This window comes from Scyliorhinus canicula, chromosome 25 (assembly GCF_902713615.1).
Source record: "Scyliorhinus canicula chromosome 25, sScyCan1.1, whole genome shotgun sequence".
NCBI classification, from domain to species: Eukaryota; Metazoa; Chordata; class Chondrichthyes; order Carcharhiniformes; family Scyliorhinidae; genus Scyliorhinus; species Scyliorhinus canicula.
The window spans coordinates 2,393,343-2,464,302 of record NC_052170.1 but is presented as its reverse complement, the minus strand read 5'-3'; the positions used below and the strand labels follow the sequence as shown (position 1 = coordinate 2,464,302).

At 47.5% G+C, this 70,960-nt stretch overlaps 1 protein-coding gene across 2 annotated transcripts; it reads right to left on the bottom strand.

Annotated features, from left to right (window-relative positions):
- Positions 1–18,268: 18,268 nt before the first annotated feature.
- LOC119957191 (sphingosine 1-phosphate receptor 1-like) lies at positions 18,269–29,601 on the bottom strand. Of its 2 annotated transcripts, none has more exons than XM_038784998.1 (2): positions 29,577–29,601; positions 18,269–19,962 (listed from the first exon to the last, which is right to left on the bottom strand). In XM_038784998.1, the coding sequence occupies exon 2, from the start codon at positions 19,486–19,488 to the stop codon at positions 18,367–18,369; it is 1,122 nt and encodes a 373-aa protein (XP_038640926.1). In that variant the 5' UTR covers positions 19,489–19,962; positions 29,577–29,601; the 3' UTR covers positions 18,269–18,366. The 2 variants fall into 2 exon arrangements, with proteins under 2 accessions (XP_038640926.1, XP_038640925.1); XM_038784997.1 differs by lacking the exon at positions 29,577–29,601 and adding an exon at positions 20,235–20,327.
- Between the last annotated feature and the right edge of the window lie 41,359 nt (positions 29,602–70,960).

Sequence of the window (70,960 nt, the reverse complement as noted above, 5' to 3'; positions counted from 1 at the left end):
GCATCCCCATTCCGTTGGGAAAGTTGTGGGAGTGAGTGTGCTGCCGGTGAAACAGATGATCCCGCCGATGGAGAATCCAGCCCGTTATATGAATTTATTCTCAATGTACGTTGCCCTTATTTTAACCACCAGGGGTCTCCTTGCTATACTTTAACAGTTTATGTCTGCTGTTTTAATCCAATTTCTTCTATTTTGCTCCTCACCCTCCTGTACAAGATGTATAATTCCATAGCTACTTCCCAGTGCCACTGAGCTCAGTTTTTTTGGCATGGAGGCCTAGAGAGTAAGGTTGATTGTGCAGCACGATGCAGCGGGGACGAATCCTGAATTCTTAGTAGGTGCCATTGGATAACACTCAGAAGCCAGAATCACAAAATTGTTATGGTGCAGAAGGAGACCATTCAGCCCATCATGTGCACCACCTCTCCAGGAAATAATAATAATAATCTTTATTGTCACAAGTAGGCTCACATTAACACTGGAATATGGTTACTGTGAAAATCCCCTGGTCGCCACATTCCGGCATCTGTTCGGGGACACAGAGGGAGAATTCAGAATGTCCAATTCACCTAACAGCACGTCTTTCGGGACTTGTGTGAGGAAACCGGAGCACCCGATGGAAACCCACGCAGACACGGAGAGAACGTGCAGACTCCGCACAGACAGTGACCCAAGCAGAAATGAACCTGAGACCCAGGCGCTGTGAAGCCACAGTGCTAACCACTGTGCTACCGTGCTGCCATAAGCATTACGACTTAAGTGCCATTCCCCCATAACCCTGCACATTGCTTCTATTCAAATAATTATCTAATGCTTTCTTGGATACCTTGATTGGACCTGCCTCCACCAGTGCATTTCCAGGCAGTGCATTCCAGACTCCAACCACTGTTGTATGAAAAGGTTTTTTCGCACATTGCATTTTCTTCTTTTGCAACCCACTTTAAATCTGTGCCCTCTTGCTCTTGATTCTTTTATGAGCGGGAACAGTTTCTCACTATTGAATCTGTCCACCCCCCTTCATGATTTTGAATATCTCTATTCAATCTCCTCTTAGCCTGCTTCACTCCGAGGAAAACAGTCCCGATCTCTTCAATCTATCCTCATAACTGAAGTTTCTTATCCCAGAATCCACTCTTGTAAACCTCTCCTGAACTCTCTCCAATGCATTCACACCCTTCCTATAGTGTGGTCCAGAACTGTACACAATATTCCAGCTGAGGTCTAACTAGTGTCTTGTATAAGGTCAGCATAACCTTCTTGCTCTTGTACTCTCCGCCCCTATTAATAAAGGATACTATGTACTTTATTACTGCTCTCTCCCCCTCCCTGCCACCTTCAATGATCTGTGCACAGATACAGCTAGGTCCCTCAGCTCCTGCACTGCCTTACGAATTTTACCCCTTATTTCATATTGTCTCTCCATGTTCATTCTCCCAAAATGCATCATCTCACACTTCTCTGCATTGAACGCGTTGCCAAGATTTTTATTTATCAATCTCGCCCCAATTTTCCTTCCCAAGGCGTTTTTCCAGTGGACGGATAAATTGATTTCTGAATTTGCTCGGGCAGGCAAGACGCCGAGGATTAGTAGGGCCCTTCTGCAGAGGGGAAGGCGGATGGCGAGGTTGCCGTTCCCAAACCTGCTGCATTATTATTGGGCGCAATGGTGGGCAGGGGTGGGCCAGAATGGGTACAGGCGGAGGAGGCCTCATGCAGGGGATGGATCTCTGCTCCCGTTTTCTCCCGGGAGGTACACTAGTAGTCCCGTTATGGTGGCATTGATCAAAATTGGGAGCTAGCTGAGGAGACATTTTAAACTGGGACATACATTAATATTGGCCTCTATACGTGGGAACCATAGATTTATACCTGGGGGGATGGATGCAATGTATTGCAGGTGGCTTGGTGAAGTTATAGAGCGGGTAAGGGACCTGTTTGTAGAGGGTAAGTTTGCGGGATAGGAGGAATTGCGGGAAAGGTTTGAGTTGCCGAGGGGGAGTGAGTTTAAATATTTGCAAGTGTGGGAGTTTGCACGGAAGGAGGTACCTTCGTTTCCTCAGTTACCAGAGTACATTGGGGCAGCAGGGTAGCATGGTGGTTAGCATAAATGGTCGCGGCCCGCTCCGGCTCTCTGATCGACACCTCCTGTGTCTCCAGTCGCCACTCCGTCTTATCCAGCACCACTTGAAGGGAAACTAGCGCCTACACTACCTTCACCATCACCATCATTTTACCTTGATGACGTCTCTGAGCGCTTGGAGCTCCTGTGTTAAGAGGTTCCTCCATTCACTTATTGGGGGGGTTATTGAGGGGGTGGGGTAGCCCAGCCTGTGTCCTGGTGGCCTTTCCCATTTGGGTGTGGCCAAATCCTCATTCACACCCATGTTCGCCATCGCCTCAGCCTTTCTAGGCTTTTGCTGATTCTGCCATCCTTTTAGCTCCTCAGATTGTTGCCTGGCATACCTCGTTCGTTGTAGTGGTGTTGGAGGAGGGTGGGGTCTTTTCCCCCGGGTTGAGGGGCCTATTTTTGCTTCCCCTTTGGATCCCCCTCCAGTTTTTTGCTGTTCTGAGAACGATAGCTAGTGGTTTGATCACGAGGGTGAACAGCAGTGGGGACAGTGGGCATCCCTGCCTGGTGCCCCTGTGCAGCTGGAAGTACTGGGAGTTGGTGTTGTTTGTCCAAATGCTCGCCATGGGAACGTTGTATAGGAGCTTCACCCAGGAGGTGATCCCTGATCCGAGCCCGAACCGCTCCAGTACCTCTATGAAGTACTGCCACTCGACTCTGTCGAAGGCCTTTTCTGCGTCCAGAGAAACTATCACCTCTGGTGTTCTCTCCCCGGATGGGGTCATTATCACGTTCTGCAGGCACTTGATGTTCGATGTTAGCTGTCTACCTTTGACAAAGCCCGTCTGGTCCTCTGCGATCAGATCTGGAAAGCAGTCCTCCAGCCTTTTGGCTAGGGTTTTGGCCAGTATTTTGGCGTCTACGTTTAGTAGTGAGATGGGTCTGTATGACCATATTCCGTTGGGCCTTTGTCTTTCTTATGTATCAGCGAGATTGAGGCCTGTGCTAGTGTAGGTGGTAGTGTGCCCCTAGCCAGCGAGTCTGTGAACATCTCCCGCAGGTGCGGGGCCAGTGCGGTGGCAAATATTTTGTAGAAGTCCTCCAGGAACCGGTCCGGTCCCAGCACCTTCCCCGCCTGCATGGAGCTAATACTCTCCATGATCTGTCCCAGTTCCAGTAGTCTTCATTGCCTTAAACATCGTCCTTTTGTTGATCAGTATTGCCAACCCCCCCCGGCTCTCGTCCCATAGCAGGAATGGTAGGTCGGTCCCACCCAGCCCTTTCTTACCCACAGTCAGTCCTGTTCTCTCCGGTGTGTCTTTTGGAGGACGACTATGTCCACTTTCATGTTTCTTAGGTGGGTGAAGACTCTGGTTCTTTTCACTGGGCCATTGAGTCCCCTTATGTTCCAGGTGACTATCCTGGTGGGGGGCTTTTGTCCTCCCATTCCTGTGGGATTAACCATACTTACCTAATGGATGCGCCCCTGCACTCCAGGGTTTCCCTTTGTTGGGGGGGCGTCCAAGATAGCCACTGTCACTCCTCCCCCAATGCGGCCGGGCCCCTGCGCTCCGGGGTTTCCCTTTGTCCAGGGGCACCCAACATGGCCGCCCACTGTGCGTCTGCCACGTGGGTAGGCCCCTGCACCCCGGGGTCTCCCTTCGCCCAGAAACCGTACTGGGTGGTTGCTTGCAGTGCTTCTTTGCTCCGGGCCCTTGGTTTCTGCCCTTTGTAGCCTTATTGCTGCTCTCGTTCTAGTCCTCTTTTTCCCTCCCTCCCTGTGCCCCCCCCCAGATTCCTCCCTTCGCCCCCCTTATCTCCCCTCTCCCGTGTTCCCCTCTTTTGTCCCCCTTCCACCAGCTCGTATCCCCGTTTGCTCCCCCATCCTGGTTGTGTCCCCCCACTCCCCCCCCCCCCCCCCCCCCCCCGGGGCCAGGCTCCGCGGCCCTGCTCTGCTGCATAACCCCGGAGCTAGCTTTCCTGCTAGTGCGGTGACCCCCCTCCCTGGAGTTACTGTCTCACTTCTCCTTCACCCACTCTCTAGTTACTGCCCATTCTTTCCCTGTCTTATCCTGCACTCCTCTTGTTTGCCACTTCGCTCTCCCTTCTCCGTTGTGTTCATTTTTTGTACAAGGTGACAATTTCCCAAGTGAGGCGGTCCCCTCGGGTAGTGGTTTGCCTTTTGTCGTTCAGGGTGTGTTTTGTGGGGGGGTGGCAAGGTGTTTCCTCTCCCCCCCCCCGTTAGCTCGTCGGCGTTCTGTTGCTCTTTGCCAGGGGCCCCTTATTGCTTCCCCTGCTGTCGCTGTTCGAACCCGCATTCCTCAACAAACTTGTTTGCCACGGCGGGGGCTGTGAAGAAATGTTCTTTGCCTTGGTGTGTGACCCAGAGTTTCGCTGGGCACAGCATACCAAAGCATACACCGTTCTTGTACGCTTTTGCCTTATTGAACTCAGCCCGTCTCCAGGCCAGGTCTGCTCCAATGTCCTGATATATCCTAATATTGTGTCCTTGCCATTGGCAGTTCTTGGCCTGTCTGGCCCAGTGCAGGATTCTTTCCTGGTCTCGGTACCGGTGCAGTTTCCCTATTACAGCCCTCGGTTGCTCCCCGGCTTTGGGTTTCGGGCGCAGCGACTGGTGTGCCCTGTCCATTGCTGGTGGGTTGGGGAAAGTTTCCCTCCCCACTAAGTTGCCCAGTATCTTGGCCACGTATACCGTGGGGTCCTTGCCTTCGATCCCCTCTGGTAGGCCCACAATCAGCAAGTTTTGCCACCTTGAGTGGTTCTCTTGATCGTCCACTTTGCCCATCAGACTGTCCTGCGTCGTGACCAACCTCGCCACCACCTTCTCCAGTGCCACGATCCTATTGCTGTGGCCGGTTGCGGCCTTTTCCAACTCTTTGATGGCCGCCTCTTGGTATTCCAGTCTCTGCTCTGCTCAGGGCAAGCTGTATTTGAGCCTGCCTTCACCGCGGCCTCAATGTCCGCTTTTACCTCTGCCTTTATCTCCTGCTGGTGCTCCCTCAGTGCCTCGGTGAAGGATGCCTTCCAGTTCCCCCCGGATGCAGGAGGGATTTGTTCCTGTCTGTCCTGCTCTTTTCGTTTCGGCGAAACCTGCCTTGTGTGCCGATTGGCTCATCTGAGTGTGGTCGCCCCGGCCCGTTCTACTCCAGGGTTCTGCCTCGAGCTTGGTTTCCTTCGGGCATTTTTGCTTATAATCCCTCACTTTCTTCCTTCCTCTGAACTTTAAAGGTTGGGGAATGGATTGCTGCGTCTTTTGGGCGAATTATGTTGAGAAGTGGCTGTTTGTCGGGTCCACGGGAGGAGAGCCACCTAATGTGTGACTGCTCAGCATATCGTTGTCACTGGAAGTTTTGCTGGGCCACTATTGACTTTAATAGTCCTTACTGGCTAATCACAGCACATTGCCAGAAGACATGAAAACGTTTGCATTTGCATAGATATTATTTCAGCAGCTGTCTGTGGGGCAAATGAAGGGATGCATCACTTCGAAATTGTGGTGGCCATGCCATGTCCTTTTTTGTGGCCCAGTCATAACATGAAATCCATGGTACAAAGGTGCAAAGCAGTAATAATGACTGTAACGTCTTTATTAGAGACAGCTTGAACCCTGGTTAACATTGAGTAGTTATTGTCATGACACAATTGCAAGTTCATGCTCAATGCTTCCCTCAGCTAGTCCGCTAAGCAGAAAGCAGAACTGGATAGAAACTACCAGCCTGTAATGTTGAAGCCTGAGTTAGTTGGCTATGAACCCTTAGACATGACACTTTCCAAAAGTAAGTATAGGGTAATAATATTTCACTGAATTACACAGCTGTTTACTTAGCAGTAACCCTGAGTGGTCTGGCTCATCCAGCAACCATAGCTGTTAGTTTATTACAAGGTTAAAATTATCTTTAAAATAACTCACTAAGTCCTCCGCCCTAACCACTTCTGATACAAGTTTTCAGAAACTGATCAAAATCACTTTCCTGTTCTAGCCTAAGCCCACAGTAAAACAAGCCCCACCCTTGCAATGTATGAATTCTAGTTTCAGTTCCCTCAGGTGAAGAGAGCATAGACTCAGAGTTTTACAGCACAGAAAGAGGCCCTTTGGCCCATCGTATCTGTGGAGGCAATCGAGCACATATCTATTCTAATCCCATTTTACAGCACTTGGTCTGTAGCCTTGTTGCTGTAGCATTTCAAGTTCTCATCTAAATGCTTCTCAAATGTTGTGAAGGTTCCCGTCTCTACCACCCTTTCAGGCAGCGAGTTCCAGATTCCCACCACCCTCTGGGTGAAAAGGTTTTTCCTCAAATCCCCTCTACATCTGCTGCCGTTATCTTAAATCTATGCCCCCTGGTTATTGACTCCTCAACAAGGGGGATAGGTTTTTTCCTGTATACCCTATGTCCATCATAATTTTGTACACCTCAATTCTGTCCCCCTCAACCTTCTCTGCTCTAAGGAGAACAGCCCCGGCGTTTCCAGCCTCTCATCATAGCTGATACTCCAGCCCAGGAAACATCCCAGTGAATTTCCTCTTTCACCCTCTCCAGTGCAATCACATCCTTCCGATAGTGTGGTGACCAGGGCCGGGATTCTCCTTTCCGGGGACTAAGTCCCCACGCTGGCGGAGAACCGGCGCCAACCACTCCGGCGTCAACAGCCCCCGAAAAGTGCGAGGTTCTCCCACTCTAGGTGTACGCTGGAGGGGTTGGCGCCTCTCCAACCGGCGGCAAAGGGACTGTGCGTGTTTGCGCTTGCGCCGAAGGGCCGGCGTGATCTCGCGCATGCGCAGGACCGGCCGGTATATTCTGGCGCATATGCAGGGGGCTGTCTTCTCCACGCCGGCCAGGCGGAGCCTTACAGGGCCATGCAGGAAGGAAGGAGTGCCCCCACGGCACAGGCCCGCCCGCAGATCGGTAGGCCTGATTCGCGGGCCAGGCCACCGTTTGGCCCCCCCCCTGGGGTCGGTTCCCCCCGCGCCTCCCCCGAGAACCGTCCTAGCCTACTTACCTGCCAGGTCCCGCCGTATGGTACCATGCCTAACCCACGCTTGCGGGACTGGCCAAAAACGGACGGCCGCTCGGCCCATCGGGGCCCAGAGAATTGCCGGGAGGGGCGCTGCCAATGGCCCCCGACCTGGGTGGCGTGAACCCCGCCACCGCCCGAAATCCGCGCTGGAGAATACGCAACCCGGCGTCGGGGTGGCAGAGAAGGATTCACGCGCCCCTCCCGGTGATTCTCCGACCTGGAAGGGGGTTGAAGAATCCCGCTGCAGAAACTGCACACAGTAGCTGGGGCTCATCAAGTATTTTATACAGCTCCATCATAACCTCTCTACTCTTGGACGGTCCAGTGCCGGCCTTGTAGTGAGTGGTCGCACATTTGGCATCTCCAGCTCAAGGCGGATATTTCGGATATTTCCCCGCGTCGTAGGGTGAAAGTTTGATGAAAAAGGTGCAGGAGTGATTAAAGCTAGCGAGACTCCACTGTATGGTTGGTGGATGGAGAAGTGGGACTGGGTAGCACGGTAGCACAGTGGTTTTGCACTGTTGCTTCCCAGTGCAGGGAACTGGGTTTGATTCCCGGCTTGGGTCACTGTCTATGCGGAGTCTGCACGTTCTCCCCGTGCCTGCGTGGGTTTCCTCCGGGTGCTCCGGTTTCCTCCCATTAGTCCCTGAATACGTGCTGTTAGGTGAATGGGACATTCTGAATTCTTCCTCTGTGTACCCGAACAGGTGCTGGAATGTGGCGACTAGGGATTTCACAGTAACTTCATTGCAGTGATAATGAAAACCTACTTGTGACACTAGTAAGGATCATAAAAAAAAAAATGGGTTGAAAAGAAGTTAGCAGTTGGAGCAGGAGAATCTTTGTGCGCCACATGTCAAGATGGGGGAGGGTAAAGCGCATGTCTTTGCCCACACAGTGGTCGACGGATCAACTGGTAGACTTCTTGAATGGGAAATTCTGCCAACAGAGGGGGGAAGCCCAGGAGAACCTGACCAGAGCATCGATCCGCAGAAAGAGAAATTGACCCCGTGGAACAGAGGTTGGAATCCCAGTGTCAGGCGATTCAGAAAGTGGTGGAGACTGTGGGGGAGCACGGAGAGCAGCTTATCTCATTGGTGGCCGAGATGGGTGTGATGCGGGAGACCCAAAGTCGATTGAAGGAGAAGGTGGCGGACTGGAGAATTGCTCCAGGAGACAGAATTTGCGAATCGAAGGGATGCCTGAAGGCATCGAGGGAACGGACGTCGGCACGTCCGGATGCTGGAGAAGTTGATGGGGAGGAGGTCTTTGACCAGCCCTTGGAGGTTGATCGAGTGCACAGGGCGCTAGTGAGGAAGCTGCAGGTGAACAAGCCGCCCAGGGTGATGGTGGTCCGGCTCCACCCGTTCCTGGATAAGGAAAGGATTTTGAGAGGGGCAGGCAGACGAGGAGAAGCACCTTGGGAGGGAACAAGTTGTGAGTATACCAGGACCTGGACGCGGACCTGGCGAAGAGGCGAGAGCTGGGTTTAACCGGGTTAAGGCTGCCCTCTTTAAGAAGGGGGTGAAGTTTGGGGATATTGCACCCGGCCTGCCTCTGGGTGACCTTTCCAACCGAGAACATTATTTTGGAACACCAGAGGAGGCGATGGAATTTTTAAAAAAAAATAATTTTTATTCAAGTTTTTTAATAACAATAACAATAACACATTTTAACAAATTTCTCCCCGCAAATTAAAACACCAAAACAAGAAAAGAACTCTGAGTCCTGGGTTGGAGGACATGGATACAGGGATTTTTTTTGGATGGTTGGTGTTTCAGGAATTGGAGAATAGGAAGAGACGGGATTGGAGGCACCATTGGGATAGCTTCTAATTTCTCCTCTCACCACCCATCCGTAAGCAGAAAGGTGTTTTGATTTCTTTCCCTCTCTATATGCGGTGGTTTATTTCCCAACCCGTCGTTTTTTGTGTGATCCAATTTTTATTAATAGCCCCATAGCAAACTCCAGGGGCCCCTAGAGTCAAAGAGAATCAGAGGGGAAAATCTCTGGTTGGAGTTTTACCTAAAAAAATAAGATGGTTGTAGTTGTTGAAGGTCAATCATCTCAGTTCCAGGAGTTCCTCTGTAGGAGTTCCTCTGAGTAGTGTTCCAGCTGTTTCATCAATAATCTTCTCTCCATCATAAGGTCAGAAGGAGGGATATTCGCTGATAATTGCACAATGTTCAATTCCACTTGTGACTCTTCAGATACTGAAGCAGTTCATTCCCAAATGCAGCAATCATGGACAATACACTGGCTTGGGCAGAATGATCATCCCCAACAAGAGAGAATCTAACCATTGCCCTTTGACATTCAATGACCTTACCATTGCTGAATTCCCAACTATCAACAGCCTGGGGGTTACCATTGATCAGAAACTGAACTGGACTAGCCATATAAATACCATGAATACAAAAGCAGGTCATAGGCTAGGAGGTCCTATGGTGCATAACTCACCTGACTTCCCAAGTCTGTCCATCATCTACAAGAACACAAGTCAGGAGTGTAATGGAATACTCTCCACTTGCAGCTCCAACAACACAAGAGCTCAACACCATTCAGGGCAAAGCTGCACGCTTGATTGGCAACCCCTTCCAGTATCCGAGGCACAGTGGCAGCAGTGGGTGCACTGCAGGAACTTACCAAGTCTCTTCAGACAGCATCTTTGAAACTCTTGACCACTACTATCTGGAAGGACAAGAACAGCAGACACATGGAAACACCACTACCAAAGTGTTCCCCTCAAAGCAATATACCATCCTGATTTGTAAATGTATCACCGTTCCTTCACTGTGGCTGGGTCAAAAATCTTGGAACTCCCTCCCTAATAGCACTGTGGGTGTACCTACACCACTGCAACAGTTCAAGAAGATAGATCACCACCACCTTCTCGAGGGCAATTACGGATGGGGAATAAAGGCTGGCTTAGCCACTGATACCCAGATCCAAAGAATGGATAAAAAAGTAAGAATTCAGAGATGGTATAGAACTCCTGTCAGAAACAGTCTAGATGGGGTGCAGATATTCCACCTGGGCAGAGCTTCCGGCCTGTGAAGCTGCTAGTTCGCTAGTCAAAGGCAGATTAAGCTAGTGCAGCCTCAGCAAGGCATATTACTTTTTCCCTCAAGCCAAAGGCCCATGTTACATGACTCCTCACTATCAGGTCTTTGACATCCATTGTCTGGATTCCAGAGACTTAAACGTCTTAGCCATTTGGAATTAAAAAGCAGGGTCTGGGCTCCTTTCTCTTATCGGACAACCCATCTCCTTCTGGCCTGACGGCATTTTTAAATGCAGATTGCCTTTATATAGCTCTTTTTTGAAGTTGGGCTGCACAGTCCACTGTTGCTCCTCAGAGACAACAAACTGTGAGTTTTCCTAACACTGCCACGTGACTTCCTTTGTTCAGGGTTTACAGACATGATGGTTTCAGCCATTTTAAAGGTTTTTGTTCAGGTTTTTAAATTTTAGAAATAACTGCAGATATCCATATTATATACAATGGTTATCTGTGTGTTTAAGGGAAAGCTAGATAGGTACAAGAAGTTCAATGAATTGAAGGATATGTTAATAAGGTTAGATTCAGTAAAGCAGAACTATGTTCTTTGGAGCATAGGCCTGTTGCACCTGGCCTGTTTCTGTGCTGTAAAAGTCTATGCATTTTTGGACTTTTAGAACCAAGAGAGAGAGGAGATTTGCACCATAAATCAAAACTGGGTTGGAATTGGGATCCCGAAGATAAAAGTAGTGTAGGAAATAGAAACAGAAAATGCTGGTAATAGACAGTATATGTGCCACCACAGATTAAAGTTTTTGTACAGATCCATCCTCAGAACTCAGGAAAGGAGTGTGCGCATGTCCATTGCCAAGAAATTTTAGATATGAATAATTAGTGGAGCAGCACTGTGCGCAAAAGTCTGACTTAGTCTGTAGTTATTCCTCATTAGAACTGTAATGTTTTGACTTGCTGGTGATGTTAATAAGTATGCATTCCGAATGGGGTGGGGTACAAACGGAATCAGAGATCAGGGTGCATAGTGAGACTGATGTGGGAGAGTGGAGGAACTAGAACCCTCTCAACATTCCACATGTGCCTTACTTAGTCTGTACTTTCAACACCGTCCATGTTCCATTCACTGCTTCCTAGACACTCTATACGGCTCCTCCCCTCATACACCTCTCTTCACCTCTATCCCCCACAAATCTGGCATCTCCTAGCCCCAAATCCCTCTCCCAGCATGACTGCCAGAACCCTGCCAGAGACAGGCTGCTTGATGGACGTCCTGCCCAAACCTGGGCCTGCCTGACCCTCCACCCAAGACTCCAGGCTTACCTGACTCTCTGCCGCAAGACCTGGGTCTGCCTGATCCTCTGTCCTGAGACTCTTTGAAGTCACAGAACCTGCCACACCCATAGCCAAGTTGTTCCAGTACAGCTCCACCCTGGCTTCTAACCGACAATGAAGACATTGCCCAGATATTTTGGACACTAAGGGCAATTTATCATGGCCAATCCACCCAACCTGCACATCTTTGGACTGTGGGAGGAAACTGGAGCACCTGGAGGAAACCCACGCAGACACGGGGAGGATGTACAGACTCCACACAGACAGTGACCCAAGTCGAAATCGAACTTGGGACCCTGGAGCTGTGAAGCAATTGTGCTATCCACAATGCCTACTGTGCTGCCCTTAAGAAGAAATTAATCTACACTCATTATTCTAACCTAATCCATGTACCTATCCAATAGCCGCTTGAAGGGTCCCTAACGTTTCCGACTCACTACTTCCACATGCAGTGCATTCCATGCCCCCCACTACTCTCTGGGTAAAGAACCTACCTCTGACATCCCCTCTATATCTTCCACCATTTATCTTAAATTATGTCCACTTGTAATGGTGTGTTCCACCGGGGAAAAAGTCTCTGACTGTCTACTCTATCTATTCCCTGATCATCTTATAACCTATTCAAGTCGCCCCTCATCCTTCTCCGTTCTAATGAGAAAAGGCCCTAGCCCCTCAACCTTTTCCTCGTAAGACCTACTCTCCATTCCAGGCAGCATCCTGGTAAATTCCTTGCACCTTTTCTAAAGCTTCCACATCCTTCCTAAAATTGCTTGCAACTCTCTGTTATAATTACAGTGGCCATTCACCAAGGGTAAAACTCATTGAGCTAATTTATAATAAAAGCATGGACCACTATAATGATCAGGGGTGTCAATTCTGATTGTTATTCCCCTTATCCCAGTATGTGGAGCCTAAGGCTGCTAAATGAGATTTGCTAGCTCAGCACAACCAATGATCAGTAAGGACTTTCTTGGTCTGTATGGCTCACCACAGGGTGCATTAACCACTAAACCAATGGGAGGGGGAGGAAGGCTGGGAGGGGATTACTGTGCTGCAGTATGTTCATTTGAGGGTGGGTCACGATATAGTTTAATTACTGCTGTACTATATACTGCTGCGGCATTTTAAATGATATTTGTCTCAAGGCTATAGGAATCTTAAGTGGATTTTGTTGGCTAGATAAATGTCTTTGATGTTGAACAAAGCCATCCCACTGGTGATGTGAATCCTCCAAATTTACAGCTGAAATGGGCACACCAATATTTAAAAAAATCTTTCCCAGTTACCTTTGTATCTCTCAGCTACGCAAAGCTGATGTGAATAATGAAAGGTGTCCGCCCTGTGTCTAGTTCAAGAGTTTATCTGCTGTTGTAAATCAGGCAATGTTTGTAAGCAAATGCATTTTTCTATATTTGCACATATTGTGCACAAATATTATAAAGTTTACTTGTTAATAAATCTCTGGAAACTTAAACTCCTGACAGACGTGTTATTTGCTGTTGATGCTCCTGCTTGAGCATTTAGAAATATGAAGTTGTGTTTGAGATGAAGACGCTGACAAGAGTTGTTTTTCCATAATGCCCTGCATTAGTGGGAAAGATAATTAGATATCCCATCTGGAATATGTTTAAGTTTGTGTTTATTGCTTTGAATATTAAAAAAGACAAACATATTAAATATCAGCAATTCTGCTGAGGAAATGTTTACTAATACAATGATTTAAACGTTGCTGCTAAAGTAGTGGGGCTCAGATGAATTAAATGTCTCAGAATTAATTTGTGGAAAATTAATGACTATCCTGGATTGTGCTAAAATATTATTTGTTTTTTTTTTCTGATTTACAATATCACTAATATTCATACCTAAGTGCTCTGTTCTACTGTATAGGAACACAATGTTCAAAGAGAAAATGTTTGCAAGTTGTTCCAAAAAATGAACTTGAGACTTTGCATTTGCAATGTGAATGCCTACAGCTAGCGCAGTAGCTGTTTCCATCTATAAGTGTCAGCCTTGGGGAAGAGCTGGCTATGGATTCTAGTTTCGCACCAAACATTTTGATACTGATACTTTAGTGCAGGACTGAAAGGGTGCTGTCATTCATGGTTGGATGTAAATGATCCTGTGCTACTTTATAAGAAAAATAGGGGAGTTGTTTCAGTGTTCTGGTTAATACTTAACTTTCAACCTGCATTGCCTAAAACAGATGATGTGGTCATTTAACTCATTGTTGTTTGTGGGTCCTGGCTGCTTTCTCATAATGACTCCATTGGCTACACTTGAAAAAGTACTCAATTGACTGTGATGTGCTTTGGTTGTCCGAAGATTATGAAATGTGCTAAGTACTGAAGCAGAAAAGAGGAATAGAGTATGGTATTCATTCAACATTGAATAAATCAATTTGAGGGTTTGAGCCTTATTGTGAATACATTGCAGAACAGGGAAAGAAACAGATCGAAAAAGAAGGCAGTTCTCTGAAGTAGATTCTCTGGAGGATAGGTTATAGTTGAAAGGATTCAACTTGACTTTTATGACACAGCATGTTGGCATGTTATGTATGAATCTCTTAATTTTTGTGACTGAAAGTAAGGTTTTCTTTGGGTCATATCCCTTCCTGCTGCTGCAAACAGTGAGAATGTGAAAATTATCACATTGCATAGGTACCACTCTCCTTTACTCCTATTACTTTCCCTTTCCTGTTGTGGATAGAAGGTGTTAACTTGTTGGGAGTTGGTTCCAGGGTTGCCATGCAGCCTGCCAGCATTTCTCGAAAATGATTATTCTTTAGTATGAACCTGCTGGCTGTTACCCTGCAGAGATAATCACAGCCAACTTTGATTCTGTCCTTACTTGCCATCCCCATATTAGGATGTTCTAGCAGGGATCACTCAGTATTGACTTGGAACAGGATTCCTGGGTAATTCCTTCCCCTCCTAATTTGTCTGGGATACAAAAGCCAATTCTTTCACCCAGCTGCTTCTTGTCTAACTGAACAAAGTTTTTATAACTTTAGAGTACCCAATTTTTTTTTCCCCAATTAAGGGGCAATTTAGCATGGTTAGTCCACCTACCCTGCACATCTTTGGGTTGTGGGGGTGAAACCCACGCAGACACGGGGAGAATGTACAAACTCCACACGGACAGTGACCCAGAGCCGGGATCCGAACCCGGGTCCTCAGCGCCGCAGTCCCAGTGCTAACCACTGCGCCACATGCTGCCCTCCTAACTGAACAAAGTTAAGGATTGGACTTAAGGAGTCTTCTGTCCTGTATATTTGGTTCAACACAACATGGTGCATTGAGTCATCAAGAGAACTGTGGAATTTCTATGGAAGAGCTTGCTAAGATGTATATATTAATGGAGATATCAGTATATAAAACTCTGTCTCACTGCTGTCTCTCCTGTCTGCAAATTCCTTTTCTATGTTTGTCGAAAGTGGCTTGATCTATATTTACAGATGATGACCCTGACATTCAATGCCATACTACTATTTTAGTGCTATGTAACCCCTATTATGTTAATATATTGAATATAATAAAAACACTTGAGTAATAAAACTTTATTCAAAATTTCAGAGCAAAGCATTTAAGTTAAACATTCTCATGAATGATTCTCACAGCTGAAACGCCGTTTATAGCTAAACAATCAATTTATCGTACTGAACTTAGAAACAGCTTTGGAAAAATTCAAACTGTTCATTCCTCTCTGGGCAGTGCATCTGAATTGCTTCAGTCAATGTGCAAGATACAATAACAACAGAGTGACTACCTCCACACAAAGTGGGATGCGGTGATGTGAAGGGATCAATATGACTCCGTTGCTTGACTTATCCCATCAGAAGTGAGCTAGTCGGGCAGGGGGCATACATCCTTAGAGGGCCCAACATTATATAATGCTTTATTCTGTCTTGCTGAATTGCAGACTCTACAGTGCCACTATAACTTCCTTTCTTTTGCAGCGACCTCAAAGTGGGGAAATATGAGATCACACACCGTGTTAGCAAGACAACACTTGTGCTCTGTGTGACCCCACCCAAGGGGAGCGATATGATCAATTGCTGTGTTGATAATAGGTGAAGAGTAAGGTGGGGAGTACACGGTTACAGAAAGATGGAAGTGGAGCAGAGTTGAGGAGGGAAAAAAGGTGGTGGGGTAGATTCACAGAGGGAAGGAGGGAGGTGGGGGAGTTGAGGAGTGTATAGCGGGAAGGAGGGAGGTGTGGCGGTTGAGGAGGGTACAGAGGGAGGGAGGGAGATGGGGAGTTGAGGCGGGTACAGAGGAGGTGGGGAGTTGGGGGAGGGTACAGAGGGAAGGAGGGAGATGGGGGTTGAGGAGGTACAGAGGGAAGGAGGGGGAGTTGGGGAGGGTACAGAGGGAAGGAGGGGAGTTGGGGAGGGGTACAGAGGGAAGGAGGGGAGGTGGGGGAGTTGGGGAGGGTACAGAGGGAAGGAGGGAATTGGGAGAGTTTCGGAGGGAGGTGGGGGAGTTTGGGGAGGTTTCAGAGGGAAGGAGGGAAGTGGGGAGTTGAGGAGGGTACAGAGGGAAGGAGGGAGGTGGGGGAGTTGGGGAGGGTACAGAGGGAAGGAGGGAAGTGGGGGAGTTGAGGAGGGTACAGAGGGAGGGGGGGGAGTGGGGGAGTTGGGGAGGTTTCAGAGGGAGGGAGGTGGGGGAGTTGGGGAGGGTTTCAGAGGGAGGGAGGGAGGAGTTGGGGAGAGTTGGGGAGGGTTTCGGAGGGAGGGAGGGAGGGGGTGGGGAGTTGGGGAGGGTTTCGGAGGAGGGAGGGAGGGTGGGGAGTTGGGGAGGGTTTCGGAGGGAGGGAGGGAGGTGGGGGAGTTGGGGAGGTTTCAGAGGGAGGGAGGGAGGTGGGGGAGTTGGGGAGAGTTTCAGGGAGGGAGGGAGGGAGGGAGGTGGGGGAGTTGGGGCGTTTCAGCGGGAAGGGAGGGGGGGAGTTGGGGAGCGTTTCAGAGGGAGGAGGGAGGGGAGGTGGGGGAGTTGGGAGGGTTTCAGAGGGATGGGAGGGAGGTGGGGGAGTTGGGGAGAGTTTCAGTGGGAGGGAGGGAGAGAGGTGGGGGAGTTGGGGAGAGTTTCAGTGGGAGGAGGGAGGGAGGGAGGGTGGGGGAGTGGGGAGAGTTTCAGTGGGAGGGAGGGAGGGAGGGGGGAGTTGGGGAGGAGTTCAGTGGGAGGGGGGGAAGTTGGGGAGAGTTCAGTGGGAGGTGGGGTGGAGTGGGGAGAGTTTCAGAGGGAGTTGGGGAGAGTTTCAGAGGGAAACACGAACAAGCTGATTTCTATCCGGTGAGCCCTAATATTATATGAGGACTGGGTCAGGGTTGACTGAAATGTCCTGTCATTGTGCAAGCTGCTAACATTCACCAGAAGTTACGTTTGGGATGAGGTCTGGAGGGTGCCCAGCTGGCACAGAGCCAAACTAGCAATGAGTGGGCACCTACAGGGGGCACAAAATCTGCTTCAAAACTTGTACATCAGCAACACAGTGATGTGACAAGGCACCTCTGTATTTCCTCATCACTGTAACCATGCACTCCATTCTGTACCTCCACCAGGAGCTTTGTGCAATCTGTGCAACAACTACAAATGGCTTCATCTGTCCCTGAGCTGGAAGATGCGACTTGAATTAACCGGTTGTAAAAAGAGAGAGGTTGTTGGCTTCTGATGTATTTCAATTATCTGAAACCGAAGCTTTCCTCAACTTACCTGCCCCAAGTTGCCAGGTCCTGACTAGTACTATTCCCTACACTTCCATCCTGTGATGATACCCTGGATTGGGAGCCCCAGCTCGGGGTTACTGTGAAGCAGCCAATTTGCTGCAGTGAACTCAGATAAACGCGGAAAGGCCACAATGGTTCAAAGTGGAAATGTCAGAATGAGCAGTCACTTGTCCATGCGTAACGAGGAGGCAATGGATTTAACTCCTATTCTGATTATGCACATGGGCGACTTCAAGCGTGACCCTCTGGCACAGTCACTTCTTTTGGCTTAGGAACATTACCTGGATAGTGAGCATAGCAGTTAGGCCTGTCTACACCTCGGACCACATGTCAAGTGGCACTGCTAACAGAATCACAGCGTGGGATTTACTCAAAATCGCGGCATAAATACATTCAATGCACATTATTTTCTAGTTAATACAATGGACCAATGTGATTTTGCCAGAAATGTTTGATAGTTTTCTGTTGCCTTATTTTCAAAGCGTTCTGGGCCTGTTTCAGTCCCAGTCTTTCCAGGACCTTGTTCCTGTATTTTGGGGTATAGCTGAGTTTGAAATCTATACCCACTGTCCTGTCCCGCTGCCAGCCACATGTTGGTGCATTTACTCAGCAGCCCAAGCTCTCTCCCGGAGAAGGCTCGGTTGCAGGCCCAGTTTAAACGTACATCTATCATTGTGCAACTTCGGGTCTTGCGACACGAGGGTGGGACCACAGATAACTTCCTTTTACATCGAAAATTGAATTTTTGGTGATTTGTTTGTGCCTGTTTGGTTGTTCCCATTTGTGGACTGGGTTGTTGCAAGGTCAGCACCAGTCTGCTGCTGATATTACTAAAAGCGTTTCTATTAACAAGGTCCAATTGTCCCTTTGATGCGACATCAATGGAAATCCATCTTAAAGCAAGCAAACTGCAAATGGCTGATGTTGTAAATATTTAACATTGACCCTGGGGTTTTTTTTATGCCTATTGGAAAGCAGGCTGTGGTATGTGGCTAGGTACGGGTACTGTTATTGTTCTATTACCCTGCCAACATCACCATCTCTCCATTGGGCACCAGGGCGCTTTGCGTTACTTGTTTGACTTGCATTAGCTCATTCCCCACAAGGAGAGAATGTGCAGTTCCCCAGACTGCTGAATGACAAGGTGGGAGCTGAGTGTCACCCTGGACACTGTGGTCATCTTTCAAGTCAGGCGAGTGAGGTTCTGGTGGGTGATTGGGGCCCATTGCCAGAGGACAGGGTTGTGTGGAGAAGCTCGTGTCTGTGGGATGATCTGTCCACCTGACTGGTGCTACAATCAGAGATTAACACCCCGCAGCATTTAGCCTGTTCTCCTTCTTTGGTCAGACACAAGAGGCGCACAATGGCCCGGCGCATGTCTTTGCTGGTCAGAGTGTAAATGATAGGGTTTAATGCTGAATTCACCATTGCCAGTGCCAGGAAATAATCAGCCTTGTAAAGAATCCTGCAAGTCCCCACCGCACATGAAACATCCAAAAGCAGCACAATGAAGAGAGGCAGCCAGCAGACAATGAAGGCTCCCACCACAATGGTCACTGTTTTCAGTAATGCCAAATCTTTCTGACAGTTCCTTCTGATCGGGCTTCCCAGGACAAGGCTGTTACACTTCACCAAACGGTAAACCCGAACGTACAATATCACGATTGCAAACAAGATTAAAATAAAAATCAGAATGCAAGTCAGGATGTAGTTCTTGGAGTACAGTGGCAGCACAGTGGAGCATGCTAACAAGTTCCCAATGCAATTCCACCCTAAAATCGGGAGACTTCCCAGAAACACCGATAGGATCCAGTCTGCACCCACAAAGAGACGCGTCCGGCACATCTTATCTGCGCTGTGTAACTGCATCCTGGACATGGTGACATGTCTCTCCACTGCTATAGCCAGCAGACTGAAGACCGAGGCTGTGAGTGTGATAAATACTCCCCCCTCTCTCAGGAACCACAACACTGGGGTCAGCTTCAGAGTGTTGGCCCCGGACAACAGGATGTTGACCATATAGGTGACTCCTGCCAGCAGGTCTGATAGAGTCAAGTTGGCCAGCAAGTAATACATCGGCTTGTGGAACTTGCTATTCCTCCAGATGGCCACGAGAACCAGCAAATTCTCCAAAATGATCAAAATGCAAACTATTAGAAAGACGATAGCGTGAGCCTTCAGCCCCACTTTGTAGCGGCTGGGGGTCAGTTTGCCAGTGTAGTTATAGTGCCGGGCAACTGTCTCATTGCTACAGTATTCCAGGAAAGTGGCTCCCAGTCTCTCCTCTGCTCCTCTGCTCTCCATATCCATTCCGCCTGCTCCACTTCACCCCTTCAACAACTTCACAATGGCCAGAATAAGATCAAAGCAAATGACTGAGGACTCTGCAATCTGAAACACAGGCAGAAAATAGTGGGCAAGCCCAGCAGCCTGTGTGGAGGGAGCTAACGTGTGGAGTCTGGGTATGCTCTGGCAGAATGGGTCAGAAAATAGAGCTGGACACCGGCTCCTGGCAAATTCATTGGCTTTAGCTGCTGAGTGCACTGTTGATCTTTGATCTTGCTGCCTTGCTGTCGTTGGAGCAGTTAATGCCGCAGTTTGCATTGAATGCAGTGTTAATTCCTCACTCACTTCCACAGTCTGTTCTCAGGACTGGGCGCGGTATCCTGTTTGCTGCGGGATTGTCGATGCTTTCTGCACCAATTCTGCAACTGACACCAAATGGTTCGGGATGTCTGAGCGTCCCCCAAATCACCACAGCAGCGTCCCAACGCCAGGAACAATCTTTAATACACAAAACATCATTCTTATTAATATTCAGCACCACCAAATCTTTGTGCTTTTATGTCCTGATAGTGTTTTCCGGTAAAATGGAAAGGCTCCAATAGTGGAATTTGTAATCTATGTCAGGAGAGGGTGTGGGATATCGGCCTCCTGTGGAGTGTGTGTGTCACTCAGGAAGAGCCTTGGGAAGTGACTGAGATCGGGAGCACTCGCCACACTTTTAAAACACTGAGCACTGGTTCTAAGCAAAAATGCAATCCGAAAACACTTACTGTTCCAGGTAGAAACTCTCAGCGGTGGCAGAACTCTTGGTCCAGTTGAGCCTTCCTGTGTTGCTAACAGCTGGCAGTGTGTAAAGTGCCGGCTTGATCAGAGCCAGCCCAGCTCTGTCAGGGGCGGCCCTAGCGCATGGTGGGAGGGTTCAAACTCCTACTGTCAGCGCAGGGGTTAAAAAGACAGCATCGGACAAAAACGAACATTTCAAATGAAGGGAGTGGGTTAGATCTGTTTTGGAAGCTGCCTCATTGACAAAATATTAAATCAGATGAGAAGAGAGTGAAGCTGAGAGCAGATAGGTGTGCTAAGTCATGGTGCAAAGATGTTTACCAAACTGTTTCAAAACTGGAGTTGTAAATGCACCATAGACTATACTAAAAGGCATTTGAAGCAGAGCAGGAGAGCAAACAGAGTGAGGGGGGGGGGGGTGGTGGGGGGTATATCCGTGGCAATTCAACCATCCAAGGGGTGCCCTATGTCCCTGCTGCTTTTTGCACTGGCAATTGAGCCACTGGCCAACGCTCTCAGATGAGTGAAGGGGTGGATGGGCATTGGGAGAGAGGGTAGGGAGCACAGAGTTTGAGTCTATGCGTGTGAAACCCCCTGTCCAGTGTGGGCAACATAACGGAACTCCTGAGGGAGATTGCCATCTTCTCAGGTTACAAATGCAACCTGGGTGAGAGCGGAATAATCCTGGTGAACTCCCAATGGGGAGGAGCAGAGCTGGAGGCACTACCTTTTAAACTGACCCAGACCAAACTCTAGGTACCTGGGGATACAGATAGTTCACGACTGGACGCAGCTCCATAAGTGGAACCTGTCCAGCCTGGTGGAAGAGGTGAAGATAGACCTGCGGAGATGGGATTCACTCCACTGAACAAAATGTGACAAAAGTAGGGGCAGGAGCTGGGCATAGAGATAAGGGTAGGACTCTGGATCAAGGCACTGCACAGGATCAACTCCACCATCACATGTGCAGGGCTGAGCCTAATGCAACTAAAGGTGGTGCACAGAGCGCCCCTAATGAGGTCACGGATGAGAGAATACTCCCTGGAGGTGGAAGATAAGTGCGTGCGGTGTCGGGGTATCCGGCCAACCACACCTACATGTTCTGGTCCTGCCCTAGACTTGACGGGTTCTGGACCGCCTTCTTCCGGGCCATGTCCATGGTGGTTGGGGTGAAGATGAAGTCATTCCCATTTGTGGTGGTCTTCGAAGCATTGGAGCATCCAGAACACTTCACGGGTTGAGGGGCTGCGACCTAGCCTTCGCATCCCTGATCACTTGGTGTCAGCTTCTGCTCGGACTGAGGTTGGCTGCACCATCCAAAGCCTCAGACAGGCTCTCTGACCGAGTGGAGTTCTTTAAATTGGAAAAAATAACATTTGCAATTAGGGGGTCTGAGGAAAGACTCTACCATATGCGGGAACAATTCATCAGCCTCTTCTCGAGGACCAGTTCGTGACCAGCGACCGGGGGGGGGGGGGGGGGGGGGGAGGCAGGTAAGGTGAGACCGAGACAGGGGGGAGAGAGGAGGGGGAGGGGTGAGGGACCTACCAACGACCAGAGAAATGGGGAGGGAGGAGCACCCCCACCATTGAGAGGAAAAAGAGAAATAGGTCGTACATACTGAAGGGTGCAGGCACCCACACATGAAAGACCGGGACAACATGGAAATGGTGCTTGCCCAGGAAACACTGAGAAATGAAATGAAAAATGAAAATCGCTTATTGTCACGAGTAGGCTTCAGTGAAGTTACTGTGAAAAGCCCCTAGTCGCCACATTCCGGCGCCTGTCCCGGGGAGGCTGGTACGGGAATCGAACCGTGCTGCTGGCCTGCTTGGTCTGCTTTCAAAGCTGTGTGCTAAACAGCTCAGAGAAAGAACAATTGCCTACTCTTGCACTGTAACCAACTGAGGTAATGTAAATAGACCACCGGTTACTCTTTACAGTGGTAGCTGCATTGATATTTGTATGTTAATTGCGAGCTTATTTAATGTGCTTTTTCCATTCTCTGTTATTTATGGTTAGTTTGTTATATTTTTCTCCGTTATTATATATTTAAAATTTTTTTTATTTTTGCATACTCAATTATTTTTTTCCAATTAAGGGGCAATTTAGCGTGGTCAATCCACCTAACCGGCACATCTTCAGGTTGTGGGGGTGAAACCCACGCAGACACGGGGAGAATGTGCAAACTCCACACGGACAGTGACCCAGGGCCGGGATTCGAACCCGGGTCCTCAGCGCCGTAGGCAGCAATGCTAACCACTGTGCCACCGTGCTCTCCGTTATTATGTTGTCATGTTTTTCCCATTATGGTCCGTATACACTAATGTAAATAATGAAATACAAAAACAAAGTAAGATACTCATCGCCGAACAGTACAACGAAAGGTCAGTTAATTTCCTGTGCAGTTTGGGCTGGTACAGGATACTCACCCACCCTTTGCCACAGTATCTGAAGTAGCAGTAGCTTTAAAAGGGGAGCGGAATGTCCATTCGCCTTCGGTTCACAGCATAAAAGGAAGAAGAGAAATAATAGGACAGCACCTTTTAAAAAAAAAATTTGGAGTACCCAATTATTATTATTTTGTTTTCCAATTCAGGGCCAACTTAGCATGGCCAATCCACCTAACCTGCACATCTTTGGGTTGTGGGGGTGAGACCCACGCAGACATGGGGAGAATGTGCAAACTCCACACGGACAGTGACCCAGAGCCGGGATCGAACCTGGGACCTCAGTGCCGTAATCCCAGTGCTAACCACTGTGCCACGTGCCACCTCAGGACAGCACCGATTGAAGTTACAGAACTTGATGTGCTTTTCAACAATCCTAATAGAGAGGCCTGTAGAGAATGGGATGAGGAGGCAGTGGTTGAAAGGATGAATATTGTCCAGAAGTCCTGGGAATAAATGCTGATGAAGTTTAAAACAAAAGCAGATACAGTGGATGCTAGAAATTTGAAATGAAACCATAAAATGGTGGTAAACACTGAGCAAGCCAGGTGGTATTTGTGGAGAAAGAAACAAGTTAATACTGTTTGACCTGTTGAGTGTTTTCCAGAATTATTTGTTTTTATTTTTCCATACGACACTTGCCAGCCTTAAGAAGGCAGTCAAAGCAAAACATATGCCCAAAGCACTTATAACTCTGAGAATTCACTTCCTTAAGCTCTCAATGTTCAATGACACATAATGCAAATTATGAAGGCAACCTTTCACCATTTTTATACAAGCTGGTACATGCCCTTGTTGCTATATTATTGAACTTTGTAGGTGGTACTAAAATATCTGACAGAGAAATTAGCAATTAGACACTCCTTTAACATTCCCACTCCTAACACACATCTTTAACAGTCCTAATCTTGATACACGTCTTTAATAGTACCAGTTCTGACAGACATCTTTAACAGCCCCAATCCAGACAGACATCTTTAACAGTGCCAATCTTTACACACACCGTTAATAGTTGCAATCCTAACACACATCTTTAACAACTACAATCCTAACACACACCGTTAATAGTTACAATCCTAACACACACCTTTAACAACTTCAATCCTAATACACACCTTTAACAGTCCCAATCCTAACACACACCTTTAACAGTCCCAATCCTAACACACATCTTTAACAATCCCAATCCTAACACATCTTTAACAATCCCAATCCTAACACACACCTTTAACAATCCCAATCCCAACACACACCTTTAACAGTCCCAATCCTAACACACATCTTTAACAATCCCAATCCTAACACACACCTTTAACAGTCCCAATCCTAACACACACCTTTAACAGTCCCAATCCCAACACACACCTTTAACAATCCCAATCCTAACACACATCTTTAACAGTCCCAATCCTAACACACATCTTTAACAATCCCAATCCTAACACACACCTTTAACAGTCCCAATCCTAACACACATCTTTAACAGTCCCAATCCTAACACACACCTTTAACAGTGCCAATCCTAACACACACCTTTAACAGTCCCAATCCCAACACACACCTTTAACAGTCCCAATCCTAACACACACCTTTAACAGTCCCAATCCTAACACACACCTTTAACAATCCCAATCCTAACACACACCTTTAACAGTGCCAATCCTAACACACACCTTTAACAGTCCCAATCCTAACACACACCTTTAACAGTCCCAATCCTAACACACACCTTTAACAGTGCCAATCCTAACACACACCTTTAACAGTCCCAATCCTAACACACACCTTTAACAGTGCCAATCTGACATACATCTTTAACAGTACCAGTCCTGACAGACATCTTTACCGGAGGTAGCACGTATGGAGCGGTGGTCACACCACAGGCTAAGAGTCCACGGGCAGGAGGAGAATGGGTGACCACTGGGCAGAGCCAGGGCCGGCTCAAGGTACCGGCAACTCGGGCAGTCGCCCGGGGCACCATGTGCTAGGGGGCGCCATGAAGGAGTGCGTGACCGGCGTCAGAGACCCGGCGCCGCGTAAAAGACTCGGGTCCCGCGCATGCGCAGTTGGGCCGGTGCCAACCAGCGCATGCACGGTGGCCGCCCTCCCCCAGGCCGCCCCGCACAAACATGGCGGATGGATGGATCCAGGCTCGCCGGTGGATCTCGGTCCCCCCCCCCGGGTGGATGGGTAAGACCTGGTCAGGACCGGGACTGATGTCCTAGGAGGAGTATTTACCAGGGGATGGGAACTAATGTAAGGAGTCATAAGAAGTGAAATCAAGGGCAAAATCAAAAGACAGAAAGGGGAGTAAGAAAAGTGATAGGCAGAGAAATCAAGGGCCAGAATCAAACAGGGCCACAGTGAAAAATAGTGGGAATGGGGCAAGAAATATTAAAAAGTCATGCCTTAAGGCTTTGAATCTTAATGCGCAGAGCATTCACAAGAAAGTGGATGAATTAAACATGCAAAAGGGTATAAAATGGTGTGAAATGGTTGGCATTTCGGAGATATGGCTTCAGGGTGTTAGGAAAGAATTAAAGTTCCCTAGTCCTCAATTAGAATTTTAATTTTAATTATTGAATAGATCACACTTATTGTTTGATAGACTGTATATGGGGTGCTTATGGCAGATGGTATTGTTTGATAGACTGTATATAGGGTGTATATGGCAGGTGTTATTGTTTGATAGACTGTATATGGGGTGTATATGGCAGATGGTATTGTTTGATAGACTGTATATGGGGTGTATATGGCAGATGGTATTGTTTGATAGACTGTATATGGGGTGTATATGGCAGGTGTTATTGTTTGATAGACTGTATATGGGGTGTATATGGCAGATGGTATTGTTTGATAGACTGTATATGGGGTGTATATGGCAGGTGTTATTGTTTGATAGACTGTATATGGGGTGTATATGGCAGATGGTATTGTTTGATAGACTGTATATGGGGTGTATATGGCAGGTGTTATTGTTTGATAGACTGTATATGGGGTGTATATGGCAGATGGTATTGTTTGATAGACTGTATATAGGGTGTATATGGCAGATGGTATTGTTTGATAGACTGTATATGGGGTGTATATGGCAGATGGTATTGTTTGATAGACTGTATATGGGGTGTATATGGCAGGTGTTATTGTTTGATAGACTGTATATGGGGTGTATATGGCAGATGGTATTGTTTGATAGACTGTATATGGGGTGTATATGGCAGGTGTTATTGTTTGATAGACTGTATATGGGGTGTATATGGCAGATGGTATTGTTTGATAGACTGTATATGGGGTGTATATGGCAGATGTTATTGTTTGATAGACTGTATATGGGGTGTATATGGCAGATGTTATTGTTTGATAGACTGTATATGGGGTGTATATAGCAGATGTTATTGTTTGATAGACTGTATATGGGGTGTATATGGCAGATGTTATTGTTTGATAGACTATATGGGGTGTATATGGCAGATGTTATTTGTTTGATAGACTGTATATGGGGTGTATATGGCAGATGTTATTGTTTGATAGACTGTATATGGGGTGTATATGGCAGATGTTATTGTTTGATAGACTGTATATGGGGTGTATATGGCAGATGTTATTGTTTGATAGACTGTATATGGGGTGTATATGGCAGATGTTATTGTTTGATAGACTGTATATGGGGTGTATATGGCAGATGTTATTGTTTGATAGACTGTATATGGGGTGTATATGGCAGATGGTATTGTTTGATAGACTGTATATGGGGTGTATATGGCAGATGTTATTGTTTGATAGACTGTATATGGGGTGTATATGGCAGATGGTGGAATTTGAATTCAATAAAAATCTGGCATTAAACGTCTAATGACGACCATTGTCAATTGTTGTTATAACCCATCGGGTTCACTAATGTCCTTTAGGGAAGGAAATCTGCCGTCCTTACCTGATCTGCTCTACATGTGACTCCAGACTGATTCTTAAATGCCCTCAGGGATGGGTAACAAATGTTGGCACAGCCAGCGACGCCCACATTCCATGAACAAATAAAGAAATATATATTATATATATAATTCCAACCTTGTAGAGTGATTTAGATAGTCTTGGAAAACAAATGGCTGAATCCACGTGTAGAGTGTCAAGATAGACTACCCACCATTGTGTTACCATGTGAACACGGTTTACGTTCTCGCCGAAGAGAAAACAAGGAATGGCCCTGGCACCTCCGCTCCCATACAAAAGCAAGATAAGATGCAAGGTATTCTGGGAATTGGATTTGGATCAGTTGGACTCAGATGAAGATTTGGATACACCATTAACTTTCATGGATAAAATTTACCAGAAGGATGACTTATTAAGTGCTTATGAGGCCTGGTCAGATTTTGACAGATTTAGAAAATCAGAGGATATCTCCATAGAAGAGTATTTCATGGAATTCAGCAAACTATATACTAGGCTGAAAAAATTCTGCCTAGAAATCCCTCAATCCGTTTAAATTATTGGACTGTGCTACAGTCGCAAATATGGATAGTCTTATGGTTTTGACAGGAGTTAAATTTGCAGAAAGTCATACCCTGTTAGAACAAAAGTCACAGGTTTTAAAAATGTTCCTGGGCAAACATTCCTTCCAGGCAGCATTCATGACATAAGTGGACTGATTAGCGATAATAAACACTATGGAAAACTTGATGTTAATAGGATGGCGAGGTGGTATAGAAACAGGTTGCAAGTGTCAATACGAAAGAAGATTTATAACTAAAAATAATGAGGATGGCATGGTGCGGCCGTGCCAAGGATGGCATGGGCCCGCGATCGGTGCCCACCGATCGCGGGCAGCGGGTCCGAACCCCGCGCACTCTTTGTTCCTCCGCCGCCCCGCTGGATCAGTCCGCGGGGCGGCTGAGGGGCATAACGGCCCGCGCATGCACGGGTTTCACGCATATATGCGTGATGACGTCATCCGTGCACAGGGCAGTCTCAGAATAAGGGGCAGGCCATTTGGGACTGAGATGAGGAGGAATTTCTTCACTCAGAAGGTAGTGAACTTTTGGAATTCTCTACCCCAGAGGACTATGGAGTCTTAATGATTGAGTATGTTCAAGATAGTGATTGATCGATTTCTGGACAGAAATGACATCAAGTGATAGGGGATAGCACAGGAAAACAATGTTGAGGCAGAAGATATGATTTAATTGAATGATTTGAGGGGCTGGATGGCCTACTCCTATTCCTATGAACTCTGTTGTGAAGCTGGAGTGCCAGAGGAGGTTTAATATGGAAAAGCTGGAGTAATAATGGGAGGGTGGTTAGTTGTTAGCCACTGGGAGCTTAGAATTATAAAAGAGCACCAATTGATCAGTAACTCTAGAGCTTATGTCTTTCTACATTGTAAATCTGAAGGGTATTATCAAATTATCTTTCCCTAAAGAATCTTATTAGAATAATTAGAACAGCAGAATAGGGTTGGAATAGTAATATGTTCCCTAAATTCAAACTGTTAGGATGCTGAATGAGAACCCTGCTATTTTCAATTTGTAAAACTGTGAGGAAATGTTATTGCACCATAGGAGTGATAATGCTGGCAGATAGGTATATTTTATGTTAAACCAAACTTCAATTTAATCACAGAATTAACCCACATTAACAACAAAGAAAATGCTTCAGAGTTAACAGTCACAACAGTTATTATGTAAAAGAAGAAACATCAACTTACTTCCTAAACCTGCCTCTATATTCTAATTAAGCAAGCCCAAATGGACTGGTTTAGCTCACTCGGCTAAATCACTGGCTTTTAAAGCAGACCAAGCAGGCCAGCAGCACGGTTCAATTCCCGTACCAGCCTCCCGGACAGGCGCCGGAATGTGGCGACTAGGGGCTTTTCACAGTAACTTCATTGAAGCCTACTCGTGACAATAAGCGATTTTCATTTCATTTCATTTTCAATATATATTAAATACCCCTCATGAATAAAGTTAATGACCAGATTTCTACTCGCTTTTCTCTGTGCACAATCTTTGGAGAGGGAAACTTTCAGGACCAAATTGAAACACCTCTCTTTAGATTAGAGTTCTAGGATCTACTGACTCTTCAGACAAGCCTGGCTCCTCCCATCGCCATCTGTACCCAAAGCATAAGGCATTCTTACAAGATGTCCCTTGACTTGTTTAGCCAGGACAAAAGACAATACCTCTCATAAATGATTTACACCCCAGGAGTCCATCAAACCTGAACAATATTCCAGTAGCTTGCTATCTATAAACAAGTAAATGGTTCACAAGATTTATTAGCAGAACACTTCACCTGCAAATCAATTATTACCTTGCTTTTATGACACCTCAAAAAGGGGAAAAGGTTAGGTTGGGTTACTGGGTTGCGGGGATAGGGTGGGGGCCTGGGTTTGAGTGGGGTGCTCGTTCTGGGTGCCGGTGCTGACTCGGTGGGCTGGGTGGCCTCCTTCTGCTCTGTAGATTCTGTAACATTTTGGCTACTTACATGCCGTCCCCGTACCTTCAATACCTTTGGGCATTCCCACAATCCTCAAATTTTGCGTTCTGGAGCGGTTCTCCAGATCCTCCGCCTTTTCCTTCAGCTTCTTCTGGGTCTCCTGCATCACCCCCACCTTAGCCACCAACGAGGGCAACTGCCCCTCGTGCTCTCTGACCGCCTCCTCCACTTCTGGGTCACCCAGCCCTAGGACTCCAACCTCTGCTCCACTCTCTCGATCCCTGCTTTAACCAGCTCCACCACTTTGGCCAGGTCTTCCAGGGCTTACTTTCTCTGCTGGCTGAACTTAGCATTGAGAAATTCCACCAGCTGCTCCGTTGACCACTGGGTAGGCAGAACAGCCCTTTTGTCCTCTGCCATCTTAACCTGTGGTACACCTCGAAGACTCACCTGTCCCAGCAGCTCTTTTCTTATCGACCCAGTCCTAGTTTGTGGATCCATTCACCAGCCACACCAGAGGAGTTACACCTTCTCCACGTATTCCTGCACCTCCTTCCATCCAAAAACTCAGCCTTCAGATGGGAAAAGGACAGAAAAATACCACCATGAGCGAGAGCCACCAAATGTGCGACTGGTCACGTTATGGAAGTCCCCCTCTGCAAACTTCTGAGAATAATATTTTCTTTATGATTAGGTGACAAGAGGGGGAAATATTATTATCCTTGAAAGAATACACAATACTGTAGATGAGGTCTGACGAATGCCAGAAAGAAAGCTGTGGGAGGGAGTCGAATGGGAAGAGGAATTAAGTAAAACTAATATGAAGTAATTCTTTAAAGAAGAGTGATGTTTTGTATGACCTTTTGTCAATGTAAACCCTTTCTATATAAAGATACTAAGCTAATCATAAAAAACAAATTCCCTTGCTGAGAAAGAGATTCCCCCCAAAAATGCCCCAGGCCTGTTAGCAACATTTGCAATGTTAATTTCAGGGAGCATCCTAGAGCCGCTCCATTTCAAACCATGAGAATGTAACCTCAACTCAGCCTAAGATCTGCTTCTGAGTTGTAGCTTTCGGAGAACCACAACTAGCTAAGATAGTAGCCTTTCCAGTCTGTGGCATTGTTTCCTAGTTGGTTCACGAGCAGCTCTTGGGCTTGCTTGACATCACATCCATCAATATTTTCTGTAAGCTGCTCTGGGTCTGTATCATATCATTGGAGTGACACAATAAGGAGCGAAACACAACTCAGGGCTTCCATATGGTGGTAAAAATTAATGCAAAACTAACATTTCTCCCTGTAAAATTTCCTTTATTTATGATAACATAATTGTTACTTCTTTTTCCCCAATTCTAACTTCCCGTTATCATTTTGAAATGGTTGAGTACTTTCACCCTGTATTTGAAAAACTTTACTGATATTTGGGATGTCCTCAGCAACGTTTGGGTCATCTACAGTCCACAGGTTTAGAAGTTAGTGTAACGCCAGGGCCACTTTACAGAGTCTGAATTTGGAAGTAGATTGGGTGCCACAGCCCATTTGACTCTGAAAAGAAGACTACCCTTACCAAATTCTAATGCTGGATTCGGACTTTATTACTGTTGTTACTGTATGTGAGCAGAAGCCAAACACCACCACACCTTTGTTGCAGTTACAACAATTGAAAGCTTACATTCCATGATTCTGTTGGTTTTTCCAGTGATTTCCTACCTGTCTTTACTTGTCTTCAATGAATTCCCCTGCTGATCAGATTTAAACAGTTTTCAAAAGGCTCTGCATATTCTTAATGCTACTCTCTGTAAACTAAGAGGGTAACAAACAGAGCAGTGTTTGAGTTGGTGAGGGAGGAATGTTAGTCCAATATCAACAGACTGAATTCCAAAACAATCAAAGCTACAATCAGTAAACTCTCTTATCAATATGTCTGTGTCCCAAACTCGAGTCATTTTCATAACTGTAAAATTACTAAGCTTGAATATTTCAGTGAAGTTTGAACAAATACATTGGCTTGTATCCAGAATGCTCCATGCTTAATTCCTCAAGAGCCATGGATCTTTCTCCAAACAAATACATTAATGATACAGAAAAATGCTACTTACACTTAGGCTCTATGTTTTGTAGAATGCATTTTTTCTAAAGTTTCTTAAGCGTCACAAATCAGAGATGTATCCTATATTTATATTTAATAGAAATGTATTGATAGAATTGTTCTACACTATACAGAATATTTACAGGTAATAATGCCAAATACTGGGTTGCTGGAAATCATAAAATGCTGGAAATACTCAACAAGCCTGACAGCACCAAGAGTCATTGTTCTGGTTCATGCAGGAGAAATAACTGGTTGGTCAAGATACTGGCAGATGTTTAGCTCCGATGGTATTTCAGCAATAAAAATGGGAAACCAAAGCCTTGACTTCTTCAATTCCAGTTTTACTGTGTTCTACAATCACTTCTCATTCAACACCACAGTTAGGTTTAGGGTTAGGATTAGGTTAGGGTTAGGGTTATATATGTGTGCAGTCTAGCACATATTAAAAGAAAAATGCCATTATCATTTTTGATCCATGGATGATTAATGGACTTGATTCTTTAGGTCAAGCAGCAGAGAGACTGAGGAATTCAGAAGTTACTCTGTTAGCCTCTGCTAGTTTGAACAGCTTCAGACTTTTCGGCAGCAGAGAGAGAGAGAGATGGGGTCGTACTTGGTTTGATTGATTGAACCAAAAGGCCGTACTCTTCCCAGTAGCAGGTGATGATTGGATCCTATCCCAGTGGAATTATTTTCCGAATCCCAAGGAGCTCAGTTTGATTCCTGGAAGCACAGGGACAAGGACTCTCTCTCTCCTCCGTCTTTTCTCAGAAAGGCTGTGAGTGCTGTATTTCTGGACATGCAGAGAACCTGAATGAATGAATGAATGTACAGTAGAACCATTACAGGCTGCAAATAAAGACCAGAACCCACTCTCTCTCTCAGAAAGGCTGTGAGTGCTGTATTTCTGAAAGTACGATTTTCGTAGAGTGTAAACTCTTCTTATTGTCTATGACACTCTCCTGGGTGCCCTGTTCTATTTAAAATTTCAGTTAGGATCCTGGATATAAAAAATGCAATATCTACTACCTCTACTAAGGCCAATGTCTCCCCTGCCAATGTATGTTTTACCACTCTTCGTATCCTTTTAGTTTTCCATGCCAAGGGCCACATTTGCATTTCTCCCCCAGGAGAAAAATGATAAAACCTCCCACTCTTGAAAAGCCAGTTTTCTCAGCAATGTGGTCTTCCCTGGTCCCGCCTCAACACCCGCACCTGACACATCATAAACTCTGTCCCGCCTCCACATCTTCCCCAAAACCCAGAACAAACAACACCCAACATTAAAAAGCAAACAACGAGGCGATAATAGACAAAGGGAAAAAAAGAAACATGAATAAACAACAGCCGGACATATTTACAAACTCCCAATTCCCTGGTCACATAACAACTTGCTTTCTTCTTCTGGAATGTCCAAATAATGCACCTGAATCCGGAACATGACCCACAGATGAGCCGAATAAAGTACCCTGAATTTTACACTTTCCTTATGTAGGGTCACCTTCACCATATTGAAACCAGCCCAGCACTTAGCCAGCACCGTGCCCCAATCTGGGTAGACATGGATCACTCTCCCCTCCCATGTGCTCCTCTTCGTCTGTACGGCCCATCACAAGGCGGTATGCTAGCACAGTGGTTAGCACTGTTGCTTCACAGCTCCAGGGTCCCAGGTTCGATTCCTGGCTTGGGTCACTGCCTGTGCGGAGTCTACATGTTCTCCCCGTGTCTGCGTGGGTTTCCTCCGGGTGCTCCGGTTTCCTCCCACAAGTCCCGAAAGACGTGCTTGTTGGGTAATTTGGACATTCTGAATTCTCCCTGTGTACCTGAACAGGCGCCGGAATGTGGTGACTAGGGGATTTTCACAGTAGCTTCATTGCAGTGTTAATGTAAACCTACTTGTGACACTAATAAACATTATTATTATCATTGAAGATTCTTTCCTTGTCCAGGATTGGTGCAGGCGCACCACCACGCCCTTCGCCTGCCTTTGGCTTCCTTCTCAGCGCACTCTGCGCTCGGTTGACCTCGAGGGGATAGTCAAAGGCTCTCCCCCCCCATCAATTTTTCCAGTGGCCTTGCAGCATATTCAGTGGCCTGGAAACTATCGATCCCCTCCGGCAACCCCACTGTGCAAACGTTTTAGCATTGCTCGTGGTTTTCAAGTTTGTCCACCTTGTCACGCAGCTTCTGATGGCTGGGTAAGTTCCGCTTCTAACATGGCCAGTTTATCCCTGAATAATAAAGATTCATGAATTGTTACATCAACATATTAATGAAATAATGTTCGAAAGTTGTTAAGACAGGCGTCCTCTGAAAGGATTTTATCAACTTCCTGTTCACTTACAGGCTTCATTTATACTTTCACTAATCTCTTGGAGAATTCTAGCGAGGTTCTGCTCATGTTTGAACATGTCTAATTCTCACCTGCTTTCTTGCCTAAGGCAAAATAGTGTCGTTCAGGCTTCAATGAATGCCATTGTCTGAAGGTAAGAATAGTTTTTGATGCAGACTCAGAACCATACATACCCACTCTATGTTTAGTCCTTGTGGCAGAGTCTTTTAACACTTTCACCTACATCAATTTGTACCATTCTCTGTGCTCTATCTCAAGTAGCCCACCACATTTAGCTATCCTCAGTCAAGAGCAAAGGATAACCTAGCATTGTATTTGGCAATGTTACTTTAATAGACAACCTTAAACAGAACTACACCCTCTTCCTGGGCTTCCTGACCTAGTCTGTGGAAACTGACCCGCTAGAAAAAAACTCAGTGAATGCCCCATTTAATTTCCAGTATGCTCACATCACAGTTACTCTCTGAAGAGCTCCGTGAAGTAATGGACATGAAGTATATGCCACCTTTCCAATTTCAGGATGCCCCAAAGTGCTTCACAGCCAGCTGAGATGCTCACTCCTCAAAGGTCTGTGAGGATCTTCAGTTCCACCATCCCTCCACTAGTCTGGGATCTACCCCTCTTGTTATGTGCAATCTTGTCTTGCATGAAGAAGATGGAGAGAATGCAAGCAGGACACCTTGCCAGGCCAGATGATAAGGATGCCTGACATGTGTGGATGGTGGGTGGGGCCATAGAAAGATGAAGACACAACCCGCAGGGGAGATGAAGGTGTATGTGGAAGAGTGAGTTATAGTGTCCCTTGAACTGACATTGACAGTGATGAGTTTGAGAGTTGTGAGTGATGACATGAGTGGCTTACCCTGGGAGAATGGAGATCATTCATCTTCTGGCACCGGATGCTGCCCTTTACTGACACAGCTGCCACCGCCTCCCATGTTGGATTTGTTCTCTTGCTGCCAGGTGTTTTGCCTTGAATGCAGGTATATTACATCATGGTGGGTCTCCACTGCGTCCAGCAGTCACTCCGAGGAAGCATCAGAAAATATCGGTGCAGTGTTTTCTGCCAGCTGTCACTTTCCAGCAAACTTCGAAGGTTGCTGCATGCAGAGGTGACCTTTGAATGTAGCACTGAGGTGATGGCGGGGTGGGTGAATCAGCAGCTACCTGGCAGTACTACGGTGTGGAACCCATGCTTGCCAATGTTTGCAGCTAAGTACCGTATGGAGTGGCAGAAAAAAGCTGCCATTGCTTTCGGCATGTTCAAGGCCACTTTGTCCAGCTAATGCTGGGCTTTGTTGATATCAGATGATTCTGCCCTTGGAGTGAGTTATAGATTGGGAAAATCCTGCTGTGGTGGGTTACTATGGCAGCCAGCCAATGGTTCAGTGACTTTCGATGGATCCAGAAGATCCTGGCTGTGGGTGGAGTCAGAACACCCCAGCCATAGTGTTATAAAGGAAACTATGAGGGAGGCAGTGGGTGGTGAAAACTGATTAAATATTAACATTTTTTAAAAAATTGAATAAATATTGGAAGGAATTTTCTTTTCAGGGGGAGTGGAATTGATTGAGTAGCTCTATGATTATAGGTATGATAAGCTGAATGGCCTCCTTTTGTACTCATATTATTCTCTGATTGACTGAAATAACCAGGAAAGAAAGAATCAGTTCATTTTATATAATTTTTAAAAAGTATGTTATATGTCTACAAGCCAGTCCTCACAACGGCACTTCAAGGTGAACTGAAAAAGTTTCAATGACCTTGCATGTCAGAATGACGCAAAGTACAGTGTAGAAGTGTGCTGCAAGAGCACAGACTCTTCTGATTCTGGAGTGTGCTGACCTCAGTTTAAAATGAGTACATGCAGATCCTGTTTAAGAGGAGATGCAGCTTTACTGTTCGTGTGTTATTAAAGAGGAATTAGGCTGAAATCGCTGTCCGTGGAATGACTCCAGCCTAACCTTGATGAAATAAGTGTCCCACCCACTTCAAATCTGTGCCTTCAGTGTCACTTTGAAGTTATTTCCCCACACATCCGAATTACTGCAGCCTCTAGGAATGAGGTGTTTTTATATCCCTCCCCCCTCAACAACACAGCTTGTCCTGTGTATTTTAGATTGTTAACTTTGCAAGACATGTTAGGCTTAAGAATACAGTCGGCTTCAGTAAACAGCCGAGCAGCACGTCAGGGTGTATCCTTTACAACACCAGAACTCACACCAAGTTCTGTTCACCAATCAACTTTGTGTCCAATGAGCTACACTGGCTCCCAGTTGATCAGGAGCTTGATTTTGAAGTTCTCATTCAAGGTTCAAATGCCGTCATGGCCTCATTTGCTCTCCACCTCATCTTTGTTTCCATTGAATGAAATAGGATACACGAGGCAGAAACAGGCCATTTAGTCCAACCAGTCCAATGCAGTGTTTCTGCTCCACTCTAGCCTTCACTCACCTTTCATCACCTAAATCTGTCATATCCCTCTAATCCCTTCTCCCATACAGATTTGTCCAGCTTCCCGTAAAATGCATCCTATACTATTCACTTTAACCACTTTCTGTAGGAGTAAGTGAATTCTTCTGAACTCCCTCCTGGTTTTCTTGGTGACTATCTAGCTATGGGCCGGGATTCTCCCCTACCCGGTGGGGCGGGGGGTTCCGGCGGGATGGAGTGGCGTGAACCACTCCGGCGTCGGGCCGCCCCAAAGGTGCGGATTTCTCGGCACCTTTAGGAACCAAGTCCTAACCTTGAGGGGCTAGGCCTGCGGCGGAGTGGTTGGCGCCCCGTCGGCCGGCGGGAAAGGCCTTTGGTGCCACGCCAGCCGGGGCCGAAAGGATTTTGCCAGGCGGCGAAAGTCCGCGCATGTGCCGGAGCATCAGCGGCTGCTGACGTCATCCCCGTGCATGCGCAGGGGAGGGGGTCGCTTCCGTGTCCGCCATCGTGAAGGCTATGGCGAACGTGGAAGGAAAAGAGTGCCCCCACGGCACAGGCCCCCCCCGCCGATTGGTGCACCCTGATCGCGGGCCATGCCACCGCGGGGGCACCCCCTGGGGCCAGATCGCTCCGCGCCCCCCCAGGACACCGGACCCCGCTCGCGCCGCCTAGTCACACCGGTAAGGTAGGTGGTCTGATTCCTGCCGGCTGGAGGGGCATGACAGCGGTGGGACTTCGGCCCATCACGGGCCAGAGAATCGCCGGGGGGGGGGGGGGGGGGGGGGGGGGGGGGGGGCGGCAGGCGCGGCATGACCCCAGCAGGGGGTCGGAGAATCCCGCCCATGTTTTTTTCCAGGAGGAAAAACATTCTCTTGCATCCACTATATCAAAGCCTTTCATAATTTTTAAGGGCTCCATTAGGTCACCCCATTGTCCTTTTAAAAACCTCTTTCAGCCCATGTACCTCTATTTCTTGTACGTTCCCCCCCCCCCCCCCCCCCCCCCCCCCGGGCGATTCTTCTGTTCTTTGGTTCCTCATCTATATACTTTTTTATTCTTAGCTTACTCCTCGTTGCTGGCCTCGAACGGGGTTTGGAACAGGCCGATGAACTTCCCCCAAGTATCCAGGAAGCCTTCCTCTGACCTTCGGATGGCGTATTTAATCTTCTCCAGGTGGAGGAATTCTGAGAGGTCAGCGAGCCAGTCTGCAGCTTTGGGTGGAGCTGCCGATCGCCAGCCGAGCAGGATTCTCCGGCGTGCGATTAGGGAAGCGAAAGCGAGGGCATTGGCCACCTTCCCCATGTGTAACTTTGGCTGCTCCAATACCCTGAAGATTGCCACTATTGGGCATGGCTTCACCCTCACCCCCACAACCTTGGACATTGCCTCGGAGAAGGCTGTCCAGAACCCAGCCAGCTTGGGGCAAGCCCAAAACATGTGGGTGTGGTTGGCCGGGCCCCTCTGGCACCGCTCACATAGGGTCTCAATTGCTGTCTCAATTGGGTCCACGTTCTCAGCGTGGCCGCTACCACTGTGCCCGTTGTGTATCTTGCTGAGGAGGATGGGCATTAAATGATTCTTGATAACTGTTCATTTGCCTCGCCCCCTTCATGTGCTCAGCTGTCTCCTGCTTCCACACAACAAACTGGATATAACTTGTTCAAAGATTGCATAGGTAATTGACTTTATTTTCCTTCACAAAGAAGTGCCAAGGGGATTAAAGTCCAAACTTATGTTGAGATGACCTGCAAATAGTATTTTGATTACAAAATTCTGAGTGGAAAGAATATGGGAAGTGTTGCAGCATGTTTGAGTGGAAGTTGCACAATCACTTACGCTCTTTCAAATACTCAGCATTGACCAATGCTTTTGGTCAGTTGATTGTTAGCAAAGGTTGTTTTTATATCTCCAAAACAGAATTAAAGGATGACTTATTTTAATGTTCCTGCTAGGAGTGAAAGTATCACTTTGCCTCTCAAAATTCAACTTTCATCTCTACCTTTAATCCTCTGGCATCACAAAAATCACAATATATCTTTCAACTTGTCCCTGTGAAGGTTGATAACTTACAAGGCTGAATATTTAAACACAGAAAATGTTGGAAATATTCCGTAGGCTTGGCAACGGCGTAGAGAAACGCAGTTAACGTTTCAGGTTGTGACCTTTCATCAGAACGGAAATGTTCAAATGAGAAGCTAATAGTGTTTGTTTTTAATCAATGTTTTTATTCTCCATTTTCACATTTTCCTCCAAAATTTACACCCCACCCACAGACAGTAAACGGTAACAAATACACAACAACAGCATTATTAAATTACCCTTCTCATCCTCTAAAGGACCAATATTTACCTTAGCCACTCTTTTTTGTTTTATATATTTGTAGAAACTTTTACTATCTGTTTTTATATTCTGAGCAAGTTTACTCTCATTATCTATTTTACTCTTCTTTAGAGCTTTTTTAGTAGCTTTCTGTTGCCCCCTAAAGATTTCCCAGTCCTCTAGTCTCCCACTAATCTTTGCCACTTTGTATGCTTTTTCCTTCAATTTGATACTCTCCCTTATTTCCTTAGATATCCACGGTCGATTTTCCCTCTTTCTACCATCCTTCCTTTTCGTTGGTATAAACCTTTGCTGAGCACTGTGAAAAATCGCTTGGAAGGTTCTCCACTGTTCCTCAACTGTTTCGCCATAAAGTCTTTGCTCCCAGTCTACCTTATCTAGTCCTTCTCTCATCACATTGTAATCTCCTTTGTTTAAGCACAAAATACTAGTATTTGATTTTACCTTCTCACCCTCCATCTGTATTTTAAATTCCACCACATTGTAATCGCTCCTTCCGAGAGGATCCCTAACTATGAGATCATTAATCAATCCTGTCTCATTACACAGGATAAGATCTAGGACCGCTTGTTCCCTCGTAGGTTCCATTACATACTGTTCTAGGAAACTATCGTGGATACATTCTATAAACTCCGCCTCAAGGCTGCCTTTACCGACCTGGTTAAACCAATCGACATGTAGATTAAAATCCCCCATGATAACTACTGTACCATTTCTACATGCATCAGTTATTTCTTTGTTTATTGCCTGCCCTACCATCTTGTTACTATTTGGTGGCCGATAGACTACTCCTATTAGTCACTTTTTTCGCTTACTATTCCTGATTTCCACCCAAATGAATTCAACCTTATCCTCCGTAGCACCAATGTCATCCCTTACTATTGCCCAGATGTCATCCTTAAATAGCAGAGCTACACCACATCCCTTACCATCCACTCTGTCCCTCCGAATAGTTTGATACCCTCAGATATTTAACTCCCAGTCGTGACCATCCTTTAACCATGTTTCACTAATGGCCACTAAATCATAGTGATTCACGACGATTTCCGCCATCAACTCATTTACCTTATTCTGAATACTACGAGCATTCAGGTAAAGTACACTTATGTTGGCTTTTATACCTCTGTTTGAATCTTAACACCTCAATCAGTATCCTCTCCTAAGTTATATTTCCTCTTAACTTTTTTCCTAATTTTCCTTGTCGTTGAACCCATATCTTCATGTAACAACCTGCCGTGTCACTTACCATTTATGTTTTTACTTCCGTTTTATTCCTTTTAGTATTACTGGGCCTATTCACTGAGCTCCCCTCAGTCACTGTACCTTGTACTGTCGCTCTTTTTGATTTTTGACTATGGCTTCTCTGTCTTACACTTTCCCCCTTACTGTCCCTGTTTTACTACCTTCCGACTTCTTTCATCGGTTCCCATCCGCCTGCCACATTAGTTTAAACCCTCCCCAACAGCTCTAGCAAACACCCCCCTAGGACATCGGTTCCAGTCCTGCCCAGGTGCAGACCGTCCGGTTTGTACTGGTCCCACCTCCCCCAGAACCGGTTCCAATGCCCCAGGAATTTGAATCCCTCCCTCTTGCACCATCTCTCGAGCCACGCATTCATCCTATCTATCCTGACATTTCTACTCTGACTAGCTCGTGGCACTGGTAGCAATCCTGAGTTTACTACCTTTGAGGTCCTACTTTTTAGTTGAACTCCTAACTCCCTGAATTCAGCTTATAGAACCTTGTCCCGTTTTTTACCTATATTGTTGGTGCCAATGTGCACTACGACAGCTGGCTGTTCACCCTCCCCTCCCCCCCCCCTCCCCGAATGTCCTGCAGCCGCTCCAAGACATCCTTGACCCTTGCACCAGGGAGGCAACATACCATCCTGGAGTCTCGATTGCGTCCACAGAACCGCCTGTCTATTCCCCTTACGATTGAGTCCCCTATCACTATAGCCCTGCCATTCTTCTTCTTGCCCTGCTGCGCAGCAGAGCCAGCCACGGTGCCATGAACCTGGCTGCTGCTGCTTTCCCCTGGTGAGCCATCTCCCTCAACAGTATCCAAAGCGGTATGTCTGTTTTGCAGGGAGATGACTGCAGGGGACACCCACACTGTCTTTCAACTCTTGCTCTGTCTTTTGGTCACCCATTTTCTATTTTCTAATGTAACTACATAAACACCGGCATCGGAAGAAGCATACAGGGCGTAGTGTTAATGAGGTCAGTTCATAAGAGGGTCGCTTAGGAGTCGGATAACAGTGGGATAGAAGCTGTTTTTTAGTCTGTTTGTGAGTGTTCTCAGACTTTTGTATCTCCTGCCCGATGGAAGAAGTTGGAAGAATGAGTAAGCTGGGTGGGAGGGGTCTTTGATTATGCTGCCCGCTTTCCCCAGGCAGCGGGAGGTGTAGACAGAGTCAATGGGAGGCAGGTTCATGTGATGGACTGGGCGGTGTTCACGACTCTCTGAAGTTTCTTGCGGTCCTGGACCAAGCAGTTGCCATACCAGGCTGTGATGCAGCCAGATAGGATGCCTTCTGTGTAACAACGGAAGTTAAGTGTGTATGGATGGACCCGGGAATGCAGAGGAACAGGTTTGGAAGCACTGGTGACGGCGTCTCTGCTGTTTGATCCAGTGAAATACTGTGAATCCGTTGGTAGTTTCTATGCTAAAGGTATTGCGGCAATTCCACCACAGGGTTGGTGAGGATGAAAGATTTGTTCCTGGAGGGGCGGTTCACGAGTTGGGACGAGTTGAAGGAGAATGCAGAGCTTGGGGAGGTCGGATATGTTCAGATATTTTCAGTTACGGGACTTTGTCAGGCGGGAATTTCTGACATTCCCGGTGACGCCACTGTCTACCCAGTTGGAAAGGATACGGTCACGGGCAGGGTCGGAAGATGGCAGCAAGACTGGGATATATGGACGAATCGTGGGGGAAGAGCAGGTTTCAGTGGAAGAGTGAAGGCCAGGTGGGAGGAGGAGCTGCGACCCATTCTGGAGGAGGTGTTATGGAGTGAGGCCCTCCTTTGGGTGAATGCTATGTCATCATGCGCAAAGTTGAATTTAGTACAGCTCAAGGTGGTGTTTAAGGCGCACCTCACCAGGGCCAGGATGAGTCAATTTTTTGAGGGGGTCGAGGATAAATGTGTGCGTTCCCCTCACCACACACGCATTTTCTGGTCCTGTCCCAAGCTGGTGGGTTTTTAGGGGTCTTTTCTTAGCACCATATCGGCAATCCTGAAGGTTTACTTCAAACCCTGTCCTTTAGTTCTTTCTGCAGCAGATGATGTAAGGGAATTTGTACTGGATATTGTATGAGTTAGGTATGAAGTTCAGAATCATAGGTTTCGGACTAGCCAGAGTTGAGGACCGGGGTGGGGTTGGATGCTTTGGCATTCGCATCACTGCTGGCCAGAGGTGACTCCACCTAGCGCCACAGTGTGGCTGGCTGATTTACTGGAATTCTGTACCTCGAGAAGGTTAAGTTTGTGGTGAGGGGATCGATCAATGGGTTATATCATAGATGGCAGCCATTTATTTTCTACTTCAAAGAGCTACCTGTTAGTTGGGAGGATTGATTGTGGTTGTTGTTTGGGGTTATATTTCTGCTTTTGGGGTTCATGTTGCTGTGTTACTTGTAATTTTAGATACTTATGTTATTATGCTGTGTTTCAAATTTTTTATATAAATATGTAAAAATTTCAATGAAAATATATTTAAAAAAATAGAGTTGAACTCCAGAGGTGAGGTGAGAGTGACTGCCCTCGACATCCAGGCAGCATTTAACAGAGTATGGCATCAAGGATCCCTAGCTAAACTGGAGTCAATGGGAATCAGGGGGAATCTCTCCGCTGGTTGGAGTCATACCCGGCACAAAGGAAGATGGTTGTGGTGGTTGGAGGTCAATCATCTCAGCTCCAGGACATCACTGCAGGAGTTCCTCAGGGTAGTGCCCTAGGCCCCAACCATCTTCAGCTGCTTCATCAATAACCTTCCTTCCATCATAAGGTCAGATTTGGGGATGTTCATTGATGACTGCACGATGTTCAGCACCATTTGGGACAGTTCAGATAATGAAGCCGTCCATGTATAAATGCAGCTAGACCTAGAAAATATCCAGGCTTGGGTTGACAAGTGGCAAGTAACATTCGCTCCACATAAGCGTCAGGCAATGATCATCTCCAACAAGAGAAGATCTAACCATCACTTAAATCATACAGGTAGGAAAAAGCTACATGGCAGGAAGCCAGTTGAATGTGGTAACTCTTCATCTGGGCAACAGTCAACAAACTGTCTCGTGGGCTGCATTCAGAATGATGATTGCACAATGTTAGCAACATTTGTGACTCCTCAGATACTGAAGCTGTCCATGTCCAAATTCAGCAAGACCTGGACAATATTCAGGCTGACGCCCCAAAGCCACAAGCCACAAGTCAGGAGTGTAATGGAATATGCTCTTTCACCTGCATAAGTGCAGCTCTATCGCTATAGGCATGGCACGGTGGCACCTTGGTTAGCATTTCTGCCTCACAGCGCCAGGGACTCGGATTTAATTCCAGCCTTGGGTCGCTGTGAGAGGTTTGTGCATTTCCCTGAGTCTGCAGTGTTTCCTCCAGGTGCTCCGCTTTCCTCCTACTGCCCAAAGATGTGCAGTTTAGGTAAACTGGCCATCCTAAAACTACCCCTTACTATCCAAAGGTGTGCAGTGTTGTGGGGATAGGGTGGGGGATTGGGCCTTGTTGGAGTGCTTTTTTAGAGGGTCAGTGCAGACTCAATGGGCCGAATGGCTTCCTTCTGCACTGTAGGGATTCTATGGAAAACACTCAAGATATCCAGGACAAAGCAGCCTGTTTATTTGCTATCCCTTCCACAAACATGCAATCCCTCCACCACTGATGAGCAGTGGCAGCCGTGTGTACCGTCTACAAGCTGCACTGCAGGAACTCACCGAGGTTCCTTAGTCAGCACCTTCCAAACCCACAAAGGATTAGGAAGACAAGAGCAGCAGATACCTGGGAACACCATCGCATGTTCCCCTCCAAGTCACTCACCATCCTCACTCGGAAATATATCGCTGTTCCTTCACTGTCACTGTGTAAAATCCTGGAATTCCCTCCCCAACAGCACTATGGGTGTACCTACACCACTTGGACTGGCGTGGTTCAAGAAGTCAGCTCACAGGACTTCCAGTGGCGGCCATGGAGTGAGTTGTCGCACACAGGGCAGCTCCGACTTGAAGGCGTTGATTTGAGCTCTTTTTACCCAAACACGGGAGAATTTGACAGGAAAGTGTAGTGATGGTGTGCAGGAGAGGTTCACCCCGGGAGTGGCATGTTGCTAGTTATCAGACCCGGCAGAAGAACGTTAAAGACCTGGCCAAGGAACTGAGGAGACCTGTGGTGCAGCAGCAATTGGGAAGATGGCAGAGGGGGAAGGGTTGTCGCATGCTGGAAAACCCCAAATGGAGCAGTTGATGGCTTTCATCAGAAAGGAGCTCTGCCAGCAACGAAAGGAGGTGCAGGAAGATCGATCGAAGGCCTTTGAAGGCTCGATGGAGAGAGTTTTTTTGTTTTAAAAAAATAATTTTTATTAAGATTTTCAAAAACACATCAAAAGCATAAAATAACAACAAGAAAACCGTATTAACAACAACAACAAAAAAGAAAACACCCAATAACCCCCAAAACCAATCCCCCCCCCCCCCCCCCAGTAATTACAAAAAGAAGATGATGTGGAGATGCCGGCGTTGGACTGGGGTGAGCACAGTAAGAAGTCTTACAACACCAGGTTAAAGACTTTAACCTGGTGTTGTAAGACTTCTTACAAAAAGAAGAAATAGATAAGCACCCGGCATATTCAATAAACACATGTGCACATCATCCCCCCCGCCCCCCCCCCCCCCCCCCCCCCCCCCCCCCCCCCGGGTTGCTGCTGCTGCCGGCCTATTTTCCTATCGATGGAGAGAGTTGAGAAGTGCTTGGAGGCACAGGGGTCGCAGATCCAGGAGATGGTAAGAGTGATGTGGACCACTGTGATGGTGGTGGCATTGGAGGCAGAGAAATTCTTAGGGGGACCTTTGTAAGTTGCTAAGGGCAAAGGTAGGGGAACAGGCAAATAGATCCAGAAGGCGGAACCTGCAGATCGTTGGCTTGCCAGAGGGTGTGGGCGATGAATAACCAACGTCATCCCTGATACAAACCCTGGCAGGCATGATCAGGTGCTTGAGGTAAACCTGCTACTATACATTTATGCAAATCACATGGAGACAACCAAATTCCAGAAACACAATACTATTATTTCAACTCCAAGCCAACAAAACTTGCCCAAAGCAATTGAGCATGCCACTCCTCCGAATGTGGCTAGAATAACATCTGGAATAATTGTCAAGTATTCAGACTGTCTGAATTGATAAATTCACAGACTTGAGAAAGAAAAGAAAAGAAAAAAAATTGCTTATTGTCACCAGTAGGCTTCAATGAAGTTACTGTGAAAAGCCCCTAGTCACCACATTCCGGCGCCTGTTCGGGGAGGCTGGGACGGGAATTGAACCGTGCTGCTGGTCTGCCTAGGTCTGCTTTAAAAGCCAGTGATTTAGCCGAGTGAGCTAAACCAGCCCCTGAGGAGGACAGATGGGGAGAATCCCGGCCGTGAGTGAGGTTGGAGAATTCCAGCCACTTTGTATCTGTGCTGGCCATCAAGCATCTATCTATTTTATCCGATTCTATCTATTCTATCTGATCTGTAGCCCTGTGTGCTGTGACATTTCAAGTGTTCATCAAAATGCTTCTTAAATGTTGTCAGGTTCCCGTCTCTACCACCCTTTCAGACAGTGAGTCCCAGATGGCCACCACCATCTGTTACTTTGTGCCAATCATGTTGCGCTGGGTGCATTGCGTAATGGGTACAAATTTTGCGGCGGGCGTCGTGTCATCGGCCTGTTTGAGGCCGCATTCTCCCAGCTCAAGGAATCATTGGCCACATTGGCGAGGCTTCACCCGGGCGCCGATTGGTACTGCTCTCCACAAGCATAAACCAGGTGCGATGGCCATTCCAGGGGACTTGGAGGCCATTGGAGGCACACAGGTGGTCAAGGATAAGGAAGGCTTTGGCACCAGGGTATGCTGGCAGTGCCAACCTGGCACTGCCAAGTGCTGGGGCAGTGCCCCTGTGCCAGGTTGGCAGTGCCAATGGGCGGGGCTGAGGGGAGCCGTGACCATGAAGGGAGGTATGAAGAGGCATCATGAGGGCTGGGGGGGTTCTGAAAGGGAGGGGGCCTGAAAGGGGGGCCCTAAAGGTAGGGGGCAGTCAGCGATCCCATAGCAGGGAATGTTCACTTGTGAGGGAGGGGGGGATGCCTCGAAGCCCACATGGATGGATGGGTGTGGGGCAGGGTCACCCTCAGGCCTGGGTGATGGAGGGGAGGGGGCTCCTGATAACTTTCAGTGATGAGGGGAAGGTTGCCCCTCAGGTGTTGAGGGTTGGGAGTTTTGCCCATGTCTGCAAGGGGGGTTTGGATAGTGCATGGGTGGGAGGTGTGGGGGACACTCAAACTTGCTTTGAGATCGGGGCACTGTTGGAAAATGCACCCCAATTTCTGAGGAGCAGGAATACCAGCAAATGTAGTTCTCCACTGCAGAAAAACATTCTACGGGCGCGATCTAACAGCAGCGTGGTGCGGCTGATAGATTCAGGGAGATCCCCCCTTCCAGGTTGCCACGCCTTGTGAGATCTAACATGATCTCGCGAGACATTGAAATGTGAATCCTGCCCATTGTGGATGCATCAAATTTTAGCAAATCTACATATTAGAACGAGATAGCTAGTCTCACTCTAATATGCTCTGCCGTGATCTACTCAAGGCGTTGGGACCTAACCCTCTTGCCTTGGAGACTTTGAACGAGCGCTGTTCAGTGCTGGTCTCCACAAACAGAGAGGGACATTTGTGGGGTCTCCCAGGGGATTGGAAGCCCCCAGGGTGCTTGCCCTCTGGGCAGGGTGGCACCCTGGCACTGCTGGCACCACCTGGGAACCTTGGTAGTGTCAGCTTGGCGGCCTGCGTGGCATTCTGGAACTGTAAAGGTGTCCAGGCAGCATTGCCACCTGACAGGGGCACTGCCAGGCTGCTGGTACCAAACTGGCATTTTTCCTGCATTGGGTGTCAGGCCTGAGGTGCCCTGTGCGGGTATAGGGGTATGCAGGGGTAGGGGACCTTATAGGTGAGTTGGGGCTTGGGAGGGGGGGGGGAGGGGGGGGTCACGTTGGCGGGGGGGAAGAGAGATTGGGATGCCATCCTCAGTACAGGAAACGGGCCTAAGTGCGGCCTCGTTGGGGCGTACCCGCTGAGATCCCGAATCTACCTGAATAGGAACAGAGTCCCTCTTGTCGCTCCGAACACCGGGAAACACTGGGCTAAACGCGCTTGTTATGGGACTGTTCCTATGAGGGTAGGTCGCACCCTAAATGTGGGATTGGCCGGTGAGAAGCACCCCAAGCCCCAAATAAATGACAAAGTGTGGATGAATACGGGTCTGGATCTCACCCAAAAAACCGGTGGTAATTACCCTGCCAAAACCGCCCATAATGACATTAGGTGCGAATTAACGCCTAGAAAACAGTGTCCCGTTTCAGATATATATAGCGAGGTGTTTCTAGGCACCTGCAGGAGCGGGAATGACACTCCGATCAAATGGAACTCTTTTTTTCTGGCCTTGGTCGGGAACGTCCGCCAGAGCCGCACTTACCATCGCCCCGATCTCTCGACCTCCCTCAGACCCCCCCACTGCAGCCTCCAGACCCTCCCCAATGTACCAACTTACCCCTTAAGGAACCCTCGAGCCTCCCCCCACACCCAACCTCTTCAGGGCAGGGCACCACCAGGCTTGATCCCCGTCATGGACAACCTGGCACCCAGACACCTTGGCAGTGCTAGCATGTGACCCTAGCAGTGCCCCTTCCAGCCTGGCAGTTCCACCTGGGCACCCTGGCAGTGCTAGGGTGGCTCTGCCAGAGCACCGGGTGACAGTGTCAATGTGCCAGACTGGCAGTGCCAAGGTGCCCAAATGCCAGCAGGAGTGCCAGGGTAGCACCCTGCCCAGACCCCGACCACCCGGGGCCTCCGATGGCCTTAGTGACCCCCCCAGGGTGCCGTTGAGCCTAGTCCACGTTTGGACCATGTGTGGACCAGTGCTAAAATGTGCCATGGTGGGATCTTCCAGGCATAAGCGTTTGTTCCTGGACCTCGGGAAAATCAGGCACTGACATATTTAAATGAGCCTAATGGCTCATTTAAACATGTATATCTGGATCTTCCCCAGCAAGGGGATGATCCAGATCATGACGTCTTGTGAGATCTTGTTAGATCTTGCGATGCGTTCCGCACATTGAAAATCCTGTGAGAGGCCTCTCGCGAGATTAAACAGCCTCATCACGTCACCAAGTCGGGTGCAACGAGGGCGTTCAATCACACCCACTTAGTCATTTTTGATTCAATTGTGCCCTTGAGCATAAAAAAACTAGGTTGACATGCAGTGCAACACGAAGGAATGGCTGCATTATTGGAGGTGCCATCTTTCAGATAAGACATTGAATGTAAGCCACTTCTATGCTGTAAGATTCTTTAATCTCATATCTGCATCCCAATTCCTTTACAAAATGCAAACTAAAGTTTGAATATTTCTAAAGGGGTTTGGTGATTATTTTCAGTATTCTCCCACACTGGAACTGAAGGAATGGCTCATGGTTTGAATCCTGGCCAGAGTGCATGCCACATAAGGGTGTTCCCTGTGCCACAGGGAACAGGCAGGTGTAGATTGAGGCCACTGTAATAATGAGGCACATTCCAGTTAAAGGTTGCTGCAACCTGCAGCTGCCTGTGAGACTGTGTTCGATAAGGAGCAGCATGTCTCTACACATCCCTAACATCGCACAATGTAGGAAAAGAGAGTCAGGAAAAGACTTATTTCACAACCTGAAACGTTTTTTTGTGTCAGTTGACACAAAGGGACATTGGGAGAGTACAAACCAATCAACCTTAAAACCCTGCCACCTTGCGGTATCCAATGCACTGGAGCTTTTGAGGGGAGCTGGATTTAACAGGTCCTCACCAGCCCATTTGAAGGTCGAGGGGTTGCGAATAAAATAAAACAGCTGGCCTCCCACCCATTCTTGCTTTGTCTCCCATATTAAGATGGGTGGGGAAACGTGAGGCATCTTTACATCCTTGAGGCCCTTAAGTGGACAATGAATGACCACTTCAGGGCTGAATTCCGTCTCCGCCACTATTCTGAGTGTAGCAGAGGCAAGGTGGGCAGCCCTGCAACTTTCTCTGGCCAGGTAGGAAGTGGAGATACCTCCTTTGGGTGTCCCCTGTGCTGATCAGAGGCATCCCTTCAAGTTCTTACCCTCCCAGTTTAACCCTGCCCACCCCCACCCCTCTCAATATCTAAAACCTGAGCTCCCACCCCATCAGCCCCACCTCTCTGAGGTTTGGTAGGCCTGTCCAAATTCTAGACCTACCTAAGATCCGGGCTCCATGACTCATCTTTTTCAGGGACTGCCTGGTATCCCAGCAATGACCACTGCTCAAACCTGGCATCAAAGAGCTGCTGTCAAATCAGATTGGCTGACGGTTCCTCGAGGCTGGGACTTGCTCATAAATGAGGGCAGAGGTCCCACCTCTGAATCAATTAAGGCTGACCCCTGCATAATACAGTATCACTGTTAGACAACTGGATTTTGAATGGGTTGACAGACAACCAACTTTCTGGTTGAAGGGGAGGGCAAGGGGAATGAAGCAGTGGGGCAGGATTGAAGGAAGAGATCTTCAGTTTTTTGTGAAGATCCACAAACACAGTCAAATTATGATTCTAGTTTTAGGTTTTGTTGTGCTCTATATGGTTAATTGGGGTAAGCAGGAGCCCTGTTCTGCCGCTCTGCTAATCTTATTCTGTATCCTTCTACTGTAAAATTCTCATTTGTTTTAAGCTGTCTATCATGATGAGAAAGAACTCATCAGTTGTCTCAATGACTTGACCAAGGTCTGGGGTCTGATGCACTTTAGTCGCTGCATCGTTCTGATGTCTGTAGCTTCTCACTGTTTCCACTTTTTAAATACTGACAGACCCGCTCTATATTCCCAGCATTTTCTGTTTTTATAGCTTAGTGAGTTCCCCAATGGTTCAGTTTTGTTTCTTTTCTATGTTTTCAGCAGCTAGGGATAAGATTTGTTTCAGCACAGGCAAACTCCAGGGTGTGAGAGGTGTGTCTCAGTGTTTGTTACTGAGCATTTACAATACCCACTGAGTGAAATGGAACAGTTCATGTCTGTGTGGTACTGTACACCTCGTATGTACCTCAGTTGTCAGTCTCTGTACATGTTCAGAACACTATGAATAAAAGAGAACAATTCACTTCTGCATGATATATATTTTTATATATCTCTCACTGTTAATCCGCTCAGGGATAGAATGTACTGGCAAAGGGAACAAATTAATTTCCTCTAGCCTTGTGTGTGTGTGTGTTAGTTCCTGAATATAGAGTAGGTTAAAAAAACTTCACTCTCTCTCTCTTGGCTGTGTGTATCCATCACTGTACATGGACAGAATATATAATGTAAGAGGAAACAAATCTGAATTTGAGATGAGATCAATGTCAGTGCTGTACATGTATAGTAAATGCCAGGCAAAGGGAAGGAGTAACTCCACTCTGCTACTAAATGGCTCCGATGTTTCTGTGTTGACCTCAGTACATAAACAGGTAAAAGGTAATTGGCTAAAAAGTGCTTTGGGTCCTCCAGTTGTCATAAATGCGAGCCTTTTGTTTTTCATTGGGTAATGGGAAATATGTATCGGGCACCCTTTTATTTATGTATGTTTTAGGGTAAGTCTACGTAAGCCACTGATTTTCTGAGCCTGGATTGGGTCCCCAAATGAAAATGTGCATAATTGTCAGAAGTGCCACACATCAGACACATGCAAGCCTCATTGATTTGGGATAATTTAGGAAATTTCATAGGGTTGGCAAGTCTCTGCCTATCTAACAGACATGTCACCAATGTGAAATATGTCTCAGACTAGAAAATAGGTCTGATCTGCGATAAGTATCTCATGAAGTACAGTTGTATCATCGAATCTACATGCAGACATTTTCATTCGTCAGTAGGGTGGATCTTTGTTCTCCCATTAAATAATTTGGGTAGAAAAGCTGACAAGGATCCTGAAAAATAATGCAATTGGATTTACATGTTTTTTCAGGGTTTTGATGGCTCTTCCTGGAGATTCACCTTTTCTAATTTACTTGTGCACTGAACACTTTGTATACTTTTATTTCCCATTACACTTCTTAATTTTGTTCAGTGTACAAAGCCACATGTTCCTGAAGTCTTGTAATGTGTTACAAATTGTAGAGAACATAGTCGGGATGATGAGAATTCCTTTGCCTGTACCAATTCTGAGAGTTTGGGGACAGTGGTGGAAGCATTTGGGAGTGGAGGGACCATCGGTGTGGGTTCCAATTTGCGGCAATCACCGGTTTGTCCCGGGGATGTTGGATGGGAGGTTTCGGAGGTGGCAGAGAGCAGGGATTGAGAGACTGGGGGATCTGTTTATCGAAGGGAGCTTTCCTTGTTTGGAGGATTTGGAGGGGGAGTTCGAATTGCTGGGTGGGAATGGCTTTCGCTTTCTGCAGGTGAGGGACTTTGTGCGAAGGCAGGTTTCGACCTTTCCACTTCTACCACCATAGGGGACACAGGATAGGGTATTTTTTGAAATGGGGTTTGTGAGGGGAAGGTCTCGGAAATTTATAAAGAACTTAAGGAGTGGGTGGGAACCCAGATAGGGGAGGTGAAGCGTAAATGGGAAGACGAGTTGGGAAAGGAGTTAGAGATGGGTCTGTGGGAGGATGCTCTGATCAGAGTCAACACGTCCTCCTCATGTGCCAGGCTCAGCCTGATATAATTCAAGGTGGTCACCGGGCACACATGATGGTGGCCTGGATGAGCAGGTTTTTTGGGGTAGAGGCCAGGTGTGTGAGGTGTTCAGGAGGGCCCGCAAATCATGTCCACATGTTTTGGGCATGTCTGAAGTTTAGGGGATTCTGGCAGGGATTTGCCATTGTCATGTCCACGGTGCTAAATACCAGGATGGCACCGAGTCCAGAGGTGGCGATCTTCGGAGTGTCGGAAGACCCGGGAGCCCAGGGAGCGAGAGGGACTGACGTTTTGGCCTTTGCCTCCCTGGTAGCCTGGAGACGGATCTTATTGGTGTGGAGGGACTCGGAGCCCCTGAAATCGGGGGTATGGGTTAGCGACATGGCCGAGTTTCTCAGACTGGAGAAAATTAAGTTCACCCTGAGAGGATCAATGTTAGGGTTCGTCTGGAGGTAGCAGCCGTTGTCGACTTCTTTGGGGGAAACGAAACTGTTAGCAGATACAATAAGGGGGGTGGGGGGTTAGGGAATGAGGGGGTAGGGGGAGTTAGTTTAGTTCCATTTAGGCAGGATCAGCGAGAAGAGATGGAGGGACTTGTGAATTGAGTGTACAAGCTATGTTGGCGGGGTATGGTTGTTGGTTGGGGGGGTGTTGCGTACTGAATTATGTTTACATTTGTATTTGTATCTTTTGTTGTTATAAAACCATAAATGCCTTTATAAAATGCTTGTTAAAAAAAAACAAGGCTATTCAAAGAATGGTAGAGGAATGTGCGACATGTCAAAAGTTCCAACATAGACAAATGAAAGAACCGATGCAGATGGGCGACATAGTGACACTTCCATGGCAGAAAGTAGGGATAGACTTGTTTTGCCTTGAAGGGAAAGAGTATTTACTGGTCGTAGAATACATTTCCAATTTTCCTGAAGTTATCCAGCTCGTGAATCATGTGTGTTATAATGCATACTAAAGCTATCTTTGCTCATCATACATTCCACAGGTTGTCATGAGTGACAATGGGCCATGTTTCAGTTGTCCGGAATGGAGGGAATTAGTGCAGAAGTACGACGTCAAGCACGTCACATACAGTCCTTTATATCCACAGTCAAATTGAAGGGCAGAGAAAGGTGTGCAAATAGTAAAACAAGTACTTAGAAAATCGATGGACAGCCAGGATGATCCACATATGGAATTGCTCAGTTATCGAGTTTCATCTTTGAGCAATGGTTTGCCGCCACCACAATTATTGATGGAGAGGAAGATAAGAACAATGTTGTCATGTCTTTCAAATAAACAAGCAAGTCACAAAATAAAACATCAACTGCAGTCTCAAAAGAGGAAGCAGAAGAGATGCTATGACAGGTCAACCAGGTTTCTTCAACCTTTAGAACATAATGATATGGTAAGAGTAGAGGATCCTAATGGCTGGTCAAAGTGTGTGAAGGTGATACAGAAGATAGGTCCAAAGTCATATACATTCATCACAGAACAAGGACAGGCACTCAGGAGGAACCAAAGAGCTTTCTTAAAAATTCAGCAACCTTTTACTTCATTGTCAGTAGATGATGTCAGCAGCACGGTAGCACAGTGGTTAGCACTGTTCCTTCACAACACCAGGGTCCCAGGTTCAATTCCCGGCTTGGGTCACTGTCTATGCGGAGTCTGCACGTTCTCCCTGTGTCTGCGTGGGTTTCCTCCGGGTGCTCCGGTTTACTCCTGCAAGTCCCGAAAGACGTGCTGTTAGGTAATTTGGACATTCTGAATTCTCCCTCTGTGTACCCGAACAGGCGCCGGAGTGTGGTGACTAGGGGCTTTTCACAGTAACTTCATTGCAGTGTTAATGTCAGCCTACTTGTGACAATAAATATTATTATTATGTGTGTGAAAACATCTGTCTATCCAAACCAACACAACCTGAACAAGAATCAAGTGTACAACCTGAAGGTGCACACAGTAATGCAATTCCAACTGAGGCATCTTCAGAGCCACAAGAATGTCAAGCAGATTCAGCGGATCAACAACAGCTTAGAAGGTCAATGAGATATCGAAAGAAGCCTGACAGACTGAATCTGTAGTGGACACTGTAATTGTAAATAATCTGAATTGTTATGCTATCCATATCATATGTATGATAATTGGTTGAAATTATATTTTTGTTAAAATCTAAAGGAAAGGGGATGTAATGGTATGCAGAAGCAATCCGATATGTTAACATGTTAGACTTCCAACCAGCAGGTGGCAGAAGAACTAGACCACGTGACACTGCAACTTCGGGGAGTCTGAGTGAAGCATCATCGTGGATAGTCGTGTTTTGTACTAGCTCTCGTATTCTAGTTAACAGTTTACAGTTCGTTAGTGGAATTAGTATTGTTTTCTACGCTCGTTATTGTAATTTGATAAATCTTAACTAGTCACAAACTAGATGTTCTTTGGTGCAGACAAGAAAGTTCTGAGGATATTAGGAATGATTAACTTTCTAGGCAAATTTATTCCGAATTTGTCAGTCAAGACAACGTGTCTGAGAGAACTTATCAAGAAGATGAATAGTTTTGAACGGACGGATAAGCATGAACAAGAATGGCTTACTCTGAAGACAGCTTTGACAACAGCTCCAGTGCCAGCATTTTTCATCTCAATCATTGCCACACACTAGAATGTAGCAGTCAAGTTCCATTTGTGGATCCGTGTTCAGTAATCAAATTATTTTTAAACAATGTTGATTGAGGGATAAATCTGACAAAATCCTTTGTTTTTCTTTGAAATAATGCCTTGGAATATTTTCAGCTCTCCTAAAAGTACAGCTGGATTCTCCGTTGTCTGATACTGACAGCGCGAATCGCGATCGGGTGGAGAATGTTGCGTGGTAAAAGCCAGCGCCGGTGGGGGCAGATGGGTGTGGTTGTTCCATTGTTCTTCTAATGTTTTGTGTGAGCTGCCATTCGGGGCTACATGGAGCAGAATGACATGGGGGAGGTAACAGCCACCACGCTGTGGGAGGCATTCAAGGATGAGGCAGGGGCGCCCGCTCTCCCCGTTGCTCTTCGCTTTGGCGATTGAGCCACTGGCATTGGCACTTAGGGCATTGAGGGGCTGGAGAAGGATTGAGTGGGGCAGCGTCCAGCAGAGGGTCTCATTGTATGCGGACAAACTGTTATTATATATTTTGGACCCGGTAGGCAGCATCGGAGACATCATGGAGATCCTGGGGGAATTTGACCTATTCTCGGAATACAAACTGAACATAGGAAAGAATGAGGTGTTCCTGATTGAGGCCAGAGGGCGAGAAAGGAGATTAGTGGAGTTGTCGTTTAGTGTGGTGGGGGCGAGTTTCAGATATTTGGGTATCCAGGTGGCACGGAGATGGCGCAGTTGCATAACCTACACGTCAAGGACTGCAGCAGTTCACGACGGCAACTCATCACCAGCTTCTGAAGGACAATGAGGGATGGGTAATAAATGCTGGCCTAACCAGCAACGCCCACATCCTGGAAATGTATTAAAAATAACTGAACTTGGCTCAGCTGGTGGAGCATATGAAGGGGGACTTTAAGAGTTGGAATGTCCTGCTGCTGTCGCTGGCAGGATGGGTGCAGACAGTGAAAATAACACTGTCGCCGAGGTGCCTGTCTGTATTTCAGAACCTCCCAATCTTTGTTCCTTCATTGTTTTTTAGAAGGTCAGTGTGTTGATCTCTGGGTTTGTGTGGGCGGGGAAGACCCCATGGGTGCGACGGGGTCCGCTGGCATTGCCGAGCATGATGAGCTATTATTGGGCGGTGAACATTGCTATGGTAAGGAGGGGTCGGTGTGGGGGTGAGTGGAGGTGGCATCGTGCAGGAGTACGTATTTGCAGCGTTGTTGTTGCTGCCTTTACCGTTCTCGCCGGCCTGGTACTGCGCGAGCCCAGTGGTGGTGTCGGCCCTCAGGGTGTGGGGCCAGTGGAGGCAGCACTTGGGGCTGGAGGCTGCCTTGATGTGGGTGCGGATCTGTAATAACCATAAGTTTGTGCCGGTGGGGCTGGATGCAGGTTAGGGGGGTGACGGCAGGCAGGGATTGAGCACTTCGGTGACATGTTTATAGGGGGTAAATTCACAGGGCTGGAGGGCCTGGAGGAAATGTATGAGTTGCCCAGGAGGGAATGGCTTTAGGTACCGGATTTTGGTGCCCTCCTTTCCTGAGCTGCCACCCTTGGGGTTGCAGGACAAGGTGTTGTTGAAGGATGAAATAATGGATGGGAAGGTGTCAGATATCTATAAGGAGTTGATAGTGTGGGAGGGAGCCCTGGTGGGAGATATTAAGCGTAAATGGGAGGAGGAGCTGGGAGGGGAGGTGGGGGTTGAGACGTGGGTGGAGGCCATGCGGCAGGTGAATGTGTCCTCGTCATTAGCGAGGTTACGCCTCATCCAGTTCAAAGTGGTGTATAGGGCTCATATGACGGTGGTGAGGATGAGCAGGTTCTTTGCGAGGGTAGAGGATGGGTTTGGATGGTACGTTGTGGGGGCGGGGGGGGGGGCGGGAGGGGGGAATGTGAATCACGTCCACATGTTCTGGGCATATCCAAGATTGAGGGGGTTCTGGCAGGGGTTCTCGGACATGATGTCCGAGACGCTGGGTGTGGGGGTGGTTCCGAGTCCAGAGCCGGTGATATATGGGGTGTCGGAAGACCCAGGGGGGATGCTGAGAGAGGCCGATGTTTGGGCCTTTGCCTCCCTAATAGCCTGGAGACAGATTTTGCTGAGGTGGCGGGACTCAGAGCCGCCAAAATAGGGAAGGCGGGATGCGGGGTGGGGTTGGCGTCAGGGGGCAGGGGGTGTGGTTGTTCCATTGTTCTTCTAATTTTTTTGTGTGTAAATGTGAAAATGCCTTCAATAAAATATTTTTAGAAAAGGCTAGGCTAATTCGTCATTTGAAATAGCTGTGAAGCCAGTCAAAGGGAGTGAAATTGAATTTCAGGATATAAGCAGCAGCAGGGCTCTGTGCTGGAAGTGTCTGATAGGACAGACAGGTTGCAACTGTGGTTTCCCCTGTTAAAGGCCTCCATAATATTTAACGATGGATTGAAGGCCTCACAGAAACAAAGCCCTTCATCTCCCCGGCTCTGGGGCAATCCCGACCTAGAACGCTTCAGCTCCTGACCAAGCCCACCCCTACCCTTATGGTTGGGTGAATCACAAAATGGTTTGCGTCTGTTGCAATTCTCTATTTTGTCCTTTCCTGTTATTCACCTGGCACGACCGAATCCGTGCCGGGCACAATGCTGTCGCTGAACTGTGCCAATTATCTCCATTAAAATAGTTGGCAAATTTCAAGCAGATTACGTGCTGTACACTAATATAAAACACATTTTCAAAATACACTTTTCCATAAATCTTAATCCAGAGGTGTAACAAGCTACCCGTGTAAAATTACTGCCATGAAGATGGTCTGTCTTCAAAGTTTTCTGTCCCTGCTTACTGTTAAAGTCCTGATTCAAACACACATTTGAGGAAGTTTGAATCTACTTTCCGATGACAGCAAGCCTGTTGCTCACAGATAAACATATTTCAACTAGTTGCCATAAAAATTGTGACATTCTTTTGCCTTAGCTCAAGGGAATAAGGATATTATGAAAACTAATGAACCTGAGACAATTTGTTCAATGCAACTGCAGCTGAATTATATAAATACTGGAAACCTTTTTGGTCTTAGAAAATATATATTAGCAATTCTCAGTAACAGTAACCGTTAATCCCTTCCCAAAACACTCACTATGTCTATGAATATTTCCATCCGCTTGTGAAAAAAGGCCAGTGCTAGTGGGCATGAAATATTAATGAATACAATGCAATTGTCACTGTAGATCAGCGGCTCCCTTGTGAATTTCAGCCCCAATGCTAATTAACAGGAAATGCCTGCAGTAAATATACAGGAGTAATCCTCCAGAGTGCCAGACAGAAAGGATGCAAGTGTAAATGTTTTTTCTGATTAAGGATGCGGCTGTGCCAAGCTATACTTTGCTCTAGCATGTGGGCCAACAATCAAACTGACGCTAAGAAGCCGTAACAGAGTGTCACAGGAACCATTATTAAAATTGTTAATCATTTTTCCTGCCTTTTCTGAAGGACGCTCTGCAGCCCATGGTATATTTGGTGCATTTTAATTTCTCTTTTCACATGTGTTAATGTACTCCAATACTCTTCTCATAACATATATAAAAGCAAATTACTGCGGATGCTGGAATCTGAAACGAAAGAGAAAATGCTGGAAAATCTCAGCAAGTCTGGCAGCATCTGTAGGAAGAGAAAAGCGCTAACATTTCAAGTGCGATGACTCTTTGTCAAAGCTTTGACAAAGACTCTTCTCATAACTCTCCTTTATTTCATGTAGCTTTTTTCTTATTCCTATTTTGATTTCTAGGTTTATCTGTTGCTTATATGATTTATATACTCTTACTTCTTTGGATAAATATTGCTATGATAAGATTATTTATCAACAAATCTTCCATGGCACTGTTCACAATAAATTGGAGAACAAACTGTTTTATTAGTACAGGATAATCTTGATTTCTAAAGATGGTGCCGGAGCATGGTGACTCTCTGTGAGCTCTCTCCCACAGATCCTCTTCCAACATCCCTTGTAACCGTACTAACCTTTTAAAACTTAATTCTAACATTATCTCGAACCTTTCTCTTTTATGTTCACTCACTCTGCATGCTTCATCCTATGTCTATGTATTTACATTGTGTATTTATCTTATGTCTTCATGTATGGAACGATCTGTCTGGACTGTACTGTCATGTGAGAGTACCTTTAAGAAATAGGTGTTTACGAAATGTACCTTTAAGAAATGCAGCTGATCATGTTACTGGAGTGATGTCAGAGTGTGGGTGGAGCTGAGCTCTACTGCTTTTTAATTTCACTTTGGAAAAGCTTGGGTGTATCTCTGTCTTTTTGGTTTCTTGTTTCCCAGTGTGTTGCAGCTGAAGTCAGAAAAAGCAGCAGTACTGTTGAGCTCTCTGCCATGAAGGACAATCTCTTAACCATTTGGTGAATTCAGGATTCTAAATGTTTTCAGTATTGAATGTAAACCCTGATGTGCTCCTGTTTAAAGGTTTGTTAAATCTTTTGGGTGTAAAAGGACAGCATACAGGTTACTTAGTGTTGTATTCTTTGGGGGTTATCTTTGAATTAATGGCTGCTAAGATATTCACAGTTTGTTTTAAAATGGTTAACGTGAGTTCATAGAATAAACATTGTTTTGCTTTAAAAAATAACATTTCTATTTCTGAAGTACCACACCTGTAGAGTGGGCCATGTGTTCCCCATACCACAATCTATCAAAAGTTGTGGGTCAGGTGAACTACATGATACACCATAACATGGTGACCCATAACAATACGCAGAACAATAGTTTTCACTGTACCTTGGTACTCATGCCAATAAATGAAATGAAATCAAATCAAATCTAATACACAATATAATATTCAATTGCTAAAGTGTGGGCGTGTGTTTTTACGGCCGCAAGGAATAGTTGCTGTCCATGAAACCTGACTCCTCAATACTGTTACTGCCGGCACTATGGAAGTCCAACACTCATAAAATATCAGCCAGATGCTTCTGGCTGCTTTGGCGTGACCTGCATGGCATGCCCTGACTGTAAAAGCACAGTGTGGGCATGTCATGTGTCACAACCACAAAAAAGGCGTTTCCTCAAAGTGATCCATGCGCTAAGAATTAGTAGGTGTGTATGTAGTTCACTTTTAATTTGAGAGTGAGTCAATTTAAAAGTAATCATTAGCAAAGCTTTAGTCTTAAACAGGATAAAGGTTTATTTAAGTTACTTCAGTAAAAGTAATAAAGTTACTAATGAAATACATTGGGCAGCACGGTAGCATGGTGGTTAGCATAAATGCTTCACAGCTCCAGGGTCCCAGGTTCGATTCCCGGCTGGGTCACTGTCTGTGCGGAGTCTGCACGTCCTCCCCGTGTGTGTGCGTGGGTTTCCTCCGGGTGCTCCAGTTTCCTCCCACAGTCCAAAGATGTGCGGGTTAGGTGGATTGGCCATGCTAAATTGCCCGTAGTGTCCTAGGAAGTAAGGTTGGGGTTGGGGGGGGGTTGTTCAGTTACGGGTATAGGGTGGCTACGTGGGTATAAGTAGGGTGATTACTGCTCGGCACAACATTGAGGGCCGAAGGGCCTGTTCTATGCTGTACTGTTCTATGTTCTACATACAAAGATTAAATGCAAAGAAAGATAAAACTGCTTACAAATATAAAATTCAGTTAATCCTTTAAGGTGTTGCGGACCCATAGCTTGCAGTTGATGTATTGATCGTCTGGAGTGATAGGTTGAAGTGTTGTGTTGTGATGGCTTCTGTAGTTGATGAAAATGAAAAAATGAAAATCGCTTATTGTCACAAGTAGGCTTCAAATGAAGTTACTGTGAAAAGCCCCTAGTCGCCACATTCCGGTGCCTGTTCGGGGAGGCTGGTACAGGAATTGAACCGTGCTGCTGGCCTGCTTTGGTCTGCTTCGAAAGCCAGCGATTTAGCCCAGTGTGCTAAACCAGCCCCTGATTAGTCTGTGTTTGCCTTTTTGGGTGGACTCAACAGGTTGAGCAAGCTTTGAGAAAGAGAGAAAGTTTCTTGTACCATAGTAGTTCTGTGGTGAATGTAATATATGTGTATATATGATCATTCACACTGTCTTTGTAAAGCGCTGTGGGTCTATCCTACCACTAGGGGGAGTAGCTCTGGGAGTACTCAGGAACTTGTACTGGGCTCCACCCTTGGCTCCACCCATGACTCCTTCCCCTAGTGCCGCTGTATAAATATCCTTGTCCAGAGTCAGCCTGAGTTCACTAAGAGTTCATCAACGGGTAACAGGCTGGCTCTGAAGTAAGTCGATTAAAGCCTAGATTCATATCGGAAACATGTGTCTGGTGAATTGATGGTTCCATCAAGTTCTATGGTTACAACATTGAAGATTGCCTAAATTCTTTCAGCAGAACAACAGTTGATTTCTGCATACCTTCCTCTTTGTTCTCCCTTGAGCAAGAACCCTCTCTAACGATGTCTCACAGAGTTCTTCCTGGGGGTTCTCGACAAAATGGCTTTCACAGACTGTCTTTATCACAATCAAAACAGAATGACTGCTATCTTAATTTAAAAATGAGGTCGTGTTCCACCATGATGGAGTTCCTTTAAAGTATCTTCCTGCCTCCTGTTCTCTTAGAAATGAAATGAAATGAAAATTGCTTCTTGTCACAAGTAGGCTTCAATGAAGTTACTGTGAAAAGCCCCTAGTCGCCACATTCCAGCGCCTGTTCGGGGAGGCTGGTATGGGAATTGAACCGCGCTGCTGGTCTGCCTTGGTCTGCTTTAAAAGGAGTATCCTCAACTTTAGACAACTCAGTGAACATTCCTGGAGGAGTCTTTGCATTTCAATGATTCTTCATGAACAACTCACGAGATAACAGAGCCTAACAAGATTTGAACGAAATATAGAAAGGTGCCAGGATATTTGCCCATTTTGGAAGGGTTTTTTATCCTGCATTTAAAGATTTGAATGCAAAAATGTACCTTTAAAACAGTTGTCCGTAAAAACTATAATTTTATAATTGCACATTTGTGCCATGTATATATACCAGAAGCATACAGAACGGGCAGTTCGCCATGTCAGAGAGTCGGCAATGCTGACCTGACTCATGACCTGCCAGTTTCTGCGACACAGAAATCCTGTTGCAACCCTTTATTAATCACTCCCCACTGAACATGTGCCCAGCTGCCTCTATCACCACCACTGGTGAATATTTAAAGGACTAACCACACAATTTACACGTGAGGTGCTTTTGGCTTTCTTTTGTTGATGGAATCTTTTGGAAATTTATGTTGCGTGTTATTGGAGGAGTTTGGAAAACGTTTTGGATTTACAATAGAGTAGTGCAGGTTTTGGAGAAGGACGTCAGTGGATGGGAAGGCTTCTCAAGAGAAAGCCTGTTTCAGTAAAGCTGGGAAAGTTGTGGTCGCTGCAGCATAATTTGGGAACGGAGCTCAGACAGCAGATGGAGGAAGCCGTGTGTGGAGGAAGGAGGTAGAATCTTTATGGAGCACTTCTTCTCCCTCACCTCATCCAAGACCCCTTCAAGTGGGAGCAACAGCATTAGCAATTTCTCATTGTTTTCCGTCCAAAGCTGCAGCAGGAAGGTGCAAAAATCCTGAAATAAAAGTCACCAATCAAAAAATAATCCCATAAAAGCTTTATCCAACTTCCAATAATAAACACAAAACTGAACCATTCCCTTAGTGTCTGTATTATGGGCGCCTTTGTTTGTCCTAATGCTCCTAGGTGTTGCTACCTCAGTTGCTGTAGCATGGCTTTCACTGAAGGAGACTCTAGATAGCATTCCAAGCAGTTCTGGGTCTTGTGGGACTGGCTTCGGACCATTCCACTCTGCATTGGTGACAGCAGTCCGGACTGGCTGGCTGAAAGGCAACAGCTTGGCTACAATGATAGGACTCAAATGGTGTCATCTTGTGAGAGGACAGCAGGTCTGTGCACCATAGGGCCACTGGCATTCTGCCAGAGACTTGTGCCAGCAATCCTTGTAATCTGTCAGAGGGCTGACTGCTGGAATGCTTTCCTGCATGTCTCTTTCAGCATTGTTATCCACAGCTTTGATAGCAGTCTGAGCTGGCATGGAACTAGGCTGGGTTTGCATGGCAACTTCAGTCTGAGCTGGCATGGAACTAGGCTGGGTTTGCATGGCAACTTCAGTCTGAGCTGGCATGGAACTAGGCTGGGTTTGCATGGCAACTTCAGTCTGAGCTGGCATGGAACTAGGCTGGGTTTGCATGGCAACTTCAGTCTGAGCTGGCATGGAACTAGGCTGGGTTTGCATGGCAACTTCAGTCTGAGCTGGCATGGAACTAGGCTGGGTTTGCATGGCAACTTCAGTCTGAGCTGGCATGGAACTAGGCTGGGTTTGCATGGCAACTTCAGTCTGAGCTGGCATGGAACTAGGCTGGGTTTGCATGGCAACTTCAGTCTGAGCTCTCACTGCAGCGCTGAGCTCTTGGTTGGCTTCAGACTGTGCTGCACTATAATCTGAGACCTGACTACAAAATGCTGAATTATAGCAACATTACAGCAGTGCTGACTTGGAATTGGCTACAACTTCACTCTGGACAAGATAAGCTTCACATGCCGAGTGAAACCATGGGCGGGATTCTCCCCTACCCAGCGGGGCGAGGGGTCCCGGCGGGACGGAGTGGCGTGAACCACTCCGGCGTCGGGCTGCCCCAAAGGTGCGGAGAATCTGCACCTTTAGGAGCTAGACCCGCCCCGGAGTGGTTGGCGCCCCAGCGGCTGGCGTGGAAGGCCTATGGCGCCTTCGCCAGCCGGGGCCGAAGGCACTTCGCCGGCCGGCGGGAGTCCGTGCATGCGTGGGAGCGTCAGCGGCTGCTGACGTCATCCCCGCGCATGCGTGGGGGGGGGGTCACCTACACATTGGCCATCGCGGAGGCCTACACGGCCAACGCATAGTAAAAGAGTGCCCCCCATGGCACAGGCCCACCCGCGGATCGGTGGGCCCCGATCGCGGGCCAGGCCACCGTGGGGGCACCCCCGGGGCCAGATCACCCTGCCCCCCCCAGGACCCCGGAGCCTGCCCGCGCCGCCAGGTCCCACCGGTAAGGGACCTGGTTCAATCCACGCCGGCGGGACTGGCATAGAAGCAGCGGGACTTCGACCCGTCGTGGGCCGGAGAATCGCCGGTGGGGGGAGACTGGCGCGACGCGATTCCCGCCCCCGCCGAAACGCCGGTGCCGGAAAACCCGGCAGCCAGTGGGGGTGGGATTCACGCCGCCCCCCCCTGCCGATTCTTCGACCTGGCGGGGGGTCGGAGAATCCCACCCGTTGTTCCAGATTAGAGCCAGGTTCCTCCATGCTCCTTGACAATGACAAGACGACCTAGAGTAGGCCAGTTTATGCAACAAGCATCTGGATGTGCATACACATTAGCATTCTCCTGTACACTGCCACATCCAAATTTCCCCTCTGCAGCAGAATTGCTCTGTGACCTCACAGTTCATCAAGCCGGCACACAAATGATCCTTTCCACTTGGTCTAGTTACAGCCAACTGGTGTCTTGTACTCACCACGAGCTGATCCCAACTCTATGCTCCTAGCTGGGTAACCCTTTCAAAGTAATGCACAGATACAAATGGCCTCCTTGTGTGCCGTATAATTCTTTGATAAACTAGGAGGTTTGAAACTGAGTGCTTCCTGATTTAAATTGTTGGAGCTATAATATTTTATTTTAATTTCAGAGGTGTAAATGTGTAACTTATCACCAGGTTTTGTGGTGAACACGATGGGTGTTTCCAAAATTTGGTTTTCAGCTTTTCGTTTTCAATCGCTTTATCACCATGACTATCAAAACCACCAGGGTTTGCATTTTTCCACAGCGCACTGCAATATATCTTGAAATAGAATTTTTTAACTTTTTGATTGCCACCAATGAGAAAATGCCCTGATTGGGCTGCAGGGACGGTGGGCCATTTGGTCTATTGCTCCCATTTTATGTATTCTTGTGTCTGCAACTATTCCAAGTTTAAAATTAGTTTCAGTGTGTGGATCAGTTTAAGACTGCAGATATGCCTGGAGTCATGAATACAATGGCTAACACTTGTAAAGGGATATTTGAACTGAAAGAACCCACAACAGGATTCATCAGTAAGAGTAGACTGAATCACTCATGGCTGAAATCACTGCTTTCTTGCACTTGTGAAAAATAAAATGTTTCCAGATGTGCTAATTCTGTGCTGCAGCAGGGTTTTTAATAAAGTACATGACATGGGCGGCACGGTGGTTAGCACTGTTGCTTCACAGCTCCAGGGTTCCGGGTTTGTTCCCGGCTTGGGCCACTGTCTGTGCGGAGCCTGCACCTTCTCCCCGTGTCTGCGTGGGTTTCCTCCGGGTGCTCCGGTTTCCTCCCACAAGTCCCGAAAGATGTGCTGTTAGGTGAATTGGACATTCTGAATTCTCCCTCAGTGTACCCGAACAGGGGCCGGAATGTGGCGACTAGGGGCTTTTCACAGTAACTTCTTTGCAGTGTTAATGTAAGCCTACTTGTGACAATAAAGATTATTAAAAATAATTAAAAATTAAACATGTTGCAAATCTGAATGATATGTGGTTTCAATACCAGATGCAATGTATCTTTCTTGCTTTATGGGAATAGCTTTGTAATGGTTGATGCTGAATATTGCAGAACTTTGCGGGATGCAGCATAATGTTGGAACATGTCTGTTGGACTATTCAGAAATGTACAAAGGTTCAAATCTTGGGTTATTTGAGGTTATTTTTGGTTAATTTTGCTGAATGCTGGTAACTATTTTTTCACACGTTGTTGCAAGACATTAAAATAATCTTTACAGTTCCACTGAACCTCAATAGCTGCCGGAAGGGTTTGGTTTTCTCACCTCTTGTGAATAATAGCACTGAAATACCAGCATCAAGGCTTTCAAAGTGTAGTTATGACCCTTGAAAGGAGTACAGTACATTAATACACGTTCCTGTCCACTTCTTTCTGTGCCTTACCTATCACTGTCTCTGTCCACTTCTCAGCTTCTATCTGTATCTATAAGAACGTGCAAGAGAGGATGTATGTTCACAAAGGCTGAGTACATGGAATAGAGAGGTGGCATTGCAGGGTAAAGTTAAAAAATAGCAATTCATGAAGGGTCACAAGGCGTTAGAATTAGAAATGCTCTAAACATACATGATCTGCAAGCGTTGATAAAAAAATCTTTTTTAAATTGTGAATTTGATTATTTTAAGGATCCCTTGTGCACATAAGTTGGCACAAATGATCATGTTAGTTTACCCCAAGGTATGAGTACCTGTGGCAGCATGCTGCAAAGAGGTCAGCTGAGCAGGAGGGAGTTGTATAGCAGATAGCAATATCAAAGTGACTAAATGTCTCATTTGTAATACTGAAAGAAACAGAAGTACTTTTTCCCACGCCAGGCACCAATCCCTACTGTTATTTTAATGATTTAAACAGGTTTCCTGTTAGTTCTTGTCATCCAAATGTGTTGAAATGTTTCCAAGTATTGCACACTATATTTTCCATACCACCCAGAGACAATTGGATTGTTGTTGCCCCAGTAGGACCCTGAAACTGTTCTCCTTGGGACTTAGATGGCACTGGCAAGACTGTATTTAACACTAATCCTCAATTGCTGCCAAGATGTTGTCAATTACACGGGGCTGGATTTTTATTCCCCACCAGGACCTAGATCCAAGGTGGTGAGAGTTAAAACATTATTAGTATTTATTACTAGGAGAAAGGTTTACTAGAAGTAGTAAAGCTTATTAAGACTAGTGGGTGATGAGACCATCAATTCACTAGACACATGCTTTGAGATATGAACAGTGGTTTTAATTTACTTACTACAGAGCCAGCCTGTTACACGTTGAACTCTCGATGAACTGGTCGGCTGGCTCTGGGCATCGATATTTATACAGCAGTCCAGGGGGAGGAGCCGTGGGCGGAGCCAAGGGTGGAGCCCTGTACAAACTCCTAAGCATTCCCAGAGCTACTCCCCTAGTGGTCGGGCAACGCAACTGCGCTTACAATTGTACGGTCTCATATATATATATCACAGTGTGAATTACAGAGTTACATTCACTACATTTACCCCCTACAAAAAAATCAAGTCCGGCGGGGGTGGTGGTTCATAAATTGAGTCTGTCCGGTGGTCGAATCGTCCGCTGTGATCTGCGGAGCACCGGGGTTGCAGCCTCTTGTGGTGGCTGGATGGGTGTTGTGGGTTGGGGTACGATGGCGGACTCCGGGGGTGATTCTGTCCGAGCTCCATACCCGTCTGGTTCGACTGGGGGCTGGGGGCGCTGGGGGTTAGCCGGTGCGGGTGCGCGAAACAAATGTAGCGAGCTAGTGGGCTCAGGAGCGCAAGGGGGCGGCTGGGTGGGGTGTAGAGTGAGGGGTACCTCTGCAGTGATAGTGGGGGTGCTGGATCCTGCGGGTGCTAGGTTCCGGAGGGATACGGTGTCCTGACGGCCATCAGGGAACTCTACAAAGGCGGACTGGGGGTTTGAGTGAAGCAGGCGCACCTTCTCTACAAGGGGGTCAGTTTTGTGCGCCCTAACGTGCTTCCTCAGAAGTACAGGGCCCGGTGTCTTCAGCCATGCCGGGAGAGAGACCCCTGTGGTAGTGCCCCTGGAAAAGATAAAGAGCCTCTCGTGAGGGGTCTGGTTGGTTGCGGTGCATAAGAGTGACCTAACAACGTGGAGCGCGTCTGGGAGGACATCCTGCCAGTGGGAGGTCGGGAGATTCCTGGACCGGAGGGTCAGTAGGACGGTCTTCCAGACCGTCACATTCTCCCTCTCTACCTGCCCGTTCCCCCTGGGGTTGTAGCTGGTAGTCCTGCTCGAGGCGATGCCCTTGTCGAACAGGTACTGACGCAGCTCGTCGCTCATGAAGGACGAACCCCAGTCGCTGTGTACGTAGCTGGGGAAACCAAACAGGGTGAAGATACTATGTAGGGCCCTAATGACTGTGTGGGAGGTCATCTCGGGGCACAGGATAGCAAAGGGGAAGCGGGAGAACTCAACTATGGCGTTTAGGAAGTAAATGTTCCTGTTAGTTGAGGGGAGCGGCCCTTTGAAATCGATCGCAAGGCGTTCAAAGGGCCTAGAAGCCTTGACCAGGTGGGCCCTGTCTGGTCTATAGAAGTGCGGTTTGCACTCCGCGCAGATCGGGCAGTCTCTGGTGACAGCTTTTACCTCCTCAGTGGAGAAAGGCAGGTTTCGGGCTTTGATGTAGTGGGCTAGCCGGGTGACCCCTGGGTGACAGAGGTTGTTGTGGATGACTTTCAGGCGGTCGTTCTTAGCGCTGGCGCATATCCCGCGGGATAGGGCATCTGGGGGCTCGTTAAGCTTCCCCGGTCGATACTTAATATCGTAGCTATAGGTGGAGCTTTCGATCCTCCACCGCAGAATTTTATCATTTTTAATTTTGCCCCTTTGCAAGTTGTCAAACATGAAGGCAACCGATCTTTGGTCGGTGATGCGGGTGATCCTCCTACCTGCGAGGTAGTGCCTCCAGTGACGAACAGCCTCCACAATGGCTTGTGCTTCTTTTTCGACTGAAGAGTGTCGTAGTTCCGAAGCAGAGAGGGTACGGGAGAAAAATGCGACTGGTCTCCCTGCCTGATTTAGTGTGGCTGCAAGAGCTACCTCTGAGGCGTCGCTCTCAACCTGAAAGGGAGTGGATTCATCCACCGCCCGCATGGCTGCTTTGGCGATGTCCTCCTTGATGCAGCTGAAGGCCTGGCGTGCCTCGGCTAACAGGGGAAATCGTGTGGCCTTAAAGAGTGGGCGAGCTTTGTCCGCATGTTGAGGGACCCACTGGCCGTAATAAAAAAAGAATCACAAGCACCGTTTGAGGGCCTTGGGACAATGAGGGAGAGGGAGTTCTAAGAGGGGGCACATACAGTCCGGGTCGGGACTCAGGACTCCGTTTTCCACGGCATAGCCGAGGATGGCTAGTCTGGTCGGGCGGAAAACGCATTTCTCCTTGTTATAGGTGAAAATGTTCTGGAGAAAATGGTAGAGGTTGGCGTCGTGGTCCTGCTGGTCATAGCCGCAGTCAGTAACGTTATCTAGGTACGGGAACGTGGCCCGCAGCCTGTACTGGTCTACCATTCAGTCCATTGCTCGTTGGAACACCAAAACCCCATTAGAGACGCCGAAGGGAACCCGGAGGAAATGGAAGAGGCGGCCATCGGCCTCGAATGCCATGTAGTGGCGGTCCTCCGGGCGGATTGGGAGCTGGTGGTATGCAGACTTCAGATCCACCGTGGAATAGACCCAACACCCACTGACCCAGCACTCAGCCCAAACTGGACAGAGCTCTGATACCCAACACCCACTGACCCAGCACTCAGCCCAAACTGTACAGAGCTCTGATATCCACACCCACTGACCCACTGACCCAGCACTCAGCCCAAACTGTACAGAGCTCTGATATCCACACCCACTGACCCACTGACCCAGCACTCAGCCCAAACTGTACAGAGCTCTGATACCCAACACCCACTGACCCAGCACTCAGCCCAAACTGTACAGAGCTCTGATACCCACACCCAACACCCACTGACCCAGCACTCAGGCCAAACTGTACAGAGCTCTGATACCCACACCCACTGACCCACTGACCCAGCACTCAGCCCAAACTGTACAGAGCTCTGATACCCAACACCCACTGACCCACTGACCCAGCACTCAGTCCAAACTGTACAGAGCTCTGATACCCACACCCAACACCCACTGACCCAGCACTCAGCCCAAACTGTACAGAGCTCTGATACCCACACCCAACACCCACTGACCCAGCACTCAGCCCAAACTGTACAGAGCTCTGATACCCAACACCCACTGACCCAGCACTCAGCCCAAACTGTACAGAGCTCTGATATCCACACCCACTGACCCACTGACCCAGCACTCAGCCCAAACTGTACAGAGCTCTGATACCCAACACCCACTGACCCACTGACCCAGCACTCAGTCCAAACTGTACAGAGCTCTGATACCCACACCCAACACCCACTGACCCAGCACTCAGCCCAAACTGTACAGAGCTCTGATACCCACACCCAACACCCACTGACCCAGCACTCAGCCCAAACTGTACAGAGCTCTGATACCCACACCCAACACCCACTGACCCAGCACTCAGCCCAAACTGTACAGAGCTCTGATACCCACACCCACTGACCCACTGACCCAGCACTCAGCCCAAACTGTACAGAGCTCTGATACCCAACACCCACTGACCCAGCACTCAGCCCAAACTGTACAGAGCTCTGATACCCAACACCCACTGACCCAGCACTCAGCCCAAACTGTACAGAGCTCTGATACCCACACCCAACACCCACTGACCCAGCACTCAGCCCAAACTGTACAGAGCTCTGATATCCACACCCACTGACCCACTGACCCAGCACTCAGCCCAAACTGTACAGAGCTCTGATACCCAACACCCACTGACCCAGCACTCAGCCCAAACTGTACAGAGCTCTGATACCCACACCCACTGACCCAGCACTCAGCCCAAACTGGACAGAGCTCTGATACCCACACCCACTGACCCACTGACCCAGCACTCAGCCCAAACTGTACAGAGCTCTGATACCCACACCCAACACCCACTGACCCAGCACTCAGCCCAAACTGTACAGAGCTCTGATACCCACACCCACTGACCCACTGACCCAGCACTCAGCCCAAACTGTACAGAGCTCTGATACCCAACACCCAACACCCACTGACCCAGCACTCAGCCCAAACTGTACAGAGCTCTGATACCCACACCCAACACCCACTGACCCAGCACTCAGCCCAAACTGTACAGAGCTCTGATACCCACACCCACTGACCCACTGACCCAGCACTCAGCCCAAACTGTACAGAGCTCTGATATCCACACCCAACACCCACTGACCCAGCACTCAGCCCAAACTGTACAGAGCTCTGATACCCACACCCACTGACCCAGCACTCAGCCCAAACTGTACAGAGCTCTGATACCCACACCCACTGACCCAGCACTCAGCCCAAACTGTACAGAGCTCTGATACCCACACCCACTGACCCAGCACTCAGCCCAAACTGGACAGAGCTCTGATACCCACACCCACTGACCCACTGACCCAGCACTCAGCCCAAACTGTACAGAGCTCTGATACCCAACACCCAACACCCACTGACCCAGCACTCAGCCCAAACTGTACAGAGCTCTGATACCCACACCCACTGACCCACTGACCCAGCACTCAGCCCAAACTGTACAGAGCTCTGATATCCACACCCACTGACCCACTGACCCAGCACTCAGCCCAAACTGTACAGAGCTCTGATACCCACACCCACTGACCCAGCACTCAGCCCAAACTGTACAGAGCTCTGATACCCACACCCACTGACCCAGCACTCAGCCCAAACTGGACAGAGCTCTGATACCCACACCCACTGACCCACTGACCCAGCACTCAGCCCAAACTGTACAGAGCTCTGATACCCAACACCCAACACCCACTGACCCAGCACTCAGCCCAAACTGTACAGAGCTCTGATACCCAGACCCAACACCCACTGTCCCAGCACTCAGCCCAAACTGTACAGAGCTCTGATACCCACACCCACTGACCCACTGACCCAGCACTCAGCCCAAACTGTACAGAGCTCTGATATCCACACCCACTGACCCACTGACCCAGCACTCAGCCCAAACTGTACAGAGCTCTGATACCCACACCCACTGACCCAGCACTCAGCCCAAACTGGACAGAGCTCTGATACCCACACCCACTGACCCACTGACCCAGCACTCAGTCCAAACTGTACAGAGCTCTGATACCCACACCCACTGACCCAGCACTCAGCCCAAACTGTACAGAGCTCTGATACCCACACCCAACACCCACTGACCCAGCACTCAGTCCAAACTGTACAGAGCTCCGATATCCACACCCACTGACCCAGCACTCAGCCCAAACTGTACAGAGCTCTGATACCCACACCCACTGACCCAGCACTCAGGCCAAACTGTACAGAGCTCTGATACCCACACCCACTGACCCAGCACTCAGCCCAAACTGTACAGAGCTCTGATACCCA

Excerpts from the sequence above, each read along its gene's own strand:
- LOC119957191 (XM_038784998.1), bottom strand. The coding sequence starts at position 19,488 with ATGGATATGGAGAGCAGAGGAGCAGAGGAGAGACTGGGAGCCACTTTC.